The following is a 72089-nucleotide window of genomic DNA, read 5'->3' on the forward strand; positions in this document are numbered from 1 at the left end:
TTGAGATGGACTCTTGCTCTATCACACAGTTTGGAGTGCAGTGGCACGATCTCACCTCACTGCTACCTCCGCCTCCCAGGTTCAAGCAATTCTCCTGTCTCAGGCACCCGAGGAGCTGGAATTACAGGCATCTATCACCATGCCCAGCTAACTTTTGTATTTTAGTAGAGACAGGGTTTCACTATGTTGGCCAGGCTGGTCTTGAACTCCTGACCTCAGGTGATCCTCCTGCCTCGCTCTCCCAAAGTGTTGGGATTACAGGCATGAGCCACTACGCCTGGCCAGAATTGCCTTCCTTTTTAAAGATGAATAATATTCCACTGCACATGTATGCCACATTTTGCTCATTCCTTCATCCGTTGATGAACATTTGGGTTTCTTTTACATTTTAGCTATTGTGACTAATGTTGCTATGAACGTGCATGTACAAATATCTCTTTGTAACCCTGCTTTCAGTTCTTCTGGGTATTTACCCAGGAGTGTAATTGCCAGATCATATGATAATTCTATTTGTAAGTAAGTTTTTGATAAATGGCCATACTATTTTCTACATCATTTTATATCTCCACCAAGAATGCAAAGCATTTCAATTTCTCTACATCCTCACCAACACTTAGTTTCTGTTTTTTGTTTGTTTGTTTTGTTTTTTGTCTTATGATTGTTTGTTTTATAATAGTCAGCCTAATAGGTTTCAGGTAGTATTTCATTGTGTTTTTGACTTGCTTTTTCCTAATGGCATGCTGAGCATCTTTCCATGTGCTTATTTGTCATTTGACATCTTCTCTAGAGAAATGTCTATTCATATCTTTTGCCCATTTTTGAATGATTGTTTTCTATTGCGAAGTTTTAGAGTTCTCTTCATATTCTGGATGTTAACCCTTATCAGATGTATGATTTTAAAATATTTTCTCCCATTCTGTGCATCCCTCGATGCACAGAAGTTTTAAATTTTCATGAAGTCCAGTTTGTCTATTTTTTCTTTTGTTACATGTACCTTTGCTATCATAGCTAAGAAAGCATTTTCAAATCCAATGTCATGAAGTTTTTGCCCTTTATTTTCTTCTGAGTTTTCTAGTTTTTTGCCTCATGTTTAGGTTTTTAATCCATTTTTGAGTTAATTTTTGTATACGGTGTTAGATAAAGATCCAATTTTATTCTTTTGAATATAGATATACAATTTCCCCTGCGCCTTTATTGAAAAGACTATCCTTTCCCCCATTGCATAGTCTTGGAGTCCTTGATGAAAAGCATTTGACCATTTATGCAAAGATTTCTTTCAGGACTCACTTTCCTCTTTTGTTGGCCTATATGTTCCTCTTTATGGCAGTACAATACTGTTTTGATTATTGTAGCTTTGTAATAAGTTTTGAAATCAGAAGTTGTTAGTCATCCAATTCTGCTCTTGTTTTTCAGTATTGTTTTGTATATTAAGGGTTCCTTAAGATTCCATGTAAGTTTCAGGAGGTCTTTTTCTATTTCTACACAAAAATGTCATTGGGACTTTGATAAATATTGCATTAAATTTATAGACTGCTTCAGGTAGCATTTACATCTTAATAATATAAAGTCATCCAATCAATGAAAATCAAATGTGTTTTCATTTATTTACATCTTCTTTAATATCTCTTGGCAATGTTTAATAGTTTTCACTGTACAAGTCTTATAACTTCTTGGTTAATTCCTAAGTACTTTATTCTTTTTGATGCTATTATAAAGAGAGCTTTTTTTATAATTTTCCTTTCAGCTTACTCATTGTTAGTGTATAGAAAGGCAATAGTTTTTTTTTTTTTTTTTTTTTTTTTTTTTGAGACGGAGTCTCGCTCTGTCACCCAGGCTGGAGTGCAGTGGCGCGATCTCGGCTCACTGCAAGCTCCGCCTCCCGGGTTCACGCCATTCTCCTGCCTCAGCCTCCCGAGTAGCTGGGACTACAGGCGCCCGCTACCACGCCCGGCTAATTTTTTTTTGTATTTTTAGTAGAGACGGGGTTTCACCGTGTTAGCCAGGATGGTCTCGATCTCCTGACCTCGTGATCCGCCCGCCTCGGCCTCCCAAAGTGCTGGGATTACAGGCGTGAGCCACCGCGCCCGGCTGGCAATAGTTTTTTTTGTGGTGACTTTTTATCCTGCTACTTTGCCAATTGTTTTTTTAGTTCTTACCAATATTATTCTGGAATCTTTAGGACTGTAACACATAAGATCATATTATCTGCAAACAGAAATGATTTTATTTCTTCCTTTTCCATTTGAATGCCTATTATTTCCTTTTCTTGCCCAGTCGCTCTGGCTAGACTTCCAGCACTATGTTGAATAGAAGTGGTGAAAGCAGCCATCCTTGCTTTGTTCCTGATCTTAAAGGAACAAAACATTCAGTCTTTCCCCAAAAAGTGTGATGTTCTGTTGGGCACTTGGGTTACTTCCACATTTGAAGGGTTGAAGGGTTTCAACTTCTCTACATTTTCACCAACAGTGAGATTTTCATGTATGAATTCTGTTATGTTGAAGTAGTTTACTTCTGTTCTTGGTTTGTTGATTTTTTTAAATAAAAGAGAGTTAAATTTTGTCAAATTATTTCTTTGTATCATGATATAATTATGTGTATTTTTTTATGCTTCATTCTGTTAATGTGGTCTGTTACGTCAATTGATTTTCATATGTTGAGCCGTATTTACAGTCCAAGAATAAATCCCACTTGGTAATGGTGTGTAAATCTTTCAATATGCTTTGAATTCCATTTGCTAGTACTTTGTAGAGGATTTTTGCATTAATGTTTATAAGAGATATTAGCTTATAGTTTTCTTTTCTTTTAGTATCATTGTCTGGCTTTGGTATCAGGGTAATGCTGGCTCCATAGGATGAGTTAGAAAGTACTCCCTCCTCTTTTTTCTTTTTCTAATTTTCTTGGAAAAGCATGAAAAGAACTGGGGTTAGTTGTCCTTCAAATATGTGGTAGATTCACAATTGAAGCCATTAGGTCCAGGGCTTTTATTGTATTTTATTATTTTTCAGGATATTTTTTTTCTTTACTGATTTAATCTTACTACTTACAGGTCTTTTCAGATTTTTCATTTCTTTTAGTCATGGTAGGTTGTGTTTTTCTAGGAGTTTGTCCATTTCATAGAGGTTATCCAATTTCTTCATATACCATTGCTCATGGTACTCTCTAATAATATTTTTTATTTTTGTATAATTTGTAGCAGTGTCCCCAGCTTCATTTCTGATTTTAGTAATCTGAGGCTTCTCTCTTTTTTTCTTAGTCCATCTTGCTCAAGATTTGTCAACTTTGTTGATATTTTTAAAGAACTAAACCTAATATAACTGACTGATGAGAGTGATTACTTGCTAGGATGGCTATTTTTATGTCAACTTGACTAAGTCAGAGGGTTCCAAGATATTTGGCTGTTATTCTGGGTGTGTCTCTGAGGCTGTTTCTGGAGAAGATAAACATTTGAATTGGTGGACTGAGTAAAGCAAATTGCCCTCTCTATATGGGTGAGCTTCATCTAATCCACTGAAGGCTAAACAGAACAAAAAGGCTGAATAAAGGAGAATCCATTTATTCTTAATCCATTTATGTCTTAAATGTCTTCCAGCCAGGTCGTCAATCTTCTCCTGCCTTGAAACTTAGACCAGAATTTTTACCATCAGCTTTCTTGATTCTCAGGCCTTTGGACTCAGACTAAAACTATACCATCAGCTCTCCCAGGTGTCTGTAGCTTGCCAGTCTTGGAACTTCTCAGCCTCCATAATCATGGGAACCAATTTTTTATTGTAAATCTCTTCCTATATATATAACCTATTGTTTCTATTCCTCTGGGGAACCCTGACTAACACATGTGTTATATCTACCTTAGCACAACCAGTAAGTAGTTCTGACATTCCTACTTTATTTAATGTGGGCCATCACCTTCTTAAATTTCCAAAAGCCATCTTGGCAAAATGTTAGCGCCCTCTCTGACAATCATTGCCAGGGAGATAAGCTTATCCTAGGAGAGAATTCCCTATGATAAATATTCCTTTATCAAACATTATGTTCTGCCTCAGCAATCCTGCAACCTTAGAATCTATCTACTGCTATCCATACTCTGCTAGCTTTGACAACGAATGTTGGCTAGGCCTCATAGTTCTTTGGGTTATAGTTTCTTTCCTTTCTTGGCAGGTTCACCACTTCCTGCACCTGTAAATTCTTGAAGGTGCATGACTTGACCTACTTGTTGATCTAGTGACAACATGGGAAGGTGAATACAGATTTTGAGGCAGGTTCATGTTGTATATTTTCTTCAAGCAAGAGGTACACTAGCCTTTACTAAGGACTGAACTATATCTCCAGAGAGTTTAGGGGATTTAAAAGTTTTAAAAGCAACGTGTCTTTTTTTTTAAATTTTTGTCTGCTTTGATTTGGAAGTTCTCTGTGTATCATTAAGGCCTCAACTAAAGCCTTGACCTTGGCATAGGAGACTTGAGGAATTGATCATTTAAATCTCTGTACGCCCCTCTATTACTTTTATTATTAACTCCTAAGCCTGGACTTTAGTTTTTTCTGCATGCAAGAGATAAAGAACTTTTAAAAATCCTGCTGAGGAGGACATCTACCAGTCACATTTTCCATTTACTTGGTGACTGCATCCTCAGTCTTTGATTCACTATACTAGTGGGACAATGATACTTAGCAAAGCCTGTCTAATTCCATTGTTGTTATAATTAACACATTTTCCCAGACCCTCACCTTACTGAAATTTTACTGATAATCTATCCTAACTGGCTATCAGTAAAATTTTAACAATTGCACTGCTACAATATACCGGGGCACTTAGTATTCTATCCACTACAAAATTAAGGGTCTTCATTACCAGTTGACCAGCGGTTGGTCCATATCTCATGTCTCACTTTAGAATACACTCTCTTGGACCAATCTAGCACTAGTTGTCTTAGGTCAGATTTCCTGGGATATAGATTTTGAAAGCGTTTTTCATGCAGAGCCTTTACCTAGGGATGTCAATGATATCAACAACTCTGGAGCAGTTAAGGAAAAAACGTACACAGAGTAAGAGAAAAGAGGCCTCAGCCAATCTCATGAATGTCCCTTTAGAGTAACACCCCTAGGAATAGTAGACTAGACTTTATATCTGTGTCGCCAGTCTAGCTGTTGTCAAACTTTTTTTCTGTAAAAACCAAGTAGTAAATATTTTAGGCTTTGTTCTATAATGACTAAGTAGTGAATATTTTAGGCTTTTTGGGTCACATTCATTCTGTCACATATTCTCTCCCTCTTCTTTTTCTTTCCTCCTATATGAAAACACTTTAAAATATAAAATTTATTTTTATATTTTGCACCCTATAAAAACAAAGTTGGTCTGTGGCCGTATTTTACTTATCTGAGAAAAGTCAACAAGTATGTGCTTCCTTCAGGAAGGGGATGTGAGATTGAGTTACTTGGTTCTTGTGAAGCTAGATAAATTCCTAGACAAAGACTCATCTTGGTTGTTCAATCTTCAACACTTATAGAAGCTGTGGGTAGTGAGCGACCCAATCTTGATTAGAGAATTTACATGATACATCACTAAATAACACTCTCCACAAAAGCTCTATTCTAGCAAGAGACATAGACAATAGACCATTAAATAAATAATTATGGCCGGGCATAGTGGCTAGCACCTGTAATCCCAGCATTTTGGGAGGCCGAGAGGGGTGGATCACTTAAGGTCAAGAAATTGAGACCAGCCTAGCCAACATGGTGAAACTCCATCTCTACTAAAAATACAAAAAATTAGCTAGATGTGCTGGCATGTGCCTGTAATCCCAGCTACTCAGGAGGCTGAGACAGGAGAATCACTTGAACCCAGGAGGTGGAGGTTGCCGTGAACTGAGATCTCACCATTGCACTCCAGCCTGGGCAACAGAGTGAGACTCCATCTCAAAAAATAAATACATTTATACATACATACATAATTATGAAGTTATAAATGCTTTGGAAAAAATAGTAGAGCAAAGTAAGGAGGATCAGATATGGGAGATAGGTTTCACTTTAATATAGTTGGGCAAACATCTTTAAGATGGTTAAGTATGTGATTTTTATAAAGATACAATTAAACTGACATATCAAATCTATAGTTTGAAGTGTTTTGATAACTGTATACAGTTGTATAAATACCATCACAATTAAAATACACAACACATCCATTATTTCCTCTCTGCCAAAATTGCCTTTTGTCTCTGTAGACCATCCTTTTGACCCATCCTAAGACCTTGGCAAACAAACACTGTCACGTTTTTTCTCCCTATAAAGTTTTGTCTTTTCCAGAATGCATGTAAATGGAATCTTGTAGTCTTCTACCACTTAACACATGCTTTTGAGTTTCATCCATGCCATTTTATGTATCAACAATTCATTCTTTTTTATAGCTGAATAATATCCTATTAAATGGACATACCACAACTTATCTACTTAGCAGTTGATGGATATTTGGGTTGTATAAGTTTTTCCATTTTTTTTTTTTACTGTTAAGAATATAGCTTATATGAACAGTTGCATGCAAGTCTTTATGTGCACGTTTTCATTTCTTTCAGGTAAAATATCTTGGGCCAAAATAGAAGGGTCATAAGATAAGTGTTTTACCCCCATAAGAAACTGCTAAGAGTTTTCCAACATGAGTATACAATTTTGCATTGCCAGAACCAATGTATGGAATATCTAGTTGCTCCAAATTCTGAGCATCATTAAGCATTGTCAATCTTTAAAAATTTTAGCCATTGCAGTGGTTTCATGATATTTCAGTTATGACTTTCATTTGCATTTGCTCAGCATATTCTCAAATGCTTTTCAGCCATTTGCATTTTCTTCCTGCTAAAGATGTCTGCTGAAACACTTTGCACATTTTATTATTGTTTTTCTGTGCTTCTATTTTTGCGTTATAAAAGATGTTTACATATTTTGGATGCAAATCTGGCATTTGATAAGTGTTTTGCAAATAGTTTTTCCAGTTTGTGACTTCTCTTTTCCCTTTACCTAACAGCAACTTTCAAAGAAGAAAAGTTTTTAATGAGATGGAGATTTATATATATATATATATATATGTATATGTGTGAATATATATGTATGTATATGTGTGAATATATATATATATATATATATATATATATGTATGTGTGTGTGTGTGTGTGTGGCTTATGCTTGGTTTTGTCCTAAGTAACATCTGCCTAGTGCAAAATCACACACACACACAAATCACCTTTTTTTTTTTTTAACTTCTAAAGTTTTATAGTTATAGCTCTTCCATTTGGGAGGATGGTTCATATCAGGTTTATGTTTTTTTTTTTTTTTTTTTTTTTGAGACGCAGTCTCCCTCTGTCACCCAGGCTGGAGTGCAGTGGCGTGAGCTCTGCTCACTGCAAGCTCCGCCTCCTGGGTTCACACCATTCTCCTGCCTCAGCCTCCCGAGTAGCTGGGACTACCGGCGCCCGCCACCGCGCCCCTGTAGTATTTTTTTTAGTAGAGACAGGGTTTCACCATGTTAGCCAGGATGGTCTCGGTCTCCTGACCTCGTGATCTGCCCGCCTCTGCCTCCCAGAGTGCTGGGATTGCAGGCATGAGCCACTGCGCCTGGCCATCAAGTTGGTTTTTATATATTAACATCTAATTTTTAAGTGCCGTTTGTTGGAAGACTAGACTTCTACAACTGAATTACATTCGGGCCTTTGTAAAATGAATGTGTGGTTCTGTTACCAGACTATTTTTTCTATTTTATCAATATATATGTCTATTTTTATGTCTTGATTACTGCCTCTTTTAACTTTATGAGTTTGTATATGTATATTCAGGAGGATGGCATGAATACTGATGGGAAGGTAGAGTATATTTTAAAGCAACATGGTAAGATTTATTTATTTAGAGATATTATCTGATAAAATAAAGCAAAATATACATTCAATAAAAGTCCCAGGCACGCACATTTTTCGTCATACTTTAACATTAAAATTAAACTAACAAGGTAGGCTAGATATACAAATAATTTCAAAATAAAAATTTTTAAGCATAAACCTTAGTATTTTATTCACAAACAGGTTTTAACTGAATCAGAATGACAATATTCCTTACCAATGTTTCTTACATTAATTCCTCAAGTATTTATTGAAATTTAGATATTCACTTCATTGTGTTTGAAGATAGAACTCTAACAAAGATTTGTCTCTCTCCTCAAGGTTTTTAGAGTAGTAAGAAAATTTATGTATATATCATAAAAATATGTGGTAAGTACTGTGAGCATGTAATCTTTGCACTGAATTCAGAAAGGCTATTCAAAGAAAAGATGCTAGTGTTAAATTCAAAAGAATAAGTATAATTTTTTTCTAATAAATCACTAGATTAAATTTTATTGGTTGAAGGTGAAAGGTTTGTGTATTTTTTTGTTTGTGTTTTTGAATCCCCTGAAGTCCATTTTTATACCTGTTATTCACAGTACATATTGACAACAAAGATGAGTTAAATGCTTTCCTCAATAAATTCCTAAAAATATAGTGTTCTATTCCCTTTAAATGTATAAAGATCGGCCAAACAACTTTTTATCTTTATTTAAAAAATGAGTAATAGAAGATTGATACCTACTCACCCTGGACCTAATAAATATTCAAACCCTGTACTATCTGGTTAATTATTTTATCAGAAGATATTTCAGAAGCTCAAAAAATATATGAATGCATTATCCAGTGTGGCTTTCTCTTGAGTAGTAATTTATACTTTGGTAAGTTCCGACTGCCTTCAGATGACAATGATGATGATTTAGTGCAAGGAAGCCACGATTTATCACAAACGATACACACAATGAACTACTGGAGAAGCACAGAGTAAGATGAAAAGGATCCAAGGATTCCTCTCTCATTATATTGAGTCTTAAATATTGTTTCAGTTTTCCCTCCTAGTCTATCACTGCCACTTAGTAAATTATTTAAATGGCAGGGACTGGAGATAATATTCAAAACTAATCCATTTGGTTATTAAGTTGAATGAACTATAAATTAATTTTTACCATAAAGTAATTTTCAATGAATAGCCATTGGCCTAACTGTGGAATCAAAGACATTTAGGTTATTTTTTTCTTTCTGCAAAAGATTTGTTAAATATAAGATTCAGCAAATCTGTTTTCTTACTGTTACAAAATTAATAATGGTTCAACAAAAAGAATTTTTAATTTTTAAAACATTTTAAAAATTAGCATTTATTTGAATTAAAGCTATACATGTTATCTAAATTATTACATTTCCATCTATATGACTAGAATTATTTTAATTAAAATCAACAACTGATTTTCTCAATCAGAAGCAATGGTTTGCAATTATAGTTACTGAAACTAGTAAAAGGATTAATTATCTGTTTAGTAAATACAAAATATTCTTAGAAGACAAACAACAAAGGAATCCTGCAGGAATCACGTTTTGGAGATCACCTTAACTAGGGCTAGAATATTTGGATTTATAATATTGGATAATATTTAGTTTCTTAGATTTTGAATCAAATTTTTAAAAAATATATGTGCAATAACATTTATGTCTTGCTTAAACAAATGTTGGCATTTCTAGGTCTATCTTTACATAGAAAATTAAAGTCTCCATGAGGGTTAAAACATTTAATAAACTATGTACTATAATTATTTTTGAACTTACACATTTTTATTTGAAAGCCCAAGTATACTCTAAATGGTGCAGGACTTTAAAAGTGACATAAGAAGGAAAACCTAGAAGACCTCCATACTGAAATCTGTTCAGTAGTTAAATTGTAGCAAAACTTATATCAACAATTATTTTCTTTTCTCAAAAAGCTTTTATATAAAGTCTTCTGCACATTACATGTTGATAATAAAGGATACATAGTTTAAAAGAGCTCCAGTGGAAGGAGAGGAAATAACTTATTTTGAGTGCCCATTGTGTGCCCACAGCTTCACATATAAGCCTCACAATAACCCTGCAGGTAGGCATTACTTTATATTATATGTAGAGAAGCATGTGGAGATTAAATTATTTGCCTGGTTTTATACAGCTGGTATACAGCAAAGTCAAGATTCAAACTTGAATATTTATAAACCAAAATTGTAAGCTCTTTTCTTTATGATACAAACATTCAAGATAGCCTAATATCTACCAAACCCCATCTCTTTGCAAGACGTATAAGAGCATAGAAGCTTAAGGAGCTAAAGCAACTTCTCAAAATATTTTGATCATGGACTTTTAATCCTGAAGAATGATGGAGTGGATGCACTTCTTCGTATTTCAATCCTTACAGTGAACAAAACCCTGTGTGTCTCAAATGTTATACACATAAGGAGGCTCTAAAAGACAAAGAGAAGAAGGGCAGACCAGCTAGAGACACCAGGGCCCAAGGAAAGAAATGTCAGTGAGTTATCTGGATTTTCCTTTGGCTTCATATATCACAAAATGGACACTAGGAAACCTGGCAATTTGGAAACACCAACAAGCACAACAAAAAAGCCCTAACAAAAGCCTCTTCTATACAGCCAAAGGACCCGGAAAAGGGTAGCAAAGCTAGATAGATGTTTAGACAACAATCACTCTACTCTAGTCAAACAGCATGAATAAAAACCAAAAACACCATGGCCCCACCTCTGTCCCCATCAGCAGAGGCTGAGTGGGGAACCAAGACTTCCAATCTTTCCTAGATGTAACAAGGTATCTTCTTTGGCGACCACAAGGGTAGAGTTAGGAAGGCCTTCAGTACCTTGTCTCTTTAATGTGGCCAAGATACAAAAGAATGCACTGGACAAATACCATGACCTGTTGACTTACTGCTGCATCTAATAATTCACATGAATCATCAAAAAAAATCTAAGTTCCAGAGGTGACCCTTATTTATACTCTCTCTCTAAAATATAGAACTCAAAGAATACTATTTGGAAATAAGTCTCTAGAATATACTTGAAACTTTTGCAGACTCTTTTTGGTGTCTCAAGTGAAAATAAATAGGTTGTTCTACAGTGAGAGCACATAGACACAGGTAGGGCAACATCGCAGGCCAGGGCCTGTCAGTGGGTGGGGGGAAAGGGAGGACCTCACGCGTGCGGGGCTTAAAATCTAGATGACAGGTTGATAGGTACAGTAAACCACCATGGCACAGGTATACCTATGTAATAAACCTGCACATTCAGCAAATATATCCCAGAACTTAAAGTAAAATAAAAAATAAAATAAAATAAAACACTTACACTTGAAAAAAATAGGTGGTTCTAGTGGTCTCAGATATGAAAAAGGGAAATCAAAAACATGAGTAAATATAATAATTATTGCTGCCTACTTGTTTAAATGATTTTATATGATGGAATGTCAAAAATCTTCCTGCTAAGTTCTCCAAGTAAGCTGGTTTTTCTTGCAAGAAAGTCTTCACATTTTATAAATGTTAATGCTTCTAAATTAGTTTGATGCAACCCTATGACATTTTTTATTCAAGTAGACAGAGAATACTTTTACTTTTGCATCTTGCTTTTGTTTGTATTAATTAGTGGGCACCCCAGGAGTAATAATTCTTTAGTACTATATAATAATAATAAAAATGAATTATATATATAAAATATTCACCTCCTAGATATTATTAAAATTTGAATGATTATCTTTAATTTTATATACACCAAATGCCAATAGTCATAATTGCTTAATAAATTCATACCTATTTTCCCTTTCTATAAAGTTATCCTCTTTCAAATTATTTTTATTCGATAGATGTATTTATATAATTTATGCATTAGTTTGAGGAATATCTTAGTGAATTTTATAAAACAGAATTCAATGATTTTTATTGACAGTTTCTAATAAATCTATTCAAATAAAACTTTTAGCTTTATTAGAACTGTGAAATTCTACAAAACTAAACAATTGATCCAAGATATTTTAGTCTTTACAGAGCACATAGCTGAAATATAGTAGATATTTAATACCTAAGAAATCACTGTATCTTCATGAGAAAAAAGAAGAAATATCCTTCAAAAATGGAATAAAACATTTTATAGCCACGTAGCCATACTATTAATATATTGTTAAGCAAAATAGACATTGCCTCTGTATGTTTGTGTGTATGTGTCTGAAATATCTGACAATGTGTCTATTTGGTGCGAAATTAATAGTTTGTTAAAAACACCTACTTGAAGGAAATGAAAAACTCTGTGTATCTATAATCTTTCCCCAAAATGAAAGGAAAGTTGTTCCACTGGAAAATATTCAATAAGTCAATACTAAACTTAATAGCTCTTCTTTTTTCTGCATATTTATGGAATAGATTTCACTTTCTTTATGTTAGTAATGTGAGATAATAAAAGAGTATACTGACATGTAAAGAAAAATAAATGATGTTTCCCGCTAAAATGACTATTGTTTAAACACATTAATCTAGCTAAAACATTGTGTATAAGAAAAATAGAAAATGATATCTTAGCTGTAGCTTAATTCTAGGAATCAGACATCATTCTTTCTGATCCTATCATAGAATAATTTTATAGAATGGCAAACAGTTATTACATGTACCCAAATTTCCAGAACCATAGATGTTATCCTGAATCACAGAATTGCCTTCAAAACTTAATCATGGATTAAAATAGTTGATTACGACATCTAATACTTTCCTCCTTCACAAAGGAGGATGAAAACAATAAAGATGTAGCCTAACATTGAATAGAGCATCTAAGAGAGAACACCGGAATACAGCAAGAAAATGACAAAGACCCTCTGAGGCAGAGAAACACAAGATGGCAAGATAGAGATGGAAGTGAAGTAGCTGGTTAAGATCCAATGAAACCCAAGGGAGACTCCCTCTTGTTGGTAAAAGTAAGTGGGCGATCCCCAAGACTCCACATTCTTACCACTGATACTTGCAATCCTGACTACAGGAGAGCCCTTCAGGCCTCATTGGCTCTAAGACTCACATGGGAACTTCCTTGCATCAATGGAGTGCATTTTCATAGACAGGAAATTCACTCTGAGTCACCCTCAAGCCCCCCCAGACCCTGATGCAGTACAGAGTCATTTTGAGAATAGAGCCACAACCAAACTACATCTTGCCCTAAGGCTCAATGGCCCATGTGTCTCCACATTTTAATTTTGCAACTCAAGGAACTAGAAAAACAAGAACAGACCAAACCCCAAATTAGTAGAAGAAAAGAAATAATACAGATCAGAGAAGAAATATATGAAATTGAGACTAAAAAATACAGAAGATCAATGAAATGAATTTATTTCTTCAAAAAGATAAGCAAAATTGACAAAATTTAGCTAGACTAAAAAGAGAGAAGACCCAAATATATAAACTCAGAGATGAAAAAGGGCATATCACAATGGATACCACAAAAATACAAAGGATCATTAGAGACTACTATGGATGACTACATGCCAATAAACTTGAAAAACCTAGAGGAAATTAATAAATGCCTGGATGCAAGCAGCCCACAAAGATTGAACCATGAAGAAATAGAAAACCTAAATAAACCAATAATCAGTAACAAGATCAAAGCCCTAATAAAAAGTATCCCATCAAAGAAGAGCCTGGGACCTGATGTCTTCAAAGCTGAATTCCACCAAGCATTAAAAAAAGAACTAATATCAATCCTACTCAAAATTCTTCCAAAAAATTGAAGAGGCGAGAATACTTCCAAACTCATTCAATAAGGCCAGCATTACCTCAATACCAAAAGCAAAATAGGACACAACAAACAAAACAAAACAAAAAAACTATAGGCCAGTCTCACTGATAAAATCCCCACAACAACAACAAAAATATTGCAGACTGAATTCAACAATACATTAAAAAGATCATCCACCATAATCAAGTGAGATTCATCCCAGGGATGCAAGGATGGTTCAACATATCCAAATAAATAAACATGATATCACACTAACAGAATCAATAACAAAAACCATATGATTATTTCAATAGATGCCAAAAAATCCTTTTGATAAAAGTCAATATCCCTTTGTAATAAAGGCCCTTATCAAAATGAGTATAGGAGAAACATACCTTAAAATAATAAAGACCACATGACAACCCATAACTAACATTGTACTGAATGCAGAAAATTGAAGGCTTTTTCTCTGAGGACTTGAGAAAGACAAGGATGCCCACGTTTATTCAATATAAACTTGGAACTCCTGACCAAGCCAATTAGACTAGGGAAAGAAATACAGGGTATCCAAACTGGAAAGCAATAAGTCAAATTAGCCTTGTTCACAGGCAACATATATACCTAGAAAAACCTAAAGACTCCACCAAAAAACTGTTAGAACTTCTAAATTCAATAAAGTTGCACGATACAAAAAATCAGTAGCATTTAGGTACATTAACAACAAATAATCTGAAAAAAATCAAAAAAGCAGTTTCATTTACAATACCTACAAAAATATAGTATCTAAAAATGAACCGAACCCAGGAAGTGAAAGATCTGTACATGGAAAACTATAAAACATTGATGAAATAAATTGTAAATTGAAGATGACATTAAAAAGATGAAAGATATTCCATATTCATGGATTGGAAAAATTAATATTGTTGAAACATCCATAATAATGAAAGCAATTTACAGAATCAATGTAATCCCTATCAAAATACCAAGATATTGTTCACAAAAATGAAAAAACATCCTAAAATTTACAGGGAACCACAAACGATCCTGAATAGCCAAACCAATCCCGAGAAAAAGGAACAAAGTTGGAGGCACCACACTACCTGACTTTAACATTTACTACAAAGCAATAGTAACCAAAACAGCATGGTACTGGCATAAAAACAGACACATAGACCAATAGAACAGAATAAAGAACCCAGATATAAATATACATATTTATAGCCAACTCATCTTCAGCAAAGCTGCCAAGAACATACATTGAGGTAAGGACAGTCTTTTCGATAAATGTTCTGGGAAAACTAGATAACTATGTACAGAAGAATAAAATTAGACCCCATTTCTCATGATACACAAAAAAATCGAATCAAAATGAATTAAATACTTAAAGATCTAAGCCCTGAAACTATGAAACTAATGGAAGAAAACATTGAGGAAACACTCCAGGATATTCTGTGCAAGACTTTAAAAGTGTAGGTAACCAAATAAAAAATAGACAAATGGGATTGCATCAAGCTAAAAATCTTCTGCATACCAAGGGAAACAATCAACAAAGTTAAGAGACAACCCACAGAGTGGGAAAAATATTTGCAAACTATCCATCTGACAGGGATGATACTGCTGGCAATTGTTGCTATGCTTTATCAAAGAGACTGGGGGCATTTTTCCCCTGCCCTAGAGATCTGTGGAAATTTGAACTTGGGAGAGATGACTTTGGGTACCTGGCAGAAGAAATTTCTTAGAAGCAAAGCATTCAAGATGTCCCTTGTGTGCTCTTAAAAGCATTCAGTGTTATTGATTCACAAAGATGTGGTTTGGAATTGGAACTTACGTTTAAAAGGGAAACAGAGCATAAAAGTTCAGAAAATTAGCAGCCTGTCAATACAGCGGAAAAGAAAAACCCATTTTCTGAGGAGAATTTCAATTTGGCAGCAGAAATTTGTGTAAGTAATGAGGAGCCAAATGCTAATTACAAAGACAATGGGGAAAATGACTCCAGGCCATGTCAGAGACCTTCAATAAAGCCCCTTCTATCAGAGGCCCAAGGTAGGAGGAAAAAATGGTTTCCTGGGCTGAGTCCAGGGCCCCACTGCTCTGTGCAGCCTTGGGACATGATGCCCTGAGACTCAGCTGCTCCAGCCATGGCTTAAAGGGGCCAAGGTACAGCTCGGGCCCATGGTTTTAGAAGGTGCAAGCCCCAAGCCTTGGAAGCTTCTACATGATGTTGAGCCTTCAGGTGCACAGAAGTTGAGAATTGAAGTTTGGGATCCTCGACCTAGATTTCAGAGGATGTATGGAAACACCTGGAAGTCCAGGCAGCTGTTTGCTGCAGGGGTGGAGCCCACATGGAGAACCTCTACTAGGGCAGTGCAGAAAGAAAATGTGGAGTGGGAGCCCCTACAGTGTCCCCACTGGGGCACTGCCTAGTAGAGCTGTGAGAAGAGGGCCACCATCCTCCAGACCACAGAATGGTATATCCACAGGTAGATTGCACTGTGCACCTGAAAAGCTAGAAACACTCAACAGCAGCTCATGAAAGCAGCTGAGAGAGGGGCTGTACCCTGCAAAGCCACAGGGGCAGATCTGCCCAATACCATGGGAGCCAACCTCTTGCATCAGCATGACCTGGATGTGAGACATGGAGCAGAAGATCATTTCAAAGCTTTGAGGTTTCTCTACCTCACTGGATTTTGGACTTGCATGGGTCCTGTAGCCTCTTAATTTTGGCCAATTTCTCCCATTTGGAACAGGCAATTCAAACTGTTTAGAGAAATCTTAATAAAACTCAAGACAACCCAGATAACAAATTTAGAATCTTATCAGGTAAATTTAACAAAGAGATTAGATAATTTTAAAAATCCAGGAGAATTTCTGAAGCTGAAAAATTCAATTGACATAATGAAGAATGCATTAGAGTCTCTAAACAGCAGAATTGATTTTAAAAAATGGTGAGCTTAGAAACAGGCTATATTAGTCAACTTTCATGCAGCCAATAAAGACCTATATGAGACTGGGCAACTTACAAAAGAAAGAGGTTTATTGGACTTACAGTTCCACATGGCTGAGGAGGCCTCACAATCATGGTGTATGGCAAGGAGGAGCAAGTCACATCTTACATTGATGGCAGCAAGCAAAAAGAGAGCTTGTGCAGGAAAATTCCTGTTTTTAAAACCGTCAGATCTTGTGAGACTAATTCACTGTTATGAGAACAGTGCAGGTTAGAGCCACCCCTGTAATTCATTCACCTCCCACTTGGTTCCTCCCATGAAAATGTGGGAATTGTGGGACTCAAGATGAGATTTGGGTGGTCCCACAGCCAAATCATATCACAGCCTATTGGAAAACACACAGTCAGAGGAGACAAAAGAAAAAATAATAAGAAATAATAAAGCAAAACTACACGACATAGCAAATAGCCTCAAAAGGCAAAATCTAAGAGTTATTGACCTTATAGAGGATGTAGAGAGATTAGCATACAAAGTTCTTTAAAGGGATATAAACAGAATAATTTCAAAACCTAGAGAAGATATTGATATTTAAGTACAAGAAGTTTAGAGCACACCTAGCAGATTTAACCCAAATAACTACCTCAAGACATGTAATAATAAAACTCCCAAAGGTCAAAGAGAAAGAATCATTAAAGCAGCAAAAGAGGTACAAAAGAGCTCCAACACATCCGGCAGCAGCCTTCCCAAAGGAAACCTTATGGGCCAGGAGAGAGTGGCATGACATATTTGAAATGCCAGAAAAAAAACCTTTTATTATTCAATAGTATATCCAGTGAAAATATCCTTCAAACAAGAAGGAGAAATAAAGACTTTTCCAGTCAAACAAAAGCTGAGAGATTTCTTCAACATCAGACCTGTCCTACAAAAAATGCTAAAGGGAGTTCTTTAATCTGAATGAAAAGGATGTTAATGAGCAATGAGAAATCATCTGGGGGTATGAACTCACTGATAAAAATAAATACACAGACAAATATATAATATTATACTCTAATTGTGGACTATAAACTACTCATATGTTGAGTAGAAAGACTAAAGAAGAGCCTATCAAAAATAATACTATGAAAACTTTCCAAGACATAGACAGTATAATAACATACAAAAATAAACAACCAAAAAAAACTTAAAAAGCAGAAGGATGAAGTTAAAATGTAGACTTTTATTAGTTTTCTCTTTGCTCTTTTATTTACTTTGTTTCTTCAATCAATTGGAATTGGTCATCTGTTTTAAATAATGAGATATAAGATGTAACTTTCAAGCCTCATGGTAACCTAAAATCAAAAAAACACATAAGAGAAACACAAAAAATAAAAAGCAAGAAATTAAAACACACCACCAGATAAAATAACCATTACATAACAGTGAACAATCTGAAAAAATTAAGAAAGTAATCCCGTTTACAATAACTACAAATAAAATAGAATACCTCAGAATATACTTAACCAAAGAAGTGAAATATATTTACAATGAAAATTATAAAACATTGATGCAAAAAATTGAAGAGGACACCAAAAAATGGAAAGATATTCCATGTTCATGGATTGGAAGAATCAATATTTTTAAATGTCCTTACTATCCAAAGCATGTTCAATGCAATCCAAATCAAAATACTGCTCACATTCTTCAAGGAAATAGAAAAAATAATCCTAACATTTATACGGAATTGCAAAAGACCCAGTATATTCAAAACCACATGATCAAAAAAGAACAAAACTAGAGGCATCACATTACCCAACTTCAAATTATATTAAGAAATCGTAGTCAACAAAATAGCATGGTACTGGCATAAAAATAGATGCATAGACCAATGAAACGGAAGAGAGAACCCAGAAATAAATGTCTACAGAGAACTCATTTTTGACAAAGTTTCCAATAATATACACTGAAGAGAAAACAGTCTCCTCAATAAATAGTGCTGGGAAAACTGGACAATGAATTTGCAGGACAATGAAACTATATCCCTATCTCTCACCATATACTAAAATCAAATCAAAATAGACTAAAGACTTTAATCAGAAACCTCTCACAATGAAACTACTAAAAGAAAACATTGGAGAAGCTCTCCAGGACGTTGGTCTGGGAAAAATTTTTTGAGTAATATTCTACAGTCACTGGCAACCAAAGCAAATTGGACAAATGGGATCACATTGAATTAAAAAGCATCTGCATAGTAAACTAAGCAACAAAGTGAAGAGACAGCTGATAGAATGGGGGAAAATATTTGAAAGCTAACCCCACTGACCAAAGATTAAATGATAAACAGAATATATAAGGAACTCAAATCATTCTACAGGAAAAAAATTAATGATCTGATTATTAAAATGGGCAAAATAGACATTTTTCAAAAGAAGATAACAAATGGCAAACAGGCATATGAAAAGGTGCTCAACAACATTGATCATGAGAAAAATGCAAGTCAAAACTATGATGAGATATCATCTCACCCTGATTTATTATGGCCTTTATACAAAAGACAGGCAGTAACAAATGTGGACGAGGATATGGAGAAAAAGGAATTCTTGTACACTGTTGGTAGGAATGCAAATTAGTACAGCTGCTATGGATGCAGTGTAGAGTTTCTTCCAAAAATTAAAAATAGAACTACCATAAGATCCAGCAATTCCACTGCTGGGTATATACGCAAAAGAAAGGAAATCATTATATCAAAGAGATATCTGCACTCTCATACACAAGATTTGAAAGCAACCTATGTGTCCATCAACAGACAAATGAAAAAGGAAATATGGTATAGACACATGATGAAATATTATTCAGACATAAAAAAAGAATGAGATCCTGTCATTTGCAATAACATGGATGGAACTTGAGTACGTTAAGTGAAATAAGTCAGACACAGAAAAGCCAACTTAGTATATTTTATTAATCTGTTCTCACACTGCTATTAAAGACATACTCTAGGCTGGGTAATTTATGAAGGAAAGATTTAATTGACTCACAGTTCTACATGGCTGGAGAGGCCTCACAATCATGATGGAAGGCAAATGAGGAGCAAAGTCACATCTTACATGGTGGCAGGCAAGACAGCATGTGCAGGGCAACTGCCCTCTATCAAACCATCAGATCTCATGAGACTTATGCACTATCACAAGAACAGCATGGTAATATCCCACCCCCATGATTCGATTATCTCCCACTGGGTTCCTCCCATGATGGGGGGATTATTGCAATTCAGGGTGAGATTTGGGTGGGGACACAGAGCCAAACCATATCATATATTAATTACAATAATGTCATTAATTTTAATTTAATAGTGCCATTCTGAAAAGAGTATGAATGTTTCCCAGAAAACTAAAAATAAATTGCCATCATGTGGTCTAAATATCCCACAACTGGTTATTTATTCAAAGAAAAGGAAACTAGCATATTAAATAGATATTTGCACCCCCATGTTTATTGCAGCAGTATTCACAATAGCCAAGATGTGAAATTAATGTAAATGTCCATCAACAGAAGAATTAATAAATAAAATGTGATATATATACACAATGGTATATATTTCACCATTAAAAGTAATGAACTCCCATCATTTGCAGCAACATGAATGAGCTTGAAAGACATGATGTTAAAATGAAATGAGTCAGGTGCAGAAAGATAAATACAAGTTATCATTTATATGTGAGAGCTACAAAAAGTTGAGCTCCTAAAAGTAGAGTAGAATTGTGGTTACTATAGGATGCGAAAGATAGGAGAAAGGAAAAGATAGAGAGAGATTGGTTAACGATACAAAATTATGGCTAAATAGAAGGAATAAGTTCTAGTGTTCCACAGCTCTATAAGATGAGTAGAGCTAATAATAATTTATTATATATTTTCAAAAGCTTGTAGAGATTTTGAATGTTCCCAACATAAAGAAATGACACGTATCTGAAATGATAGATATGCCAATTACCCTGATTGGATCATTAAACATTGTGTACATATATCAAAATATCACACTGTGTTCATAAACATGTAAAATTATTATATGTCAATTAAAAATGAAAGAAAAAAAGAATACACTTTTGGGATTTACACCTTTTCTAAAAAGTGAAAACCTAATCATGGCTAAAAAATTCTTAAGACATTGTAGGAAACTGTTGCCCAATGCACTAGATAAATATGATGTTCAGAACCCACATCAAATTGCCATTCTCTCTTTTTTTGGTAGTATTTTTAAGACATCCTCCAATATCTAAGCTCTACTTGGTACTACTCCTGAGATGATTATAATGAATTCTACACTATCATAGTATATAATAATGCAATGTGTGCTGAATGTGAAGGAAATCTCTAGATTTTTATTTTGCCACATTAAAATAGAAGAAATCCATCTCACATGACCCAGAAATTCTATTCCTAGTCATTTCCACTCTGGAGAACCTTTCACAAGCATCTATATAGAAACATTATAAGACTCTTTATGGCAATTTATTAATAACAAAATAATATCAATCTAAATATTAATAAGGAATAAATTACAGTATAGTCATAAAATGGAATACAAGCACTTAGAAAAATTTTTCTTACTAAAAATGTTAAAATTTCAAACAATAAACATTATTTTAAAATATAATTGTCTTCAGTAAGTACTTGAGTAAGTCTGAAATTAGTTTTATAAGTGAATTTTAAAAGAAAGTGATACATTTAGAGAACTGATTATATCTTCCATCATGTATATGTTGTTGCAGGGAATTCATAAGAAATATACTTTAAAGAGTTAAATTGGTAAGAAGACTTCCATAAGTAAAGTGCTATTATGCATATGAAGCAAATGTTAAAAATGGAAATGACACACATAAAGTAAAATAGCAAATAATATAGAGTATAGAAACAGAAGACATTTAAATTATTGGAATAAAGTTTCAAGTTATTTTTATAACTCAGAATATAACCCATTTTGCTCTTTATAAAAACAACTATCATCATTTTTAGTTCCTGTTGGTTTAAAAAGTTCAGAGAAATTACAATAATGATTTAAAGATACTATGATCAATGAAAAATAAACGAATACCACCAAAACAGACATCCATATTAACCTAATAATAAATGTTAAAAAAAACTAAATTGCGATTGAAATATGAATGCTTTAGGCAAGAGAGGACAAATGAACTCAGAAAGAGTGTGAACATTATCTATTTATTTTTTGAAAAAAATAATTATCGGTTACTTTCCAGTTGTCAGATACAATGCTAATTTCCAAGGTGAATTATAAAATTAAATAAAGCAAATCCCTACTCTCAGAAATGTGCTTCCCAACAGATGTGAAAACTATGTAGAAAGAATTGAATTGAAGAAAACTATTTCTTGAATAAGAGTATTGATACAAATAATGCAAACACTGGCTTAAACACACAATTGAAACTAAAAGTCTAACTGGTATTGAGGAAGTAGTAGATACATGCTATTAGGATAAGCTATCATTCAAAATGGCATTGATGACAATATTATGATTATAATCTATAGATGATTACCATAGGTTATAATGAGAAATCAGGGAAAGAAGCAAAAAGAGGGCAGCCCTAAAGATATCACCTCTTTATTGAGTTAATAGAGTGAAAACTGGAAATCAACTCAAGAAATAAGAACAATTTTACTTTTACTTTCATTTATATTACCTCACGATATGCTCTGTTTCTAATATTACCTAATATACCTAATATTTCCAAAGACAAATTTTGTTTTCTCTAAGAACAATTTAAGATATTAAAAATTTTAAAAATGGTTGTTTAGATTTTTCTAAATTTGATTTTTTATGTATAATAAAATCTGTATGAAATTTGGATTAGAATTCCTGTGACCCGTTACTGAGAAAGAAGTTAAGAAATGTATTTTCCTGTTGAGAGAAATACTGTAAAAGTGATGTGCAAAAGAAATTGTGCCCTCACTGAATTTAAGTAAGTTAATTGTAAGTTAATTTTCCTTTGTTGCTTAAAAAAGCAACAAAGGAAAATTACTGACAGATAAAATGCTTTTCTTTTTCTTCGTTTGGCAAAAAAAGTTTTTTTCCTTAATGAATATCACTTTTCACCTGATAACAACTATTTGAATTATAGATACACTGGCAAGAAAAAAAATGGTAACCTGTCAGCTGTATGCAGAGAAACTGTGGAAGGTATCTGCGTAAGGGTGGAACACGTGAGGAAAATGTTGGAAGAATATTCGTTGAATGAATAAAGAAAAAAATCGATGAACTCGTTTGTCCTCTCTTACTTAAAGCACTTATATTTCTATTGCAATTTAGTGTTTTTTAATATTTATTATTAGGTTAACATGGATATCTGTTTTGGTAGTATTCTTTTATTTTTTCATTGATCATAGTATCTTTAAGTCAATATTGTAATTTCTCTGAACTTTTTAAACCAACAGGGAGTAAATATGATGATAGTTGTTTTTATAAAGAGCAAAATGAATTATATTCGGAGTTACATAAGTAACTTGAGAGTTTGTTCCAATAATTTAAATGTCTTCTGTTTCTATACTCTATATTATTTGTTGTTTTACTTTATATGTATCATTTCCATTTTTAACATTTGCTTCATATGCATAATAGTTATTTGCTTATGGAAGGCATCTTACCAATTTAAGTCTTTAAAGTGTATTTCTTATGAATTCCCTGCAGCAACATATACATGGTGGAAGATATAATCAGTTCTCTAAATGTATCAGTTTCTTTTAAAATTCACTTATGAATCTAATTTCAGACTTATTCAAACACTTACTCAAGACAACTACATTTTAAAATAATGTTTATTAGTTTGAAAATTTAACATTTTTACTAAGAATAACTTCTCTAAACTGAGATTAAGTCAAGTATTGTGTATGTGCTTTTTTATATGTTATTTAAGTAGAGTTTTATAATAATTATGTGAGGTTGACAATATTATTCCATTTTTTACGTAAGAGAAAGAAAGTGAGACTCAGATGTTAAGTTACTTGTCTAAAGGTTCCTCTTTATAAGTAAAGTCAAGAAATAAACATGAGGACAAGGAAATCAAGATCTCTTTTCCTGCAACAAAGGAAGAAATGTAATTAAATTACTTACATATCTCAAATAATAATGTGCTCACTTCATATTCAATATCATGTAACCTTGATAATAGTATACTAAATAATTTTCAACTTTATTTTGCTGAATAGCTAAAACATATCATAGTCCTAAAAGAAACTCTAGAAAGCAAAAGTCAGCTCAATTTATTCAAAAAATAATTAAAAGTTTAACAGAACATTCATTTCCCTCAGGTTGGCGTGACTTCATTTCTGCTATTATTTCTATTTTCATTCTGATGATCAATCATGTTATGCACAGCAACCTGTCAAAATGTGCTGTATTAGCAAATCTGGAATGCTTTACTCATCTTTCCCCTCAAAGCCCGCACGTTTTAATAGAACAAGCAAACTCAAGTTGGTATTTGTAAGGAAGTAAAAGCAGAAGAGTAGATCAACATTATCTTGCTTTGATATTTATGATTTTTTTCTATTGGTCACAAATGTGTTTGGTGATCACAGTAACTGCTTTGTTCAATCAAAAACTTTCAGAATTCTGTATGGAAACATATGTTACAATTTTAACCAAAATGAGAAGGAAACATGCATTTTTTATTATGTAAATCCTACAATGACTCCCAGCAGTCTGTAATAAACAACTGATGTAAACTCCTCTTTAGTTAGGAAGAAACAGTCTTGCTCATTCAACATTTCCTCTGTAGTTAAACTCTTTCAAGTTCATTTATTTCATGCTAACAGTTTATTTTACTTCTTCAATAATTAGTAACTTTTGTCAATGAATGAAAGAACGGCACATACAAATTCCCCAAAATGACAAGAATTCATTAAATATTCAAAAGTATTAACATGAAAATATTTTCTAATCACTTAGAGTATTTACTAAGATTATCTGTTAAGCTATTTACAGCAGTTAGGCTGGATTCTTCTGCAAATATCAAAAGACTTAATCAAATACAGCCTTAAGAGTAAAATTTAATTCTCATAGATAATAAAATTTATTGGTTTATATAACAAGAATTCTGGAGAAAGGATGGATTCAGATTGGCTAATTTTGCATCTCTATGTTTCCTGTCAATGTGATATGATGGCTGCAGAAATTCTAGCCATCATTATTATACTCAGCAACATCCAAAGGCACAACAATTTGGAGAATCCTTTATCTATATATTTTTAAAATAAAGAAAATTGTATGGGAAGTGCTTCAGCAAATATCTCCTTACTTTGTATTTGTCAAGTTTGCATCACATGCTCACAACTGAAGCAATCACTAGCAAAGGGAAAAGACTTTTGTGAATTGCTGATTGCTTGGTCAAATCAATGCCAATGAATGAATAAAATCTGGCTTCAGCTATCAAAAAATAGGGGAGATGGATACAGAGATAGCTTTGGTTAGACAAACAAAAGTTACTGCCAGACAGTCCTTTTGTGATGCTAAAATCTTTAAAGGACTTTCCTCTTCTTTTGTAATGTGTATTATCAAAGAACAAACCTAAATTTATTGGTTCCACTAATTCCACGAAGACAATTAATTTGCCCCCTCTGGTTGTTATTCTGCAATTGTAATATCCTGACGAGTCTGAACCATGATCACACTACCATTTAGTTACTAGATATAAACATATATTGAAAATAATTAGAAACATGACAATGAGGTAGAGAATGAACTGTTAAGTTGCGGGTTTTGTTTTTTAGATAAATAAAACACAAGAGGGAAAATAATATGGCAATGGCATTATTCTCACACAAAAAAAGAGATTAATAAGGGTTCAGGCTATGGTGGAAAGCTTTCTAGATCTAGACATTGTGCCCCATAATGAAGTATAGGTAGATTTTAAATAACGGAATTGCAGAAATGAAGTTTTGATACTGATGAAAGTAGAATGATCAGATACATGGAAACAGGGCGAGCTTAGTAGATGGAATCTCATTTGAAGTTAGTGGAGAGTTAGGAGCATATGAGTCTTGGGTACAAAAGTCTGAATTTGAAATCAGATGTTCTCTGAGTTTAAGATCAGAGTTCAAGATAACTTTCATATTGCTGCCGTTTCTTCAAATCAAACCACATGTTCCTATGGAAAGAACAAAAGCATGTTGAAGTATCAGCTACTATTAGGTGATCCATACATACAAGTTCCTCTTTTCCTGTGAGATGCAAGTTATATATATGTTTATGCATACATATATACATATGCACACATATATGTATACTGTGTGTACCTATATGTAATATATACATATATGTAATACATACTGCAGAGAATAAATATATATACATATACATATATGTAATACACATACATATGTACATAGACATATATAACATGTAAAAATATATAATATATGTAACATGATATGCATATGTATACATATACGTATACGTATATTTACATACATGTGATATATATGTATTCATGCTGCAGAGAATAAATATACATATGTGTAATATATATACACACACACACATATACATATATATATGTAATCTTATCCATAGCTCTAGGTCAAAAACTTTGAGTATTTCTTGTCACACAAAATTCATAATAAACTTAAAAACTGAGACTCAAATGAATTAACTATATCAGAAATTTGTTGATTTAAAATCCATGTGCAGAAATATTTCCAATAAGAAATCTTTCTTTGTGTTAATGTGATTTGTAAGAGTGACTATCCCGGGATAACTTTAGAGTTTCCATCAAATATTAATGTATTGGTTGCTTAAACTGTGTGGATGAATACCATTTTTAAAATTTGAAGTATTAGTATATAAATACTATTTTCTAAAGTTAGAACTGTTTGAAACTATTTGGAGCTAAGAAGCTATCGATTGTTGTAATGAACTGAATCCTGATGAGTTTTTGGACAGTATTTTCTGTTAAAACTTCTTTAAAGAATTAATTTAAAAATAGTTGAAAATAAAGAGCAGATGATCCATTAGAAAAGAATCTACCAAGATATCAATGTCTTTTGAAACTTAATAGCATTAAACAGGCAGCCTTAGAGTTGAGTCAAGAGCAAGTCTTTATATGGCTGCATGTTATTAACTCATACCTGTTAATAAACAAGCATTTCCATCTGTTGTGTGTTGACTGTTCTCTGCAGACCTCACAGACTCGTGTTTTATTAATACATGTCAATGTTCCAGTGTAAATCAGAAAGGGCCACCCAAATACTTTGCAAACTGCAGAGTTGTTTAAACTAAATAAAAGTGCATCCAGCATGACAGTCTTGTATGAATTACTTTTAAGTTTATTATATTATGTGGCATTATCTCACTAGATAAAACTTTCATTTGTCTTAATTTCAGGTCGCACATATAAATTCAGATTTGTTTCCCACACTTTATGTGTTTCAGTTTCATTTACACATGTGATAAGCAAGTTCAAAAATCACATTTTATGTAATTCTCACTATTTAAATTCCTCTTTTTGCATAAATGCCAAATACATCTCAAATATATAGTAGTTTGACCAGAGAACAACTACAATAATGTTTTCTCTTTCAACTTTCTATTCACTCTTTTTACTATAACATCAATAAATCAAAATTATTTTCCAGGTGAAAATGGTATTTATTGTTTGTAATAACTGAAGTTAATCCTTATTCTTATCTAAAAAAGAGAAGAAATGTAAAGTAAAAATCAAATTATCACATTGTTCATTTCCCTGAACAGATATCTGTAGTCTATAGAGTATAGCTTATTATTTCTTAACTCAAGTACTTTTAAGTGTCTACTTTGGCATGTATTAAATACGAACCAATTTTAAAACTTTTACTTTATTCATTACGTACTTGTTGGGATTTTAAGTTTCAGGCACTGTGCTGAGCTCTAGACATGCAGTAGAGTCCCAAATAACACATGGCTTTTCTACTCACAGAGGGAGTGCACTACTGAGTCTGGGAAACAAGCAACATTAATTAATAATTAGTCAGCTATTAATTTGTTGAAATAGAAAAATACATTTGGAAAAAATGTATGCACATATAAACTTTTTCTTTTTTCTTAGCTCAGTATATATCAATGTTTATAAAATAGGAACTTCTGGGTAAAAGTTTTAGAGAAAGTGTTAATTTATGAAGGGCAAAAGGGGAAGGGTTGTAAGAAATAAAATTAACTAGAGGAGATAAAAACTCAGACTTCTTGGCAGGAAAAGACCAACATGTTGGCCCTGAGTACAAAATGTCGTCTCTCCAAAATGTCTGAGTTTTTTCCTCTCATTTTGAAAGTCATAAAGTGTCTACCAAATACAAGAATTTGGATCAACAAACATCCTGTTTTAAAATTAGAAATACTCCTGGGATGAGAAGAAGGAGGAGGAGGAGAAGGGGGGGGGAGGAGGAGGAGGAGAGGAAGGAGATGACGCTACATTGCTTTCTTATTATAACCTGAGATGAGAAATATTGAAAGATAGGCCATAATGATAATGGGAAAAGGGAGGCAGACAACTTTAAAATAGTGTGAATTTTGCCAAGGATGGGTTGAACAAGAGTAGCTGTCCTTCAGGGTCTTTTAGGGCTTATGAAGTCTCATGAGAGTCACAGGAAAAGCAATGCTGGACAGTGGGGAAGGCCACCATGAGTAAAATCAAAACAAACAACCTGGCCACAAAAGAAAGGGGCCATTTTGTCTCCAAATTCTTTCTCCAGGGACTCAGGAATAATATATGGATAATATCAGCCAAATAATGGGTTAAAGCAGCTATTTGTGCCTTGCTTAGGAAATACTAAAATTTAAACTAGTTTATACATAAAAATATGCTCTTCATCCCAAACAACTAACTCATAAATACACTTTTGGAATACAACCCATTCATAAATTGTGGTCTCTTCATATAATTACATTCAGACAAAAATTCTCTGACTCATAAACAAATTAAACAAATAATTTCCTTCCGAAACATCTGTTAGTATGAATTGCAATCTTGTACACCAGCCACAAGAAGCCTTATAATAACATGTGTGGTACAAGCTTAACATATGAACAACATGAAGTCATGAGCTCTGATGGACTTGTTTTGTCATGATTATTTATTTATACCATTTCCCCCAAATCTTAGTAGAACTTTTTAGAGGAGTAGATGGTGACTTCATTTCTTTCTTGAGCAACCTGGAAGAAACATTATTTTTGAAGATGATAAACTCTGAGTCTATTACTGATCACCTTATCTTTCATTTCTTAATGTACTTCCCCAAATTCATTTACATTTTTATAGTTTAAATTAATCAAATCCACTTCAGTGAAAGCAGCGACTTTACTACAGAGAATAAATCCAATGGCTACTTATCACAGATTTTAGGAAGTAGTTGATGCCAGGTAACATAGGTATAAAGGAGAGAAAGAGTGTCATTGGACAAATGTTTAAATTGGTTAATAAGCCAGCTTACCTCAAAAATAATTTGGCAAACCTAATATTTAAAAGTGATAATGAGAAAAGCTAGATAGTATAGTATATATATAATAATATATATCATAATACTTGCTAATAGTTATTCTGTGCTTAAAATATCTGAGTCCTGTTCTAAGGCTATATAGAAATGTGATATCATTTAATTTTAGCAAATAAAACCCTGTGAAATAGGCAGCAGATTAATGAAACTTTAAAATGAAGAAGATTACATAGAAAAAGTTTAAGCATCTTGTTCAAAGATATAAAGCTAGCAAGTGGCTCAAGTGGATATAGCTAAATGGTAGAGTATCTGTGTATCATTTTATGTGTGCAAAAGAAATATTTTGCATAATTAATTGTTAAATGATGTAGATAATATATCAAAGCATATGTTAAACAACTTATGGGCTTATTGAAGAATTTAAGATTTTACTTCATTACTTTATGTTTAGGAGTTCTTAACTCTAAAGACTATATTGTAGGGATTATTTCTCTACATTTTTATATTTCAGAGCATCTTTGTTATTGCAAATCAAAAAATATTTTTGTCTCATCAATAAAGTGTACTTTTACAGATACTGTAGGAATTCTATTTAAATTCTAAGAGGAATGAAAGAATGAAATATAAAAGGGAAGGAAGGATGGAGGAAGACAACGATAGGGAGGGAGGGAGGAAGGAAAAAGGAAGGAAGGAAGGAGGGAAGGAAAAAAGGAAACAAAGGAGGAAGGAAGGAAAGGAGGAAGACATAGTAAAAGTAAACCATTTGAGTTGTTCATGATAGACATATCTCTTGCCATAGCCACTTAAGAAATCAAACCAATACATACATGTGTGTAATGAGGTGTAATAGAGCACAAGAAAGATATAAATAAATTGAGCAGTAAGTACACCCAAAGGCAGTAAAAGTATGTAGAGATACCAGTCCAGGTAATATAGGTAGGCCTTAAAGGATAAATATGTGTAGCTGGTTAAGACGGACATGATAAAATGCAAACTGCAATTGCATAGAACTTTCCTTACTTTACCTAATGTAAGTAAACATTATAACATATAGAAGAAAAGCAAAGGATAAGACTTTTTAAAAGGTGTTTTGGGACTCTATCAGTTATCTATCACTGTTAATAAATCACTCCTAAGGTTGATGAACATATAATCAAGCATTCATTATGTCTTACAAACTTGTGGTTTGACCATTTAGGTTTAGCCAGACAGTCTTCTGCTTCTTATGTCTGGGGTCACTCTGTAGGCAGCTGTTCATTTGACTAGGACTGGTTGTCCAAGGTAGCTTTACTCACATGTTTGCTGTTGTGTCAGCTGTTGGCTGGGCAAACCTGGTTCTCCTCTGTATGTGTTTTCTTCTACCATAAGGATAAATTGGACATTTTAAATGAAGTAGAAAATATTCTTAGTTGGTGAAATCAGCAGCTGCAATGCCTCTTAAAGCCTATCCATAGAAGGCACACGATGTCACTTCTGTAGCATTATATTGGTCAAGATGAGCTACAATGCCAACTCAGATGTAAGAGTTGGGGAAAAATAGACTTCCCCTCTTGATAGGAGCAAAGTTATATCACTAAGAGGCCTAGAAACAGAAAGACATGATGCATGATGGCCCATTAATATAACAAACACACCAATTAAGTGTTTGGCAACATGAGTGAATTATTCCAACAGCATACAAACATGATGCTAATTTTCCTTTTTTTAAAGAACTTTTTCTTTACTTCCCATTCAGATAATGGTAGAGTCTGGCTCTGTGACCCTACCCAAATCTCACCTTGGATTGTAATCTGAATTGTAATCACCATGTGTTGTGGGTGGGACCTGGTGGGAGATGATTATATCATGGGGGTGGTTCTCCCATGCTCTCCTTGTGATAGTGAGTGAGTTCTCATGAGATCTGATGATTTTATAAATGGCAGTTTTTCCTGCACTCACACACTCTCTTCTGTTGCCATGTGAGAAGGTCCAAGCTTGCTTCCCCTTTGCCTCCTGACATGATTGTAATTTTCCTGAGGTCACCCCAGCCATGTGGAACTGTGAGTCAATTAAATCTCTTTTCTTTATAAATTATCCAGTCTCAGGGTGAAAATGGACTAATACAGATAACTCAGTTTTGTTTGTTTTGGTAAATCACCTTCAAATAGTAATCTCTTCTCACAGTCTATCTCTCTTCCTATTCGCTTTTAAGCCCAATCCTATTAGGGTTTAGTTGTCACGAGTCCACCAAAACTTCTGGTCAAATACATCCATGACATCCACGTTGTTAAATCCAATTACCAGTTCTCATTCCTCCTCTTCTTTGACCTATCATCGGCATTTTACACAACATAATATTCCTCCTTTTTGTTCTTCACTTTCTTTCTAGGATACCACACTGATGTCCATTAAAATGTATACTGTTCAGATTTCCTTCTGTAGGGAGCATAATAGAAGGGCTGCCTGCCGCAGCACTCCTGGATCCATTTCTGTGATTGTGTTGATTCCATGCTTCCAATGGGCTTCCCCCAGCCAATGGCTGAGCACAGTATCAGTAGATAATCTCAGTAGATTTTATCATATAACCCTGAGAGAAAGAGTGACTCAAATGGAGATGTTGTTTTAGCCTGGGGTGGGGGCGGGGTGTTGTTCTTTTTAAAATTAGGTTGATTCTATTTCTGTTTTTTTCTAGTTTTGTTGAGGTATAATTAACAAACAAAGTCGTATAGATTTAATACACTTAATGTGTACAATGTGATCATTTGACATATATATACATTGTGAAATGATTAACACTATCAAGTTAATTAACACGTCCATCACCTTACAGTTACCTTGTTTTGTTTTCCATTAGATGAGACTGCTTAATATCTAATCTTTTAGCAAATTTCAAGTACTGAATATAGTTTTATTAACTAGAGTCATCAGGCTGCACATCAGAGCCTCAGACCATATTATTATATAACTGAAAGTTTGTATCCTTTGATCAACACCTCCCCATTTTCCTCACACCCCAGCCCCTGGAATCATCATTATACTCTGTTTCTATGGTTTGACTTTTTAAAAGTTTTAGATTTCACATATAAGTCATATCATACAGTATTTGTCTTTGTCTGGTTTATTTCACTTAGAATAATTACCTATAGGTTCTCCCCTCTTGCTGCAAATGGCAGAATATCCTCCTTTTTATAGCCAAATAATATTTGTGTGTGTCTGTGTGTGTATATACATGACAAATTTTATTTATTCATTCATCTGTCGATAGACACTTAGGTTTTTCTATATTGTGACTATTGTAAATAATGCTTCAATGAATAAGGTAGTACAGATATCTCTTCAAGATAGTGATTTTATTTCTTCTGTTTATGTATTTGAAAATGAAATTGCTGGATCATGTTGTAGTTTTACTTTAAATTTTTTGAGGAACCACCACACTGTTTTTTATAATGTCTGCATTAATTTACATTCCCACCAACACTGTACAAGAGTTTCCTGTTCTCCACATCCTTTCCAATACACGTTATCTTTTGTCTTTTTGGTAGTATTTGTACTAACAGGTATGAGGTGATATCTCATTGTGGTTTTGATTTGCATTTCTCTGCTGATTAGTGAGGTTAATGTACCTAGTGGACACTTATATATCTTCTTTGGAAAAATGTTTACTCAGATCCTATGCCCATTTAAAAAATCAGATTATTTGAGATTTTTTACTGTTGAGTTGTATGAGTTATTTATACTTTTTATATATTAACTTACCAGATATGTGGTGTGCAAATGTTTTCCCCATTCTGCAGGTTGTCTTTTTCTTTCTCTTTTTTCTTTTTGGCCAATGCAAAAACTTTTTCAGTTGATGTATTCCGTTTATTTTTACTTTCGTTGCCTGTGCTAAGACAATATCAAGAATCTTTTTCCATAAGACTTTTTCTTGGAGTTTTACAGTTTCAGGTCTTACATTTGTCTTATGCCATTTTGAATTGACTTTTGTGTATAGTATGAGAAAAGTGTTTATTTTCTCCCCCCCCGACACCCCCGTGGCTATCCAGATTTCCGAACATCATTTATTGAAGAGACTATTCTTTACCCATTGTGTGATCTCAGTGCAGTTGCCAAAGATTAGTTGACCATATATGCATGGGTGATTTCTGATTTCTGAGCTCTCTATTCTGTTTCATCAGCATATGTGTCTGTTTTTATGCCAGTACCAAACTCTTTTGATTACTGCAGCTTTGTAATACTATTTGAAATCAGAAATGTCATGTCCCCAGCTTTGTTCTTATTTCTCAAGATTGCTTTTGTGGTTCCACATGAATTTTAGGATATTTTTTCCATTTCTGTGAAGAATGTCATAAGAATTTCGATAAGGATTGTGTTGAATCTGTAGATTGCATTGGGCAGTTTGGATATTTTAACAACATTCATTCCTCTAATTCAAGAACATATATCTTTCCTTTCATTTGTATCTTTTTACATTTCTTTCATCAATGCTTACAATTTTTGGTGTACAGATCTTTCACTTCCCTGGCTAAATTTATTCCTGGGTACTTTTTTCTTCCTGACGCTATTGTAAATGGGATTGCTTTTTAAATGGCCTTTTCAGGTAGTTCATTGTTGCTGTATAAAAACACAACTGATTTTTTGTGTGTTGATTTTGTATCCTGCCACGTAACTGTGCTGCACCCATCAACTCGTCATTTACATTAGGTATTTCTCCAAATGCTATCCCTCCCCCAGCCCCCGACCTGTCGACAGGCCCTGGTATGTGATGTTCCCCTCCCTGTGTCCATGTGTTCTCATTGTTCAACTCCCACTTATGAGTGAGAACATGTGGTGTTTGCTTTTCTCTTCTTATGTTACTTTGTTGAGAATGATGGTTTCCAATTTCATCCATGTCCCTATAAAGGACATGAACTCATCCTTTTTTATGGCTGCATTGTATTCCGTGGTGTGAAATCATGTTCTCATCTGTATGACACAGATGCTAATATTGTCCTTATGAAATTATTGTGAGAATAAATAATATAGTATATATGAAACACTTTAACATGTATGATTATAAAGTAGTTGCACATGCAATCATAAGCTAACTAGAAAAAAAGTATTAATTTTCTCTTATGTACTGCATTCTCTAAGAAAGCTTTAACTATTCAAATGTGTTATTTTGTTAATCTCAAAAATTTATTTTGCAAGTTCAGATGTTTCTGCATCTCATGTTCGTAAAGAAGCATATTCTAAATTTCTTTCCAGAATCCTAAATTAAGAATTCTCTAACCTCAAATTACATTAACAATATTGCATAATATACTAATAAACAGGCAGAAAGTGACTGTTTTCTCAAATCTCCTACTTACAAATAAAAATGATAGAATGTTTATTCATAACTAATGAAAACTAACCTAGTATAGGTATACAAAATTAAAAAGTAGATACTGGGTATATTTAAAACTTTCACATTGTATTTTTATTAAAATACTGCCCTAAAATTATTTCAGGATTTTGTTTCATTTGCATAAAGCCAACTTAAAATGCCTCAATAGTTATCTGATAACTATTTCAGTTTATGACAAAGAAGTATCAGAATTAGTCTGAATTTTTTAAAAAGTGAGTCAGTAAATTCATATTTCCTAAGTTCCAACTATGATAAGCTACAAATAACATTTTAATAATATGTTAAATTAGAAATTTAGACTGAGACTCTAAATTTTGACATTCCAATTACAGACTAACATATAAAATTACCAAAAATTAAATATCCAAAAACCACTTTGGTGACATTCAGTCCCCTCTCTCAGAGCTAGGGTATAAATGTTGGTGATTCGGAGACATTTACAAAGGTGCTCTTTGTATTCTCGGACTTTACCTTTTCTTCCAGGGGAGAAAAGTAAAGGGGTGCTTTCTCCTCCATCCAGCCCAATAAGATGGGTTTTAACAGCATATCTCAGAGAGCTAGATGTGACTCCTCTGCAGTTGGGAGCAGGCCACACTGGTGAGTAGCTTCAGTTAGAAAAAATCTAAGGTGATTTCTGGCTCACATTTTATAATACAAATCGGGGAGAATGAATTCAAAGAGTGCGTATGTATATGCATTTTTCTTTTTTAATATTATTTAGATGTGCCATTTTTAATGAACCTACTTTTAATTTCAGTGTGATACTTGAAAAATGATACTTTATTTTACTTTGGAGTAATTATATTATATAAAAGGGGGGGCGGGGGAGGAGCCAAGATGGCCTAATAGGAACAGCTCCAGTCTATAGCTCCCAGCGTGAGAGACGCAGAAGACAGGTGATTTCTGCATTTCCATCTGAGGTACTGGGTTCATCTCACTAGGGAGTGCCAGAGAGTGGGTGCAGTTCAGTGGGTGCGCGCACTGTGAGCGAGCCCAAGCAGGGCGAGGCATTGCCTCACTCCGGAAGCACAGGGGGTCAGGGAGTTCCCTTTCCTGGTCAAAGAAGGGGTGACAGATAGCACCTGGAAAATCGGGTCACTCCCATCCGAATATTGTGCTTTTCCAACGGGCTTAAAAAACCACGCACCAGGAGATTACATCCCGCACCTGGCTCGGAGGGTCCTACGCCCACAGAGTCTCCCTGATTGCTAGCACAGCAGTCTGAGATCAACCTGCAAGGCAGCAGCAAGGCTGGGGGAGGGGCACCCGCCATTGCCCAGGCTTGCTTAGGTAAACAAAGCAGCCTGGAAGCGCGAACTGGGTGGAGCTCACCACAGCTCAAGGAGGCCTGCCTGCCTCTGTAGGCTCCAACTCTGGGGGCAGGGCACAGACAAACAAAAAGACAGCAGTAACCTATGCAGACTTAAATGTCCTTGTCTGACAGCTTCGAAGAGAGCAGTGGTTCTCCCAGCATGCAGCTGGAGATCTGAGAACGGGCAGACTGCCTCCTCAAGTGGGTCCCTGACCCCTGACCCCCAAGCAGCCTAACTGGGAGGCACACCCCAGCAGGGGCACACTGACACCTCACAGGGCCCAGTACTCCAACAGACCTGCAGCTGAGGGTCCTGTCTGTTAGAAGGAAAACTAACAAACAGAAAGGACATCCACACCAAAAACCCATCTGTACATCACCATCATCAAAGACCAAAAGTAGATAAAACCACAAAGATGGGGAAAAAACAGAGCAGAAAAACTGGAAACTCTAAAAAGCAGAGCACCTCTCCTCCTCCAAAGGAATGCAGTTCCTCACCAGCAACGGAACAAAGCTGGATGGAGAATGACTTTGACGAGCTGAGAGAAGAAGGCTTCAGACGATCAAATTACTCCGAGCTATGGGAGGACATTCAAACCAAAGGAAAAGAAGTTGAAAACTTTGAAAAAATTTAGACGAATGTATAACTAGAATAACCAATACACAGAAGTGCTTAAAGGAGCTCATGGAGCTGAAAACCAAGGCTTGAGAACTACGTGGAGAATGCAGAAGCCTCAGGAGCCGGTGTGATCAACTGGAAGAAAGAGTATCAACGATGGAAGATGAAATGAATGAAATGAAGTGAGAAGGGAAGTTTAGAGAAAAAAGAATAAAAAGAAACGAGCAAAGCCTCCAAGAAATATGGGACTATGTGAAAAGACCAAATCTACGTCTGATTGGTGTACCTGAAAGTGATGGGCAGAATGGAACCAAGTTGGAAAACACTCTGCAGGAGGAGAAACTCCCCAATCTAGCAAGGCAGGCCAACATTCAGATTCAGGAAATACAGAGAATGCCACAAAGATACTCCTCCAGAAGAGCAACTCCAAGACACATAATTGTCAGATTCATCAAAGTCGAAATGAAGGAAAAAATGTTAAGGGCAGCCAGAGAGAAAGGTCGGGTTACCCTCAAAGGGAAGCCCATCAGACTAACAGCGGATCTTTCGGCAGAAACCCTAGAAGCCAGAAGAGAGTGGGGGCCAATATTCAATATTCTCAAAGAAAAGAATTTTCAACCCAGAATTTCATACCCAGCCAAACTAAGCTTCAGAAGTGAAGGAGAAATAAAATACTTTACAGACAAGCAAATGCTGAGAGATTTTGTCACCACCAGGCCTGCCCTAAAAGAGCTCCTGAAGGAAGCGCTAAACATGGAAAGGAACAACAGCTACCAGCCGCTGCAAAATCATGCCAAAATGTAAAGACCATAGAGACTAGGAAGAAACTACATCAACTAACGAGCAAAATCACCAGCTAACATCATAATGACAGGATCAAGTTCACACATGACAATATTAACTTTCAATGTCAATGGACTAAATGCTCCAATTAAAAGATACAGACTGGCAAATTGGATAAAGAGTCAAGTCCCATCAGTGTGCTGTATTCAGGAAACCCATCTCACGTGCAAAGACACACATAGGCTCAAAATAAAAGGATAGAGGAAGATCTACCAAGCAAATGGAAAACAAAAAAAGGCAGGGGTTGCAATCCTAGTCTCTGATAAAACAGACTTTAAACCAACAAAGATCAAAAGAGACAAAGAAGGCCATTACATAATTCTAAAGGGATCAATTCAACAAGAAGAGCTAACTATCCTAAATATATATGCACCCAATACAGGAGCACCCAGATTCATAAAGCAAGTCCTGAGTGACCTACAAAGAGACTTAGACTCCCACACATTAATAATGGGAGACTTTAACACCCCACTGTCAAAATTAGACAGATCAACGAGACAGAAAGTCAACAAGGACACCCAGGAATTGAACTCAGCTCTGCACCAAGTGGACCTAATAGACATCTACAGAACTCTCCACCCCAAATCAACAGAATATACATTTTTTTCAGCACCACACCACACCTATTCCAAAATTGACCACATACTTGGAAGTAAAGCTCTCCTCAGCAAAAGTAAAAGAACAGAAATTATAACAAACTATCTGTCAGACCACAGTGCACTCAAACTAGAACTCAGGATTAAGAATCTCACTCAAAACTGCTCAACTACATGGAAACTGAACAATCTGCTCCTGAATGACTACTGGGTACATAATGAAATGAAGGCAGAAATAAAGATGTTCTTTGAAACCAATGAGAACAAAGACACAACACACCAGAATCTCTGGGATGCATTCAAAGCAGTGTGTAGAGGGAAATTTATAGCACTAAATGCCCACAAGAGAAAGCAGGAAAGATCTAAAATTGACACCCTAACATCACAATTACAAGAACTAGAAAAGCAAGAGCAAACACATTCAAAAGCTAGCAGAAGGCAAGAAATAACTAAAAGCAGAGCAGAACTGAAGGAAATAGAGACACAAAAAACCCTTCAAAAATTAATGAATCCAGGAGCTGGTTTTCTGAAAGGATCAACAAAATTGATAGACTGCTAGCAAGACTAATAGAGAAAAAAAGAGAGAAGAATCAAATAGACGCAATAAAAAATGATAAAGGGGATATCACCACCAATCCCACAGAAATACAAACTACCATCAGAGAATACTACAAACACCTCTACGCAAATAAACTAGAAAATCTAGAAGAAATGGATAAATTCCTCGACACATACACTCTCCCAAGACTAAACCAGGAAGAAGTTGAATCTCTGAATAGACCAATAACAGGAGCTGAAATTGTGGCAATAATCAATAGCTTACCAACCAAAAAGAGTCCAGGACCAGATGGATTCACAGCTGAATTCTACCAGAGGTACAAGGAGGAACTGGTACCATTCCTTCTGAAACTATTCCAATCAATAGAAAAAGAGGGAATCCTCCCTAACTCATTTTATGAGGTCAGCATCATCCTGATACCAAAGCTGGGCAGAGACACAACAAAAAAAGAGAATTTTAGACCAATATCCTTGATGAACATTGATGCAAAAATCCTCAATAAAATACTGGCAAGCCGAATCCAGCAGCACATCAAAAAGCTTATCCACCATGATCAAGTGGGCTTCATCCCTGGGATGCAAGGCTGGTTCAATATACACAAATCAATAAATGTGATCCAGCATATAAACAGAACCAAAGACAAAAACCACATGATTTATCTCAATAGATGCAGAAAAGGCCTTTGACAAAATTCAACAACCCTTCATGCTAAAAACTCTCAATAAATTAGGTATTGATGGGACGTATTTCAAAATAATAAGAGCTATCTATGACAAACCCACAGCCAATATCATACTGAATGGGCAAAAACTGGAAGCATTCCCTTTGAAAACTGGCACAAGACAGGGATGCCCTGTCTCACCACTCCTATTCAACATAGTGTTGGAAGTTCTGGCCAGGGCAATTATGCAGGAGAAGGAAATAAAAGGCATTCAATTAGGAAAAGAGGAAGTCAAATTGTCCCTGTTTGCAGACGACATGATTGTATATCCAGAAAACCCCACTGTCTCAGCCCAAAATCTCCTTAAGCTGATAAGAAACTTCAGCAAAGTCTCAGGATAGAAAATCAATGTACAAAAATCACAAGCATTCTTATACACCAACAACAGACAAACAGAGAGCCAAATCATGAGTGAACTCCCATTCACAATTGCTTCAAAGAGAATAAAATACCTAGGAATCCAACATACAAGGGATGTGAAGGACCTCTTCAAGGAGAACTACAAACCACTGCTCAAGGAAATAAAAGAGGATACAAACAAATGGAAGAACTTTCCATGCTCATGGGTAGGAAGAATCAATATCGTGAAAATGGCCTAGTGCCCAAGGTAATTTACAGATTCAATGCCATCCCCATCAAGCTACCAATGACTTTCTTCACAGAATTGGAAAAAACTACTTTAAAGTTCATATGGAACCAAAAAAGAGCCCACATTGCCAAGTCAATCCTAAGCCAAAAGAACAAAGCCGGAGGCATCACACAACCTGACTTCAAACTCTACTACAAGGCTACAGTAACCAAAACAGCATGGTACTGGTACCAAAACAGAGACATAGATCAATGGAACAGAACAGAGCCCTCAGAAATAACGCCACATATCTACAACTATCTGATCTTTGACAAACCTGACAAAAACAAGCAATGGGGAAAGGATTCCCTATTTAATAAATGGTGCTGGGAAAACTGGCTAGCCATATGTAGAAAGCTGAAACTGGATCCCTTCCTTACACCTTATACAAAAATCAATTCAAGATGGATTAAAGACTTAAACGTTAGACCTGAAACCATAAAAACCCTAGAAGAAAACCTAGGCGTTACCATTCAGGACACAGGCATGGGCAAGGACTTCATGTCTAAAACACCAAAAGCAATGGCAACAAAAGCCAAAATTGACAAATGGGATCTAATGAAACTAAAGAGCTTCTGCACAGCAAAAGAAACTACCGTCAGAGTGAACAGGCAACCTACAAAATGGGAGAAAATTTTCGCAACCTACTCATCGGACCAAGGGCTAATATCCAGAATCTACAATGAACTCAAACAAATTTACAAGAAAAAAACAAACAACCCCATCAAAAAGTGGGTGAAGGACATGAACAGACACTTCTCAAAAGAAGTCATTTATGCAGCCAAAAAAGACATGAAAAAATGCTCACCATCACTGGCCATCAGAGAAATGCAAATCAAAACCACAATGAGATACCATCTCACACTAGTTAGAATGGCGTTCATTAAAAAGTCAGGAAACAACAAGTGCTGGAGAGGATGAGGAGAAATAGGAACACTTTTACACTGTTGGTGGGACTGTAAACTAGTTCAACCATTGTGGAAGTCAGTGTGGCAATTCCTCAGGGATCCAGAACTAGAAATACCATTTGACCCAGCCATCCCATTACTGGGTATATACCCAAAGGACTATAAATCATGCTGCTTTAAAGACACATGCACATGTATGTTTATTGCGGCATTATTCACAATAGCAAAGACTTGGAACCAACCCAAATGTCCAACAATGATAGACTGGATTAAGAAAATGTGGCACATATACACCATGGAATACTATGCAGCCATAAAAAATGATGAGTTCATGTCCTTTGTAGGGACATATATGAAATTGGAAATCATCATTCTCAGTAAAGTATCGCAAGAACAAAAAACCAAACACTGCATATTCTCACTCATAGGTGGGAATTGAACAATGAGAACACATGGACACAGGAAGGGGAACATCACACTCTGGGGACTGTTGTGGGGTCAGGGGAGGGGGGAGGGATAGCATTGGGAGACATACCTAATGCTAGATGACGAGTTAGTGGGTGCAGCACACCAGCATGGCCCGTGTATACATATGTAACTAACCTGCACATTGTGCACATGTACCCTAAAACTTAAAGTATAATAATAATAAATAAATAAATAAAGAGAAGACTTCTGGATTGGATGGCAGAAAATGAGTGCAATTAGGGAGGGAACGCAGGGGGATTTAAACTGAATATTAATGTTCTATTTCTTAAGCTGGTGTTATAAAAATGTATAAGTAATGTATATATTTTTAAAATGCTACATATGCATATTTTGTATATTTTTATATGATAAATTTTACATTAAAATATTTTATGATAAAAAATAAAAAAATACAAGCAAAGAGAAAATGGAGCAGAGTGAAAGAAGAGAGAAAATAGGAAAATGTAATCAGTGTTTAATATAAAGAAAAATAGTAAGTTAGAGGGCAAAGCAAATGAACTCTGCAATCCTTAGAGAGATAAGAAATCACACTGATGAACCACTGTAGTCAAAGAAAATTATTTTTCCTCAGAATCCTTTGCTTGGAATTCTAATGCTGTAATTGAAATGGAAGGCAGTGTGGTCTATATCGGCTAACTGAGGCACGGGAAATCAACCACAATGATCAACCGCACAGGAGACAGAGGGGCAGTGGCTTTTGAAACTTTAATTTTATTTAGTTATGTGCTTAGAAAAGAAAAAAAGGGAGGAAACTGTGAATGCTTAGTTTTGAATATTAACTACAAAAAATATTCTAACACAACAGAAGGAGATTGTGACAAATGATGAGTGCATTTCAAACATTTAGAGAGTTTTATTTTTTTCAAATAAGAATAGATTCATCTGAGTGCCTCTGTGGTAGAAATATCAAGTTAACAGCTTTTCTTTCTTACATTACGGATATAATTATGTATCTATACACAATTCTGTATCTGTATCTATATACAATTCTGGCTGGTTGCAAGTAAAATTGAACACACTGTCTTTAAAAATGCACCTACCTACATACGTACTTACACGCATATCAATTATAAAAAGTGAACACAGATTAAACACAATTTTTCAAAACTTAGAGGTTAAAAAGCAACAACAGCAGCAACAATATTTAGGCTATTTCCCACACATATTTATTTTAAGAGGTTGTTTAATTTGCAAAACCTCCCAGTGCTGAGGGACTTAGAGCTGCAAAATGTTAGAGCAGAAGGAACATCAGAGTTCCTAAAATTCAACCTCCAATTATGTTGACATTACAATTGGAGGAAATGCAACTGATTGTGCTTGTTGTTTAATGTCACGGAGTTAGTGGTAAGCAGAACTGTTAAGTTGGCCCTAAGCTAATTCTGTCTACCTTACATGTTGGCAAGGATGTGGTGGGGTGAGGAGACAATGATGGTACCAACCTAGGAGAAAAATGAAGTTTTATTGGAGGAACATGAAGAAAATATGCCTGCTCTAGGGCCTTTACCTACCCTAGGTGAGAAGGCTGGCTCGGGAGATGCAATGTGCTCTGTGTTGCAAAAAGACAATTTATTACAACAGTTCACAAGAGACGTGAAATGAGACCATGCAGGTAGGGTTACCTGGTAAAATATGAGAAACACAGTTACTTTTTAATTTCAGGTAAAATTTCTTTCTTAGTATAAATATGCCCCATGCAATATTTGAGACATACAGATATTAAAAATGTATCATTGTTTATCTGAAATTAAACTCTAACTGGGTTTCCTATGTTTTCATTTGGTAAAACTTGCACCCCTACATTTAGGGCATTTCCAGAAAAGCAGGAATGCTGCCAGGCCTAGGCACAGCAAGAGAATACCAAGGTCTCCATGAACTCTCTGGGAAAGAATATAGTATCAATGATTTGTAGGGTGTGAAATGCTTTTTAAAGGCTAAAGTGATTATCTATGTCTATTTTTAGAGACTTGTAATTTCTTAAAAAAACTTAACTTGGGGGTAAAAGTATCTTTCTGCCATTTTGTAGCTATCAGGAATGTATCAATATAGTATTATTTGATACAATAAATATTTGCAGAAAAACAATTATAAGACAATGATATGGGCATTACAAAATAATTATAGTTCTTCAGTTTAAAATTAAGTATTCTCTTCCCTATAATACATGGCTGGTTAGATTACTGAAATAGATTTTAAATGAGTAAACCATAAAGTAACCTTCAACTCTGCATTTTCTTGGTTATACTCAAGAATTTATATATTTTTGGGGAAAGATGAATTATTGAGTACCCCAAAGAGAATACTATAAACACCTTTATGCAAATAAACTAGAAAATTTAGACAAAATGGATAAATTCCTGGATACGTATACCCTCCCAAGACTGAACCAGGAAGCGGAATCCCTGATTAGTCCAATAACAAGTTCTGAAATTGAGGCAGTAATAAATAGCCTACCAACCAAAAAAAGCCTAGGGCCAGATGGATTTATAGCTGAATTCTACCAGAGGTACAAAGAGGAGCTGGTACCATTTCTTCTGAAACTATTCCAAGCAATTGCAAAGGAGGGACTCCTCCATGACAAAAAACAGCTGATATCATACTGAAGGGGCAAAAGTGGGAAGCATTTCCCTTGAAAACCTCCACAAGACAAGGATGCCCTCTCTCACCACTCCTATTCAACATAGTATTGGAAGTTCTGGCCAGGGCAATCAGGCAAGAGAAAGAAATAAAGGTTATTCAAATAGGACAAGAGGAAGTCAAATTGTCTCTGTTTGCAGATGACATGATACTATATGTAGAAAACCCCAATATCGCAGCCCAAAAGCTTCTTAAGCTGACAAGCAACTTCAGCAAAGTCTCAAGATACAAAATAAATGTGTAAAAATCACAAGCATTCCTACACACCAATGACAGAGGAGCAAAGAGCCAAATCATGAATGAATTCCCATTCACATTTGCTACAAAGGAAGAAAATACCTAGGAATATAGCTAACAAGGGAAGTGAAAGACCTCCTCAAGGAGAGCTACAAACCACTGCTCAAAGAAGTCAGAGGGAACACAAACGAATGGAAAAACATCCCACGCTCATGGATAAAAAGTATCAATATTGTAAAAATGGCCATGCTGCCCAAAGTAATTTATAGATTCAATGCTATTCCCATTAAACTACTATTGACATTCTTCCCAGAATTAGAAAAAAATATATATTTTAAAATTCGTATGGAACCAAAAAAGCACTAATATAGCAAGATAATCCTAAGCAAAATGAACAAAGCTGGAGGGATCACACTACCCAACTTCCAACTATACTACAAGACTACAGTAACCAAAACTGTAACCTCTGTTCCACTGGTCTATGTGTCTGTTTCGGTACTGGCATGGTACATCATCATTGATGTGCAGAAATGCTACTGAGTTTTGTACACTGATTTTATGTCCTAAAACTTTACTGAAGTCACTTATCAGTTCCAGGAGGTTTTTTTGGTAGGGTCTTTAAGGTTTTCTATATCTAGAATTGTATCATCAGAGAAGAGAGCTAGTTTGACTTTCTCTTTTCCTATTTGGTTGTGGGTTTTTGTTTGTTTGTTTGTCTGAGACAGAGTCTTGCTCTGTTAGCCAGCCTGGTTCAGTGGTGTGATCTCTGCTCACTGCAACTTCCACCTCCCAGGTTCCAGCGATTCTCCTGCCTCAGCCTCCCGAGTTGCTGGGATTACAGGCACCCGCTAACATGCCTGGCTAATTTTTGTATTTTTAGTAGAGATGAGGTTTCGCCATGTCGGTTAGGCTGGTCTTAAACTCCTGACCTCAGGTGATCTGCCCGCCTTGGCCTCCCAAAGTGCTGGGATTAGAGGTGTGAGCCACAGCGCCTGGCTTGGTTGTGTTTTCTTTCTGTTACCCGATGGCTCTGGCTAGGACATCCAGTACTATGTTGAATAGGAGTAGTGAGACTGAGCATCTTTGTCTTGCTCCAGTTCTCTAGGAGAATGTTTCCAGCTTTAGTCTATTCAATATGATGTTGGCTATGGATTTGACATCATAGATGACATTTATTATTTTGAGATATATTTATTTGATGTCTAGTTTTGTGAGAGATTTTATTATGAAAGAAATCTGAATTTTATCAAAGGCTTTTTTGTGTTATCTATTGAGACAACCATGTGGTTTTTATTTTTAATTCTCTTCATGTCTTGAATCACATTTATGGATTTGCATATGTACAACCAACTTTGCATACCAGTAATGAAGTCTACTTGGTCGTGGCGAATTATCTTTCAGATGTGCTGCTGGATTTTGTTGAGGATTTTCGCTTCTATGTTCATCAGGGAAATTGGCCTGCTGTTTTCTTTTTTCACCATGTCTTTGTCAGGTCTTGCCAATGTGTTACGGACTTCATAGAATGAGTTAGAGATTAGTTTCTCCTCCTCAATCTTTAAAATAGTTTCAACACAATTGGTAACAGCTCTTTATACATTTGATAGAATTCAGCTTTGAATTCATCTGTTGCAGAGCTTTTTTCGGTTGGTAGATTTTTTTTTTTTATTACTGATTCAATTTTGGGACTCAATATTGGTCTGTTCGGGGTTTCAATTTCTTCCTGATTCAATCTTGGGAAGTTGTGTGTTTCTAGGAATTGATCCATTCCCTCTAGATTTTTCTTGTTTTTGTGTATAGAGGTGTTCATAATAGTCTCTGGGGCTCTTTTGTATTTCTGTGAGATCTGTTGTAATGTCATCTTTGTTGTTTCTGATTGTGCTTATTTGGGTCTTTTCTCTTTTTTTCTTAGTTAACCTAGCTAGCAGTCTATTGATCTTGTTGATCCTTTCAAAAACCAACTTTTGGTTTTATTGATTCTATGCTTGAATTTTTTGCTCTAAATTTTGTTCAGTTCTGCTCTGATTTTGGCTGTTTCTTTTCTTCGACTAGCTTTAAGGTTGGTTTGTTCTTGTTTTCTTGCTCCTTTACTTGTTATATGAGATCATTATTTGAGATTTCCCTAACTTTTTGAGGTGAGAGTATGGCACTATAAACTCTCCTGTTTACACTGCATTTGCTGCACCCCATAGATATTTGGCATGTTGTATCTCTGTTTTCATTATTTCAATTTTTTTATTTCTGCCTTAATTTCATTGTTCACCTAAAAGTCATTCAAGAACAAGTTGTTTAATTTCAATGTAATTGTGTGGTTTGGGGAGACCTTCTGGGTATTGAGTTCTATTTTTATTCCACTGTGGTCCCAGAGTGTGGTTGATATGTTTTGATTTTATTGAATTTATTGAGATTTGCTTTATCACTGAGCAAGTTGTTGATCCTGGAGTATGTGCCATGTATAGATGAGAAGAATATATATTGTATGTTTGATGGGTGGAGTATTCTGCAGTTGTCTATCAGATCCAATTGGTCAAGTGTCAAATTTAAATCCAGAATTTCTTTGTTAGTTTTTTTCCTTAATGATGTCTTTAATGCTATAAGTAGATTGCTGAAGTCCTCCATTTTTATTCTGTGGCTTTCTGTCTTTTTCTGTCTAGAAGTGTTGTTTTGTGAATCTAGGTGCTCCAATGTTGGGTGCATATATATTTAGGTTTAATTACCTTGTTGAATTGAACTCCTTATTAGTATGTAATGCCCTTCTTTGTCACTTTTTACTGTTGTTGATTTAATGTCTCTTTTGTCTGATAGAAGAATTGTGACACCTGTTGTTTTTTGTTTTCTATGTATATGATAAGTCTTTCTTCAATCTTTTAAGCTGATTTATGGGTGTCATTATGTGTGAAATGGGTCTCCTGAAGACAGCAGATGAATAAATAGATAAGTCTAATTTTTGTAATGCAACTTGCTACTCTGTGCCTTTTAAGTGGGGTTTTTCCATTGTTTATATTCAATATTAATATTGATATATTTGGTTTTGACCCTATCATAAAATTGTTAGATGGCCGCTTTGTAGTTTCTATTGTGCGCTTACTTTATAGGGTCTGTGAACTACGTACTTCAGTGTATTTAGCAGGTGTTATTCTCTTATTTCCATGTTAGAACTCCCTTAAGGCTCTCTTGTAAGACTGATCTAGTGGTAATGAATTTCCGTTCCCTTAGTACTTGTTTGTTTGTAAAAGATTGTATATCTGCTTCATTTATGAAGCCTAGTTTGGCAGAATATGAAATTCTTGGTTGGATTTTCTTGTCTTTATGGATACTGAAACTCCATTCTCCCCAGGCTTGTAAACTTTCTGCTGAGAAGTCTGCTGTTAGTCTGATGGTATTCCTTTTGTATGTCATCTGATATTTTACTTTAGCTGCCTTTAAGATTTTTTTCAGGCCAGGCACAGTGGCTCACACCTGTAATCCCAGCACTTTGGGTGACCAAGGCAAGTGGATCACTTGAGGCCAGGAGTTTGAGGCCAGCCTGGCTAACACAGCAAATACTGTCTCTATTAAAAATATAAAAATTAGTTTGGTGTGGTGGTATACTCCTGTAGTCACAGCTACTCGGGAGGGTGAGGCACGAGAATTGCTTGAACCCAGAAGGTGGAGGTTACAATGAACCAAGATTGTGCCACTGCACTCCAATCTGGGCAACAAGAAAGACTTTGTCAAAAAAAAAAAAAAAAAAAGAGAAAGAAAAAAAAGAAAAGAAAAATAAGTTGTTTTCTTTAGCATTGACCTTGGATATTCTGGTGACTATATGCCTCATGACATTCATTTTGTATAGTATTTTGCAGATGTTCTCAGGTTTTCTTCTAACTCTCTAGGAAGATTAGGGAGGTTTTCTTGAATTATTTTCTGAAATATGTTTTTCAGGATTTTTTTTCTCCGAATCTATCAGCAATGTCAATGATTCATAGGTTTGATCACTTTACATAATCAAAGACTGTCCATTTTTAAAATTTATTTTTCTTTTACATTTTTTCTGACTGGGTTAATTTGAAAGAATGGGCTTCAAGCACTGAACTTTTTCTTCTTCTTCCTCCAGTCTACTAATAAAGATTTCAGTTGTATTTTAAAAATAATTAAATAAGTTTTTCAATTTCAGCAGCTCTAATTCATTTTGTTTTAAGATGTTTGTCTCCTCTTTCATTTCTTGGATTGATTTAGAAGTTTCTTTGTGTTGATTTTCAACCTTGTCTTGGATCTTGTTGAGCTTCCTTGCAATCCGTACTCTCAATTGTTTATCTATCATTTCTGTCTTTCCATTTTGATTAAGAACCATTGCTGGAGAGCTAATGTGATCCTTTGGTGGATCACAAAATTCAGATTTTTCGTTGTGCCAGTTTTTCTGCACTGATTCCTTCTCATCTGGAGACTCTGGCACTTCTAACTTTTTAATTATTTTGTGGGATAGGATTTTCTTTATTCTTTCCCTATACTATTATTATTATTATTATTTATTTCCCTTTCCTCCTGCCAAAGGGAGTGACTGTAGCAAATCCTGGGTAGCGGCTTTGGCTTTGCTTCTATGCATTTCTGTCAGCAGGTTTTACATTGGGCTGGGTTCAACCTATGAGCCAGTAGACGATGATGGGTAAGAGGTGCTGATGGGTAAGAGCCAGCTAAGGTGTCTGTGTTGTTTACCTGATCCTTGTTTACTAGGAGAAACTCTCTGTTGCCTCAGCCAATGGGCTGATCTGTGGAGTGCACAGTGGTCTCCCTGCTCAACCCGAGGGGTGTGGGGTAAAAATGGGTGGGCCCAGACCAGACAGGCCCACCTAAGGGTCTCTTGATGGCAGACACAAGCACCAGTGCTGACGGCAAGTTCTGTAGATGATCATAAAGCCCCCAGAGGTGTGCCTAGGCATGGAGCTCTGAAATCTCCTTGGCCCCAAATTCTCTGCACAGGGATTGGGGGTGGCCTAATGTCCTAATCCAAGACAGTGGGTGCTCCAGATGCCTGAAGTTCTGCCTGAGTGTAAAGCACAGAGGGCCCCACTTCAGCACAATATGCACAGAAAAGGTGGGGCAGTTGAGGCTGCTCATCTGGGAAAGTGGGTGCTCCAACTGCCTGGAGCTCTGCCTGGATATGAAGCAGACAGGGCCCCATTGGACCCAGATCTCTGCACAGGAAGGGTGAGGTGGCTCAGGCTGATGATCTTGGCAAGTGGGTACTCCAAATACCTGGAGATCAGCCTGTGCGTAAAGTGGAGAGGGTCCCACTGCACCAGGATCTCTGTACAGGATGAATGAGGTCACCCTTGGGCTGCTAAATGAAGCAAGAAAGTGCTCTAAATGCCTGGAAATCTATTTGGATGTGAAGTGGAGAGGATCTCCTTGCACCAGGATTTTTATACAGGAAGGGTAGGGTGGCTCAGGCTGCCAATCTGGGCAAACAGTTGCTTTGAATACCTCAAGATCTGCTTCAGTATGGAGCAGAGAGGGCCCTGTTGCACCATAATATATGTCCAGTAAGGGTGGTGTAGCCTAGATTGCTAATCCAGGACAGCAGATGCTCCAAGAGCTTGGAGATCTGCCTAGGCATGGAGTGGGCTCCACTTTACTATGATCTATGCCCAAAATGGTTGGGCAGCTCAGGCTGCTGGTCTAGGCAAGCATGTGCCCTGAATGCCTGCAATTCTGTCTGGGGGTGAAGCCGAGAGGGCCCCATTGCACACTGCACCAGGATCTCAGGGGAGCAGGCTGGAGCACTCAGCAATGACACAAGCAGATCAGTTCCAGGTCGTCAAACTGGACCAGGTTGCAAGTCTCAGTGCCCAGAAGTAACCACTGCTGCAGCAGCTCTCCTCTCACCCCAGCCTGTAATGGGGAAGGACAAAACTACAGTGCCTACTGCTGAAGACTTTCCACAGTTCTGGCTGTGGAGGCCCTACCCCACTCCAGAGCAAGTAGGCCAATCTTTGATCTCAGACTAAAATGTCTGCACAGCCACACTGCAGAGTCACCAAAGAATGGCTGACTTGGTATGTACCTGAATTGAAAATGGCATCCTGCTTTGGGTCCTGGTGTGGGAAAATGCCTGCAGCATTTCCCAGTATCTTCTCCTCTCAGTGTCTCCAGGCTTTCCCCAAGTTAGCTCCAGGGATTGGGAGCAACAAAGAATTCTCCCTCAGCCTGGGTTGCTCAGATCCTAAGTGGAAAAGTGAGTCACAGAGGGAGGCTCTCTGCCTCTCCCACATACTGGGGCTTCACTCACTTTTATTAGCCCAATGTCAATTAGCATGTCAATGCTGTTTGCCAGCATTCTCCTCCACAGATCTGAAGTGTCCTTCATGATTACAGTGGATTCCTGTTTTCCTTCTTGAATTAAAGCTCACAGAGTTGATCTTTATGCACTATCTTGCTATTTCCAATTGGCTGAAGCATCCTAAAGCCTCTAATCGGCCATCTTGGAAAAAAATTCTAGAAATTTAATTTTAGATATGTTGTTGCCTTAACTGCTATGATGTGAATGTTTGTGTCTCCCCCGAATTCATGTGTTGAAACCTAAACAGCCAGGCAATAGTATTAGGAGGTGGGGCCTTTGGGAGGTGATTAAGTCGTCAGGGCAGAACCCTCATGAATGGGGATAGTACCCTTATAGAAGAGGCCCCAGAGAGCTCCCTGGCCCCTGCCACCATATGAAGGAGGACAAAGCTAGCACGTCTCATCTATGAACCAGATAGCAGGCCCTTGCCAGACATCAAATCTGCCAGTGCCTTGGTCTTAGACTTCTCAATATCCAGAAATGTGAGAAATAAATTTTGTTGTTTATAAGCCACCCAGTTGTTGATATTTTAAGTTCCAACAGACTGACAATAACTCATTGCATACACCAATGGAGATGTTGAAAAATAAGTTTGATACATGCACCCAGAATTCAGGGGAGAGCTCTGAGTCAAGAGAAGTAAATTTGGGAGAAATTATCATATAAATTGTATTTAAATCCATGAGAATGGATAAATCACCTATAGAGTGAGTACAAGAACACTTATAAGAATAAGTTTCAAAAGTAAACCCTCATGCAAAACAGCTATATAACCTGTAAGGAAATAGTGGCCTTCAAAGTAAGAATAGAATCAAGAAGTTATGGGAAGGAGGCACTTCAAGAATGAGCAACCGAATATATTAAATGTTGGGGATGATTCAACATATTCGACTGAAAATTAGCCATTGCTTTTAGTAAAGTGGAACTTATTGTTGATCTTGGCAAAAGCTTATTTTAGTTTAAATTGGAAAATTAAGATTTTTTTATTGAAGGAGCAAACTACTTTTGTTTATGTTTACCTGAAGGCATATATCTTAAGATATTATCTTAGGTCTATGTTGGTGATAGAAATAAAACAACAAATAAAATCTTTAAGTACAGAAATCACAGCACAGCTGTTGTTCCACTAATCAAAGACATAACTGAAGCAGTGAACATTCAGAGAAAGTCAGCTAAATGATCAAAACAGTTCATGGTAATTTGAGATAAGAATATGTTTGTCTAAAAAGTTGAAGACAAAAAAAGTCTAACATATTTGAATATATGCAATAGAAAAGAAAAGGAAAATGATGATATTTTCCTAAATTCCTGATTATGTCACTTAGCAGATACCCTCTGATACTTAAAAAATGCTGTGTTTATGTATAATACATACACACACTCACACACTCAATTTAATCACTTAAAAGCCTTTCAAACGTGTAACCATACATTGATCCAACCATCATCTCACCCTCCCTCACACAATATCTTCACTGCTTTTTTACCCAATTTAGGTCAATGATGACTCGTCACAATCAGTCTTTTGCCTTGGTTTTCAAACTTTCTGGCCTCTTTGCTCTTTAGCATGTCCACTGAAAAAAAAAATCAATTCTAGTTATATAAAATTCTGCATATTTTGCCCCAGCATCTGTCCAGCTGAATGAACACTGTCAGAAGAACACATAACTATACTGATTTATTTCCTTTTAGTTCATGACCACTTGCACCGAATGAGTCATTAGTGTAACCTAAATAATCCTGTTAAGTTTTTCTGTATACTTCCCTATACAAAAAGACTAACTCATCTAATTTGTTCTCATTTTCTTTTCCATCCTCATTTTCAGACAATGGCAAGGCTTCTGATTTCACCAAGTCATCATTAAGAATCAGGAAAAAAAAAGAAGCAAAAATAATGATATTTTTTCTCTGACAGATGACCCATTTTAAATTCATACATACTCATATACTCTGTTTTACATCTTGCCACAATTAAACTAACGTGTGTTCTGTTACCTAAGCTAGTCTACCCATCTAGGTACTAAATTCTGTGACTCTTGCTTTCTCTAACACAGTAGTTTTTCAATTATCCCCACTGTATCCTACATCAACATTTATTTTTAGTGAAAATTTTCAGGTATATACCTAGCTATTTTGCTCATCTTACAATGAATTCTCTTTAATATTCAATCTAATATGCATTGAATAAAATAGTTGTATAAATTTGCTCTCTCTAAACATATTTCTTACATGCTTTCCTGAACTCATTTCAATCAAACTTTGGAAAAGGAATGTGTACTGGAAAGTAATATAAAGGAAATTTCCGGAGGGCCATAAATGATCTGTATCTTATTTTGTGTTACTCATATGTATACAATTGTCAAAACTCATTGAATTGAACACTTAAGACCTGTGTTTCATATAATATATAAATTATACCTCAAAAAAAAGAAAAAAACTATAAGGTAGCCATAGAAGAAAGCACTGCTGTCAGCTCCCTATCTCCTACCAGAAAAAGAGCACCTATGGAGAGATTCATTTTACAAAGGAGAACCCCTAAAAGGAAGCATGAGAGAGGACAAACCCAAAATAAAAAAAATTGACAGGTGGTGGAAATACAATCAAGAATATAAATCTATCGATTTTAGGGATTCCAGTTTCCAAGTTGTATAATTTTGTCCTTCAGAGACGAATGTAATAGTTTACCCAGGCTAAGGAATTTATGGGCAGTTAAATTAGGCAGGGGATTTGGCAAGTGGAATAGCTGAAACAATGGGACAATGATCAAAAAAAGGATGTTGTCTACATGTTCCTGGAAAGCAAGTGTAATTGAAGAAAGGGAGTGAGAACGTTAGTAAGAGAGGATATTTGGGCCAGAAAGTATTAATAACATATTAGAGTGTAAGTTTGCCATGTACTGACAGTCATCTATACAGAACTTTAAAAGAACATTAACAATGGAGTGCAATTTATCTGCCATTCACTAGTTAAGTTACCCCCAATAAGTCATATTGCTCATCTACTACAATTTCATTTGCCATGGAAAAGATTTTCTGTGGATTCACATATTAGTGACAATGATTGAGACAATTTATACAAAAGCATTCGATAGTCTATTAAACATGATTCAAATATAAGGGATTATCAGGAGATATTTTTCACCATCAAATGCCTAGCATTGTCATTAATAATTCTTTACAAAATGAACCAAATAATATATTGTAGCTATTTTTTATAAGCTGGTTTTCATTGACCCTTAAACATATCTATCAAAATATGTTATGACACAAAGCTTTGTCAGGAAGCCATTCATTCATTTCTTTGAGCTAATCAAAGAAAGAATTTAGATTTTACTTAGAATACCTTTTCCTTTAAGAGATTTGCATGAAACTAGCAAACCCAGTAGCTTTAATCAGCAGTTCTTTGAAAAAGTTCTTTAACAAAAGCCTCACAGCAGATGATCACATAATAAAAAATGTGTCCATTAGCTAAACATTAACACAACACATTAACTGTATGTTTTCTTTGATTAACACATACATTCTCATAATGTAATAAATTATTGTGATTTTATTGTTATAGATGCATATAATTCTTTTTGTATATGTGTGTGTGGAGAGCAAATATTCAATTAGAGCTCCTGACTGAAAAACTATCATCTCATAAACTAAATAAATTATTTCAGGCTACAAAATTATTTTATGGTATGCATTATATTAGTCAAAATGTCAACCCAGATATAAAAAATTATCAGTTTAATTATGAAAGACATAGCTTCCCCTTTGATTTTTTTTCTACATGTAAAAGGCACATGTTACTTACACTTAAGATTCTTTCTACAAGTATATTTTAAAGAATTTGCTTTACTGAATGTCTTAAGTATCTACTATTTTATTCCTTTTCTATTTTTATTTTTGATACTCTTTCTGTACACAATAATATGGTATTTTTGGAAAAGGTTATGGATCTCTTGGCATATTAGTTTCCTAGGGCTGCCATAAGAAACAGCCACAAAGTGGGTGGTTTAAACCACAGAAATTTGACTCGGTTCTGGATACTGGAAGTTCAAAGTCAAGGCATAGGGAGAGCCACGCTTCTCTGATGGCTCCAGGGAATGATCCTTCCTCACCTCTTCCTAGCCTCAGGTGGTAGCTTTCAATCCCTAGTGTTACTTAGCTTTCAGCTACATCACCCCAATGTCTGTTTCTATCATCACATGACATTCTCCCTCTGTGTTCTTGGTGTCTCTTCTCTTCTTCTAACAAGGACACCAATCACATTAAATTAGAGCTCACTTTAATTGAATATCATCTCATCTTAATTTGATTTCATCTACAAAGACCCTATTTGCTAATAAGATCACACTCAGAAGTACTGCAGTTAGGACATATCTACTTGGGGGAAACAATTGAGCCCATAACAGTGTGAATCTTGTTGAATACATGGAGAGCCAGTTGTCGGACTAATATTCTCTAAGCAGTTAAAATCAGAATGCATGAAGCTTCCAGATTGATCCACATCCTAGGTAGACATTAAAAGTCTCCTGGGAATGTCTGCAAGGTAAAAGTCAGAATGAGTTGTGCCTGGCATGAGACTTGGAAGTTAACTGTGACCTCAATTTCAGGGACTCTAAGATGAAGAGGATAATTTCTTTTAAAAAGTCTTTTGTTTGGAAACAATAATAGATTCATAGGAAGTTTCAAAAATGGTATAGAGAAGTCTAGTGTATCTTTCACTCAATTTCCCCCAGTGGTTTTATCACATCTAATTATAGCCTAATAAAAATCAGGATGTTGACATTATTAAAAAATGTGTTAAATTCTGTCATTTCATTTCATGTGTAGAATCCTATAATTACCAATGCAATCAAGTTACAGAACGATGCCATCACCATGAAGATATCTCTCATACTATCTCTTTGTGGTCACACCAATCACTTAGCTCACCTAGTTATAGGATTTGAAGTCCTATAGCATTTAAAACAAATCAGATTTTTCTAAAGTGCACACATTAAAAAAAATGCAACAGAATGGTCTGAGACTATTGTGTGGTTAAAGAGCTTAGCATCAGGTACTGGAATCATGTCTAAGAGGGCCAATTCCTGGCTGTGTAAGCAAGAAAAGTTTTTCAAATAATTTGAGTATTTGAGTAAATATGTAATTTTTTTTTTTTCAGATGGAGTCTTGCTCTGTTTCCCAGGCTGGAGTGCAGTGACATGATCTCGGCTTACCACAACCTCTGTGTCCCAGGTTCAAGCAATTCTCCTGTCTCAGCCTCCCGAGTAGCTGGGACTACAGGCACATGCCACCATGCTCAGCTAATTTTTGTATTTTTAGTACTGATGGGGTTTCACTAAGTTGGCCAGGCTGGTCTCGAACTCCTTACCTCATGATCCACCCACCTCGGCCTCTCAAAGTGCTAGGATTACAGGCATGAGCCACCACACCGGGCCCATATTTTTTTTATTTTATGTTCTGGGGTACATGTACAGAATATGCACATTTGTTACATAGGTAAACATGTGACGTGGTGATTTGCTGCACCTAACAACCCATCACTAAGTTATTAAGCCCAGCATTCATTAGCTATTTTTCCTGATGCCCTCTGTCCACCACAGGCCTCAGTGTGTGTTTTTCACATCCCTGTGTTTATGTGTTCACATTGTTCAGCTCCCAAAAAGTGAGAACTTGCAGTATTTGGTTTTCTGTTCCTGCATTAGTTCACTGAGAATAATGGCTTCCAACTCCATCCATGTCCCTGCAAAGGACATGATCTTGGTCCCATTGATGGTTTCATAGTGTTCTATAGTGTATATGTACCACATTTTCTTTATCTAGTCTATCGTTGATGGGCATTTGGGTTGATTCCATGTCTTTGCTATTGTGAATAGTGCTGCAATGAACATACACATGCAGGTATCTTTATATAAGAATAATTTATATTCCTTTGGGTATATACCCAGTAATGGGATTGCTGGGCCAAATGCTATTTCTGGTTCCAGGTCTTTGAGGAATCACCACACTGTCTTCCATAATAGTTGAACTAATTTACACTCCCACCATCAGTGTAAAAGTGTTCCTATTTCTCCACATCCTCACCAGCATCTGTTGTTTCCTGACTTTTTAATAATCACCATTCTGACTGGCAAGAGATTATATCTCATTGTGGTTTTAATGTGCATTTCTGTAATGATCTATGATGTTGAGCTTTTTTCTTATGTTTGTTGACCACATAAATGTTTTCTTTTGAGAAGTGTCTGTTCATGTCCTTTGACCACTTTTTAATGAGGTTATTTGCTTCTTTCTTGTAAATTTGTTGAAGCTCCTTGTAGATCCTGGAAATTAGACTTTGTCAGGTGGATAGATAGATTGCAAATTTTTTTTCCTCTTCTGTACATTGTATGATCACTCCCATGATCATTTCCTTTGCTGTGCAGAAGCTCTTTAGTTTAATCAGATTGCATTTGTCACTTTTTGCTTTTGTTGCAATTGCTTTTTACATTTTCATCATGAAATCTTTACTTGTGCCTATGTACTAAATTTTATTGCCTAGATTTTCTTCTAGGGTTTTTATAGCTTTGGATTTTATGTTTAAGTCATTAATCCATCCTGAGTTAATCTTTATATAAGGTGTAAGGAAGGGATCCGGTTTCAATTTTCTGCAAATGGCTTGCCAGTTTTCCCAGGAGTATTTATTATATAGGGAATCCTTTCCCAATTGCTTGTTTTTGTCAGGTTTGTAGAAGATCAGATGGTTGTAGATTGCAGTCTCTATTCTGCTCTATTGTCAGACAAGCTGACTGCCAAATCAAGAATGCAAACTCATTTACAGTAGCTGCAAAAAGAAAAAAAATACCAGAGAATACATCTAACCAAGGAGGTGAAAGATCTCTAAAAGGAAAACTACAAAAGACTGTTAAAGGAAACCACAGGATACAAAAAAAACGAAAAAACATTCTATGCTTATGGATTGGAGGAATCAATATTGTTAAAATGGCCATACTGCCTGAAGCAATCTATAGATTTAATGCTATTCCTATCAAACTACCAACCTCATTTTTCACAGAATTAGAAAGAAACCATTCTAAAATTCATATGGAATAAAAAAAGAGCCCAACTGACCAAAACAATCCTAAATAAAAAGCACAGTGATGGAAGTATCACATTACACAACTTGAAACCATACAATAAAGCTAGAGTAACACAAGCAACATGGTACCAGTAAAAAAAACAGACACATAGACCAATGGAACATAATGAAGAACACAGAGGTAAAGCTAAACACCTACAGCCATCTGATTTAACACAAAGTTGACAAAAATAAGCAACAGGGAAAGAACTCCCTTTTCAATAAAAGTTGTAGTGATAGCTGGCTATTCATATTCAGAAGTGTGAAGCTGGACCTTTTCTAACACCGTATTCAAAAACTAACTGAAAATGGATTAAATATTTAAATGGGGCACCTCAAACTATGAGAATCCTAGAAGAAAACCTAAAAAATATCATTCTGAACATCAGCATTGGCAAAGATTTTATGACTAACTCCTCAAAAGCAACTGCAAAAAAACCAAAAGTCTGCAAGTGTGACCTAACTAAACTAAAGAGCCTATTCACAACAAAAGAAACTATCAACAGAGTAAACAGACAACCTACAGAATGGGACAAAATAACTGCAACTACATATATTAGTTCATTTTCATGCTGCTGATAAAGACATGCCCAAGCCTGGGAAGGAAAATAAGTTTAATAGGCTTACAGTTCCACATGGCTGGGGAGGCCTCACAATCATGGCAGATGTCAAGGAGGAGCAAGTCAAGTCTTACATGGATGGCAGCAGGCAAAGAGAGAGTTTGTGCAAGGGAACTCCTGTTTTTAAAACCATCAGATCTTGTGAGACTTATTCACTACTGTGAGAGCAGCACAAGAAAGACACGACTCATGATTCAATTACCTCCCACTGGGTCCCTCCCATGACATGGGAGAATTGCGGGAGTTACAATTCCAGATAAAATTTTGGTAGGGACACACCAAAACCATATCATTCTACCCCTGGCCCCTACCAAATGTCATGTCCTCACATTTCAAAACCAATCATGCCTTCCCAACAGTCCCCCAAAGTCTTAACTCATTTCAGCATTAATTCTAAAGTCCAAAGCCCAAAGTCTTATCTGAGAGAAGTCCCTCCTGCCTATGAGCCTGTAAAACCAAAAACAAGCTAGTTACTTCCTAGATACAATGAGAGTACAGGTATTGGGTAAATACAACCATTCCAAATGGGAGAAATTGGCCAAAACCAAGGGTTACAGGGCCTACGCAAGTCCAAAATTGAGTGGGGCAGTCAAATCTCTAAGCTCCAAAATGACCTCCTTTTACTTCATGTCTCACATCCAGTTCACACTGATGCAAGAGGTGGGTTCCCATGGTTTTGGGCAGCTCTGTCCCTATGGCTTTGCAGGGAGGGAGAATACAGCCTCCCTCCTGGCTGCTTTCATGGGCTGGTGTTGAGTGTCTATAGCTTTTCTGGGTACACAGTGCAAGCTGTCAGTGGATCTACCATTTTGAAGTCTGGAGGACAGTGGCTCTTTTCTCACAGCTACGCTAGGCAGTGCCCCAGTGTGGACTCGGCTGTGGGGGTTCTCACCCCACATTTCTCCTTTGCACTGCCCTAGCAGAGGTTCTCCATGAGGGCCCCCTGCAGCAAACTTCTTCCTGGACATCCAGGCATTTCCATACACCTTCTGAAATCCAGACAGAGGTTCCTAAACCTCAATCTTTGACTTCTGCGCACTCACAGGCTCAACACAAAGTGGAAGCTGCCAAGACTTGGGGCTTGCATCTTCCAAAGCCATGGCCCAAGCTGTACCTTGGCCCCTTCTAGTCATGGCTGGATCAGCTGGAACACAGGTCACCAAGTCCTTAGGCTGCACACAGCAGAGGGACCCTGGGCCTGGACCATGAAACCATTTTTTCCTCTTAGGCCTACAGACATGTGATGAGAGGGGCTGCCACAAAGTTCTCTGACATACCTTGGAGACATTTTCCCCATTATCATTGTGATTAACATTTGGTTCCTCATTACTTATGCAAATTTCTCTGTAGCTGGCTTGAATTTCTCCTCAAAAAAGGAGATTTTCTGTTCTATAACATTGTCAGGCTGCAAATGTTCTGAACTTTTATACTCTGTTTCCCTTATAAAACTGAATGCTCTTAACAATGCCCAAGTCACCTCTTGAGTGCTTTGCTGCTTAGAAATTTCTTCTGACAGATACCCTAAATCATTTCTCTCAAGTTCAAAATTCCACAAATCTCTAGGGCAGGGGCAAAATGCTGCCAGTCTCTTTGCTAAAACATAGCAAGAGTCACCTTTGCTCCAGTTCCCAACAAGTTCCTCATTCCATTTGAGACCACCTCAGCCTGAATTTTATTGTTCATATCACTATCAGCATTTTAGGCAAAGCCATTCAACAAGTCTCTAGGAAGTTCCTGACTTTCCCACACTTTCCTGTCTTCTTCTGAGCCCTCCAAACTGTTCCAACCTCCGTATGTTGCCCAGTTCCAAGTAGCTTCCACATTTTCAGGTACCTTTTCAGCCACGCTCCACTCTGCTGGTACCAATTTACTGTATTACTTCCTTTTTATGCTGCTGATAAAGACATACCTGAGACTGGGAAGAAAAATAAATTTAACAGACCTACAGTTTCACTTGGCTGCGGAAGCCTCACAATCATGGCATAAGGCAAGGAGGAGCAAGTCAAGTCTTACATGGATGGCAGCAAACAAAGAGAGAGTTTATGCAGGGGAACTCCCTTTCTTAAAACCATCAGATCCCCTGAGACGTACTAGCTATTGCTAGAACAGCCTAAGAAAGACCCACCCCCATGATTCAATTACCTCCCACTGGGCCCCTCCCATGGCATGTGAAAATTGTGGGAGTTACAATTCAACATGAAATTTGTGTGGTACAGAGCCAAACCGTATCATTATGTATCTGAGAGATATCTAATATCCAGAATCTATAAGGAACTTAAATAATTCAATAAGGAAAAACAAATAACCCCAATAAAAAGTGGTCAAAAGACACAAACAGAGACTTCTTAAAAAAAAAAAGACATACAAGCAGCCAATTAACATATGAAAAAATTATCCACATCACTAATCATCAGAGAAATGCAAATCAAAACCACAATGAGATACCATTTCACACCACTCAGAATGACTGTTATCAAAAAATGAAAAAAATAAAAATAAAAAAATAAACAGGTACCAGTGAGGCTGCAGAGAAAAGAGAATGCTTATACACTATTGGTGGAAATGTAAACTAGTTCAGCCACTGTGGAAAGCAGTTAGGAGATTTCTCAAAGAAGTTAAAGCAGAGCTGCCATTCGGCCCAGCAATCAATTCCATTACTGGCATATATTCAAAAGAAAATAAATTGTTCTACCAAAAAGATGCCTGCACTTATGTGTTCATTGCAGCACTATTCACAATAGCAAAGATATGAAATCAACCTAGGTGCCCATCAGTGATGCATTGGATGAAGAAAATGTGGTACACATACACCATAGAATACTACAGAGCCATTAAAAAATAACAAAACCATGTCCTTTTCAGCAACATGGATGGAGCTGGAGGTGATTATCTTAAGCAAATAATGCAGGAACAGAAAACCAAACACCACATTTTCTCACTCATAAGTGGGAGCTAAACACTAAGTTCTCCCGGACATAAAGATGCCAACAATAGACTCTGGGGACTACTAAAGCAGGGGAGTTAAGAGAGTGGGGCCAGGGCTGAAAAACTATTGGCTACTATGCTCACTACTTGGGTGAAGGCATCATTCATATGCCAAACATTGCCACACAATAGACCCATGTAACAAGCGTGCACATGTACCCCCTGAATCTAAAATAAACATCGTAATTATTTTTAATAAAAAGAAATAAAAATAAAATAAAACTTTTGGTTTTTTTCTCTCAAAATTGCTCATTTCATTCTTTCTTATCATAGTTAATGAAAACTCCATTCTTCCAGTTATTCACTCTCAACATCTTGGAGATGTCCATGATGTATCTCTAAACTAGTCACAATTTCTGTTTTATTGTCAAAATATAACCACAGTCCAATTACTTTATCCAAGCACAGCATTACTCCTTTTCCTGCCATCATAATCTCTTACCTGGATTGTTGCACTGGTCTTGTGAAGGTTCTTCCTGCTTTTGTCCTTGGTTTTCTAGAGCCTTTTTTTTATGTGGTGGTCAATGAGATCCTCGTAAAATGCAAATCAGATCATATTGCCACTTGGTTAAAAAGTTTCTGTTGACTTCCTTTCTCATTCAGAATGAGAATAGAAGTCCTCACCAAGGCCTACAAAGCCGGATATAGTTTGGCCCTGCTCTCTCCCTGTTCTTGCAATCTTAGCTCCTACAAAGAGAGAGTTTATGCAGGAGAACTCCCCTTTTTACAACCATTAGATCTCACGAGACTTATTCACTATTGCTAGAAAAGCACGAGAAAGTCCTGCCCCCATGATTCAATTACCTCCCACTGGGTCCCTCCTTCTGACTCACTTAGGACCAATCATAGTAGCATTCCTGTTCCTCAAATTTCTAAGTATCATTCCACCTCAAGACCTTTGTACTTGCTGTTCTTTCCCTGGAATACTTTTCCCCATGATATCCACATAGTTAATTACTGACTTCCTTCAGGTCTCTGCTCAAATATCATTTTCTGGCAATCTTCTTGAAAATCCATTAGCAACCCCTACCTTGATACTGTTGTGCTTCTGAAACTGTTATTAATGTACTCAGATTCTGTTATTAAGGGTTGTCTATCTGAGTCATTTTGAAGAAAGAAGATGGCTAGCACTCTGTTCCAAGGGGCCAACCTAAACTTGGCCCTGAATCAGACACATACTGTTTTTCAAGGTGGGCTTCTGATTGAGGCTTCTGAGCCTGACTGCAGACACTGGTCAAAGTCCAGAGGCAGACAGTAACCAATGGTGGCTCCAGATAACTCGAGCAGTGTGGAGGTTCCAGTCAGTGTCTGGGGTCTACACAGGCCAGCACAACATTTGCTGGACAACCTAAAACACAGCACTGCCCATCTATCTGCCACTGGCTTTCGCCCACTGGTAATGCTGATTTAGAAGGAATTTGCAAAAGTTATCTAGGTATCAGGAGCCTAACAAAGTAGGTCATCAATTAATTCAGCACTCCCTTCCTCGTGGAGGAAGTAAATGCCAATCAGGGTGCAACCAAGACACACAGATTGTAAGAATGCTGTGAGAATTGGGTGGAGGCTATGCATCTCAGTGAATTTGGTTGAGGCTATGGATCTGAGTGAGCTTGTGAATTCAGGGTTCAATCCTGACATATATGATGCTAATGTGAAAATAGTATGATTAATTTGGGGGCTCACAGGGCAGGATATTTGAATTTACATGGACACTGCCAAAGCTTGTTAGGATTATCTGAGCCTATCAAAGCAGTGTTTATAAAACAACAGAGGCCTAGGGTAGTTCTGAGTTCACTTAAAAACACTTATTTTCTTTAGACTAGATTTACACTTTTTAGGAGGAGAACACAACTTACAATGCCTAATGTAATGTAATGAGTATGCAACAGGAATCACAAAATACTTGAGGATTAAGGGCAGAAGCAGCATTTTAAGTCTCCTAGAATCTCTAATTTGCTTTTCACTCTGTTATTATTACCTCTACTTTTTTATTACTATTATGCACTTAGAAGTGATCTCATGAATACATGTTAAATTGAAGGTACTATACTCAGGTTAATATTTATCTAAAGGCCCTTATGAGCATATAAGTAAATATATTAATCAACAATATTAAAAAATCTATTTGATTATCCGCAATTGAAACCTGAGTATATAAAAATAATCTCAAATTTCATTAAAAATCAATTATGGGCCAGGTGTGGTGGCTCACGTCTGTAATCCCAGCACTTTGGGATGCCGAGGCAGGTGGATCACGAGGTCAAGAGATCGAGACAATTCTGGTCAACATGGTGAAACCCCATTTCTATTAAAAATACAAAAATTAATTCTTTGTATTTGTAATTACCAATGCTTTTTCTATAGTATTCAGGCTTCATATATTACATTAATCATATGAATTAAATTCGACTAATAAAATGAAATAATTTTTCTATAAAATTCATCATGCTCTGTGTGCATAATTTACAAAGCCAACAAATGTAGAATCAGCACACTTAGGACAACGTTAAGGGATCCTTACACACAATCATCTGCTAAAGAGAAAGCTAAAGTTTGCATCATTCTCCTTCTGAGTTGTGTCTAGTTCATGGCTTTCCTACTGAAAAAGAGTGAAAGAGGCATTACTTTACCACTTTATACTTTACTGGAATTTTTCCATAGTCCCTTCCTTCCGTCCCTTCTTTCCTTCCTTCCTTCCTTCCTCCCTCCCTCCCTTCCTTCCTCTCCTCCTCCTATCTTCTTCTTTCTTCTTCTTCTTCTTGCTGCTGCTGCTGCTTCTTCTCTTCTTCTTTCATTTCTTCTTTCCCTCCTCCTCCTCCTCTTTCTCCCTCTTCTCCTTCTCCTTCTCCTCCTCCTCCTTCTCCTCCTCCTCCTCCTCCTTCTTCTTCTTCTTCTTCTTCTTCTTCTTCTTCTTCTTCTTCTTCTTCTTCTTCTTCTTCTTCTTCTTCTTTTCTTTCTTCTTCTTTGCTTTCATTTTGGTTCTGGGGCTACATGTGCAGGTTTGTTATATAGGTAAATTGTGTGACATTGAGGTTTGGTGTATGAATGATCCCAAGTACTGAGCATAATATTCAATAGGTAGCCTTCCAACCCACACTTCCCTCCCACTCTTGAGCTTTAAACAGTCCTCAATGTCTATTGTTTCCATATTTGTGTGCATGAATATTTAATGTTTAGCTCCCACTTATAAGTGAAAACATGAAGTATTTGGTTTCCTGTTTCTGTGTTAGTTTGCTTAGGATAATGACCTTCATCTCCATTCATGTTGCTGCAAAGGACATGATTTTGTTCTTTTTTATGGCTGCAGAGCATTTCATGGTGTATATGTACCACATTTTCTTTTTTTTAATGTTTTGCTCTCTGCACAATATTATATACAGTACCTAATTTTTAAAAAATTATGATAACTTTTCTTCCAATGCATATTTATTATAGGGGACATATTTTGGTCTTTATGGAATTGTGTCAAATATATATTTCTCTCATGTGTTATTTCATGAGAAGTTGTATATATCACTCAACTGTGCCCAATGAGCATTAAATGAGGTTGCAAAGGTCCAGTGTAAAAGTTCATTGCATCTCTATCTAAAAAGAATTTTAATAGCTTTAATGGTAGCTGTAGATAACAACAAACAGCAGTTCTATCTTCAAATATACTTCATTACATGTGACTTCATTACCATTACCAAGATGGTCATGCCAATTTCAATCCAAGGTGTACTGTACACATTTTCTTTATCCAGTCCAGCACTGATGGGCATCTTGGTTGATTCCATGTCTTCACTATTATGAATAATGTTGCAATGAACATATGAGTGCATGTCTTTTTGCTAGAATGATTTATTTTCCTTTGAGTATATACCCAGTAGTGAGATTGAGGATTGAATTGTACTTCTGTTTTAAGTTCTTTGAGAAATCTCCAAACTGCTTTCCACAGCAGCTGAACTAATTTACATTCATACCATCAGTGTCTGAGCATACACTTTTCTCTGCAGCCTCACCAGAGTCTTTTTTTTCACTTTTTAGTAGCCATTCTGACTGGTGTTAGTTGGTATTTCATTCAATCAAAATACAAATCATATTTTGATTTGTATTTGTCTGATGATTAGTGATATTGAACATTTTTTCATATAGTTGCCAGCCATTTATATGTCTTCTTTTGAGAAGTGTCTGTACATGTCCTTTGTCCATTTTTTAATGGCATTGTTTGTTTTTGTTTGTTGAATTAAGTTTCTTATTGATTCTGGATATTAGACCTTTGCTGGATGCATGCTGGATATTAGACCTTTGCTGGATTCATGGTTTGTGAGTATTTTCTCCTATTCTGTAGGTTGTCTGTTTACTCTGTTGATTGTTTATTTTGCTGTGAAGGATCTCTTCAGCTTAAATATGTTCCCCTTTGTTGATTTTTTCTTGTTGTAATTGCTTTTGGTCACTTAGTCATAAATTCTTTCCCAAGGCCAAGTACAGAATGGTTATTTCCTAAAATTTCATTTGGGGTTTAATTGTTTGAGGTCTTGCATTTAAGTATTTAATCCATCTTGACTTAATTTTTGTACATAGTGAAAGGTAGGGGTCCAGTTTCATTCTTCTGCATATGGCTGACCAGTTACCCCAGCATCATTTATTGAAAATGGAGTCATTTGCCCATTGTTTGTTATTGTCAACTTCATCAAAAATCAGGTGGTTTTAAGTGTGTGACTTTATTTTTAGGTTCTCTATCCTGTTCCATTGGCTTATGTGTCTGTTTAGTACAACAGTACCACCATACTGTTGTGGTTACTGTAGTATAGCTTGAAGTTTGGTAGCATGATGCCTTTGGCTTAGAATTGCTTTGGCTATCCGAGCAGTTTTTTGATTCTATATAAATTTATAATAGTTTTTTTCTAATTCCGCGAAAAATGAGGTTGGTAGTTTGATAGGAACATGGTTGATTTTACAGATTGCTTTGGGCAGTCTGGCCATTTTAACAATGGTGATTCTTCCTATTTATGAGCTTGGAATGTTTTTCAGTTGTTTGTTTTGTTTCAGATTTCTTTCAGCAACGTTTTGTAATTCTTAAAAGATCTTCCACCTCCTTGATAAGCTGTATTTCTACATATTGTATTCTTTTTGTGGTTTTTGTAAATGGGTTTGCATTCTTGATTTGGTGCTCAGCTTGAATGTTGTTATATAAATGCCAGTTATTTTTTGTACATTTATTTTGTATCTTAAAACGTTACAGAAGTTTTTTTTTTTTTTTTTTTTTTTTTTTTTTTTATCAGTTGTAGGAGCCTTCTGTTGAAGTCTATAGGGCTTTCTATGTATGGAATCATATGGTCTATGAAGAGAGATAGTTTGGCTTCCTCCTGTCCTATTTTGGATACCTGATAGTTCTGGCTAGGACTTCCAGTAGTATGTTGAATAAGAGTGGTGAGAATGAGCATCCTTGTCTTGTTCCAGCTCTCAAGGGGAATGCTTCTAGATTTTGCCTGTTTAGTGTGATGTTGGCTGTGACTTTGTCATATATGTCTCTTATAGTTTGAACAGGCAGTCAATGAGATAAAACATGATTTTTAGATTTTGTATCATCTGATACCATTAGTCTCCAGATTATATTGAACTTAAATTTGATCAACCTAAATATTAGGATACATATTTATTTTTAAATTCCAGTTCCACAGAGTAATTACATGTACTCTAGAAGTTTAAAACCTAAAACAGACAAAGCTGAACTAAACAACAGGGATTTTTGTCTTCATCTTTTTGTATCTCTCAAAATGCTGCAAAACATTAGATGATAAATAGCTGTGGAATTGATATTACTTCACTGTACATTTAATTTGCCTTAAATTTATTACATAAAAACTCATACTATAAAAAATAGTAGATTTAAATGGTATTTTCTTGACAAAAGAAATCTCAAATTGCATTAGTATCAATTACCTTAGCATGGTTACAAATATGAAAATTACATATGATTCTATATATTAAAAATTTGTGCAAATTTGTTTTCAGTTGTGTGTCAAATTGAGTTTAAATATTGTTCTCTTCCAGTGTCTCTGTCACAAATTCATCCATCTTTAAATGATACCACATTAGTCTTCCTAAAGCATGAGTCTAAATATTCACTTTATACCTCAACTTCCTTTATTGGATTTTCATTATTTAAACATTCTATACCAAGAACACTCTTGGGGAATTCATCATGATCAGCCACGCATCCCCTACTTACATTTCCATTCTTCTTTCCCAAGGCTTCTTTTTTTCATTCTGTACTTCCACCAAAATAGGCTACTCATTTTACCTAGAACACGTCCCAAATTTCCTGCCCTTGTTTTTCCATGCTAATCCACCTACTCTTATATCATTTCCTTACTTCTGCTGCCAACTTATTATCCATTCTTCAAAAGCTCAAATGTCTTTCCACATACTTTTAAACTTGATTCAATTTTTCTTACTATTAATTATCTTAATTAGTCATTTATGCCATTTGCACATTCTACAATTTACTTTGGTTATACAGATATTTGCATTAGGGTTTCTCATCATTCTTCAATCTACAGAAGTAGTGGAGAATTTCGCTCACTTAATATTGAGCTCAATGAATATTGCTGAATTTAACTGAGGATCAAGGATGCTTTTGTGGAATGATTAAATGAATAGTATAAGGAAAGAAATGACAGACATATATGGGCATATTTATCATGAATACCCCTAAATGAAATGGAGAGGAACATATAACTTGGTTACAGGGGATGTGGCCATTATGCAAGCTAGGACAGTCACATCCAATTTCAGATACATCCTTAGCTCTTTACCTCAGAAGTATGCATTGCATTGGGCAGAGGTCACGTTTCATCCATCTTTAAATTCATTTTCTAGCATATGGAAGGTGTTAGGTAAATACACATTTAATGAATGTATATAACATCCTGCTGCAGTATGATTTCTGTCATCAAGATGTGAGTCAAGATTTTGAACTCAAAAATTAGCACAATAATATCCCCACCTGGAAATAGTATTATCTGTGTGTACTTCTCCACTCAAGATAAAAAATACATGCTAACTATATCATTAAACAATGTTTAAGACTGATCATCATTGGTGGATTCATCTTGGACTTTTCAAAAACATTCAAGAATGCACTAACCAAGAATGAATAACTTTTATTCAGAATTTATGTTATTACTTAAAATGTTTAAAGCCATATCATCCATAGTATTTTGAGAACTAAACTGCCTTCCTTTTTAAAAAAAATTTCCAGTGGTTGCCTTACTCAGGACATGCAATCACAACATTGACTCATGATACTTAAGACTTTAGTTATTTAAAAACAAAATTTGGGAGCTACTTTTTATTTCAAAGTAATGCATTTATTCAAAAATTATTACAAAATACATGTGAAAGATTAAGAAAACAATGTTATAACATAATCACTGAAAGATAATCATCATTACATATTTTGGCGCATATATTTCTAGCTACTTTATGCATATTTGTATAATTTTATTTTTTCCCACAAAATCAGAAACATATCTTAAACCATCTTTTTCACTGAAATTTCCATTTAAAATAGCTTTCAATACAAATAAATACACTTCTGTAATATTAATGGCAGAATGCATGTGGTTTATTTTATTTATTTTACTGCTTCAGGTAATTAATTCTTCAGGCTAAATCTTTGTATAAGTGTTTGATTATCTTCTAGGATAAGATCTTGGAAATGAAATGTTGCTTCAAATGTCCCCGTTACTCTACATCTTCACATTTGAGGATTTATTTGTGTCTATGTAAGGCTCTGTTTCTTTCCAGAAACTCCTTGTCTGGATCATTTCATAACTGGAATCCTTGGTACCATATCAATTAAGACAAAATAATAAAAAGAGGACTCTAAATTATGCCAACAGTCCTTACCTATGAGGCTGAAAGCCACTGTCTAAGTAATTGTCAATGCTGTACTTCTTGTCTTTTCTATCAGAATTTGGACTCAACCATTAAAGCTAAGTTGTTTTCAATTAAATAAAGAAAACCTGACTGTATTAGTTTGCTTGTACCAACCAAGTCCTATATATTGAGAGGCTTAAACAACAGAAACTTACTTCCTCACAGTTCTGAAGGCTAGAAGTCCAAGACCAAAGTGTCAGCAATGTTGGTTTCTTCTGAGGGCCTCTCTGCTTAACTTGCAGCTGACAATCTTTTTCTGTTGTCTTCACTTGGTCCTTCCATTCTGTCTGTGTCTAAATTTCCTCTTCTTATAAGGATAACCATCATATTGGTTAGGGCCCACTCTAATGACCTCCTTTAAAATTAATGACCTCTTTAAAGGCCCTATCTTCAAATACAGTCATGTCCCGACTTCAACATATGAATTTGGGGATGATAATTCATTCCATAATACTTACAATTTTGTATCATCTCTTCTAGTAAGTGAATAGTAGTCCTTTTATTATTCTAAAGTATGATGATAAAGGATTTCAGATAGCCATATTCCATCAATCAATAAAAAAAAAATCTTTCCACACTTCATTGATAAGATTCATGAGAGTGGGGACTGGGTCTGTCTTCATTATTATTCCCATTGGCAAATATATTGTCTAAAACAGAATGGGTACATAGTGAACATTTGTGAATTAGATGAATAAATGAAAGAAATATCCATTTACTTAAGAAACTGTGATAATTAGTGCTAGGGAAAAATCAGGGAAGTGTTGTGTCACCTTCAAAGACTGTGCAATATCAAGGGAAGGCTTACAGAATTTGAAGTCAGATAATAAAGCCATATTGCAAATTAAAATGCCCTCAAGGGGTAGGCAAGTAATTTAAATGTGTGAAGCAGATATGAGTAAGAAAATAAGGAATGATAGGGGCCTTCTATTAACTAGACAATCAGTATTAATCTTAAAGGTAATTAAGTTATACTTTCTTTAAAAATCAGCAATAATACTGTACTTTTAAATGAAATATGTCTGAGAATTTACTTAGAACCACAATGTGTCAGTTCTTGACTTTTGTTTAGGATATGCAGTTGCATCATTTTACAAATCAACTAAAAACATCATTGAAATCAAATGGCTAATGAATAGCACAGATTCTGCAATATTTGTGGTAGGCACTGACTGATCTGAGAAAAGACTATAGAACTAAGTTCATTTTGTCCGTCAAACCATTGCCAAATGGAAATGTAATCTAAGCAATCTCGAAATGTCTTCACTCGTTTAAAACATGTGAGTAATTCTACGTTGAAATCTTTACCAATTTCTAGACTCTCTTATTAGTTATAAAAACTATTATAGTAAACCTCTAAATTGTTTCCCAATTGTGTTATATGTGTCTATGAATCCATTGTTTTTTACCCAGACAATTTTTTAAGTGTCTCCATTGTTCTGCAGCAGGTTATTATTTCAATTATTTACAGAGATCTACATGGTTAAAAAAAATCACTTCGGATCAATTCCCATAGACTAACATTACATCTCGCTTTTTCATAGCCTCTATCAATTCCCTTCCTGTTGTGCTATATGTCTCAGCCAAAGGAGTATATTTATCAGATGTTGAATGAATTCCTCTACCAAAACATATTCTCTCACAAAAGAGAAAGTAAGTGATGAGTACTTTATACTCTACTTTAGGCCCAGCATTTGATTTAACCTAGGGCTATATGTACATATAAATTTTCATGGACACATTTAATACATTTCCATTTTTATAGCCCTCTCAAACTTTTCAAATAGAAGTGAAGGGCTGTTTAATCCCTTCTCTTTGAGAGATTTAGGAATATAATATATGTGCATACAACCTGACTTGCTGGCTCTACATTTGGCTTTTTTTGAATCAGATATTAATTTGAGAAGACAGTTTAATATTTTCAATAAATATTACATGTTGCTGTTTCACACAAGAGGGATTTGTCCTCTCTGAATTAATTTAGTAACCTGAAAGGTTTCAGATGGTAGAACATTCATTTAGATGCAAAATCACAAGGTACAGTCAGAAGCAATGGAAACCTCTCTAATGCTCAGTTGAGGACCCTGCTGAGCTAAAATGTCTCCACACATTTTCCTTCTCATATTTAGGAGAACTGTAAATCGCTGGAAACAGCTACTTCATTTCTGTTCTCTGGCCAGTGCTTGAATCCCAGGAGACATTCCAGGGGGTATGGGTTTGATGGCTTCAGCGCATCCTCCAGAGGACTCTCTATACATACCACAGTTGAACTGGCTGCCTTTGTAAGAAGTTTTGATCCAGCAATAAGATTGCATTATCTCTTTTCCCTGGAGAGAAAGATCCCGTTTGATCAAGTTTACAGTCACCTCAGGGTCGGCAGGGAGCAATTTGCATTATGTCTTGCTGGCTCTTCCCCAGCCTGCAGTGGAGTCCATCTGCTCTCCTGACAGTACTCGTTTAAACTTGAGCAGCAGCATTAAGAAGGGAGGGGTCAGGAAAGGGATGAAGCATAAAGAAATCCAGGTATGAATTGGTGACCATATGTTTCAGTTGGAGGGAGCAATGTCCAATCTATTGTTAGAAATTCCCATTTCTGTGTTGCTTAACTATACTAGTTTTCAGCACCCCAGTATTTTATGTTCTTTCAGGTTTAGGGTTAATTACCATTCTGCTTTGGAAGCACATTTTGAGGACATCAGGTGAGTGAAGAGATTTTCCTGCCCTATCAGAGTGGTTTTCTTCCAGGAGAATTCCATCTTTCTATTAAAATAAATTTCACACTAAAAACTTGCATTAAAATATTTTTAAAGAAAAATATCAGTATTTCATTTTATAGCAATCCCTATGAAAGTATGAAACCATTCTATGAAGCACTTACTTTGCCTATGGAAAGTTGTTTCATGTACATTTCTAAAGCATTAACAAATCACAACACATACAGTGTCATGGACCATTAGAAAAATATTAGCGAATTAATTTTTATTAGCCAAAAAAACCCCTCAAAAAATTAACATATATGGCCTTTTCTCCTGGATCTCATCATGTTCTTTTTAGAGATTTTTCCTTTGGTGATTAGCAGAAGATATTTCTCTAGATTCCAAAATGAGGAGTAACATTACTGATGTTAGGAGATCTACTCATGCAAAATGCTGCTGATTGTGCTAGAAAGGACAGTGAACTGAGAGTCAGGGAAATTTATTCTTCTAACCCTGATTATATCTTCAATTTA

Source organism: Pan paniscus, chromosome 2, assembly GCF_029289425.2.
Source record: "Pan paniscus chromosome 2, NHGRI_mPanPan1-v2.0_pri, whole genome shotgun sequence".
NCBI classification, from domain to species: Eukaryota; Metazoa; Chordata; class Mammalia; order Primates; family Hominidae; genus Pan; species Pan paniscus.